This window comes from Trifolium pratense, linkage group LG7, assembly GCF_020283565.1.
Source record: "Trifolium pratense cultivar HEN17-A07 linkage group LG7, ARS_RC_1.1, whole genome shotgun sequence".
NCBI classification, from domain to species: domain Eukaryota; kingdom Viridiplantae; phylum Streptophyta; class Magnoliopsida; order Fabales; family Fabaceae; genus Trifolium; species Trifolium pratense.
The window spans coordinates 12415539-12487627 of record NC_060065.1 but is presented as its reverse complement, the minus strand read 5'-3'; the positions used below and the strand labels follow the sequence as shown (position 1 = coordinate 12487627).

The 72089-nt window shown below is 33.4% G+C and overlaps 3 protein-coding genes across 3 annotated transcripts; 2 read left to right on the top strand and 1 right to left on the bottom strand.

Annotated features, from left to right (window-relative positions):
• Nucleotides 1–38149: 38149 nt before the first annotated feature.
• On the top strand, nt 38150–41859 carry LOC123897037 (autophagy-related protein 16-like). Its single transcript, XM_045947534.1, has 4 exons — nt 38150–38585; nt 39669–39850; nt 39954–40149; nt 40537–41859. The coding sequence occupies exons 1-4, from the start codon at nt 38442–38444 to the stop codon at nt 41557–41559; spliced, it is 1545 nt and encodes a 514-aa protein (XP_045803490.1). The 5' UTR covers nt 38150–38441; the 3' UTR covers nt 41560–41859.
• A 3185-nt stretch (nt 41860–45044) lies between these two features.
• LOC123897036 (vignain-like) lies at nt 45045–47440 on the top strand. Its single transcript, XM_045947533.1, has 4 exons — nt 45045–45943; nt 46366–46601; nt 46700–46840; nt 46932–47440. The coding sequence occupies exons 1-4, from the start codon at nt 45496–45498 to the stop codon at nt 47196–47198; spliced, it is 1092 nt and encodes a 363-aa protein (XP_045803489.1). The 5' UTR covers nt 45045–45495; the 3' UTR covers nt 47199–47440.
• A 10586-nt stretch (nt 47441–58026) lies between these two features.
• On the bottom strand, nt 58027–58911 carry LOC123895859. Its single transcript, XM_045946335.1, has 2 exons — nt 58482–58911; nt 58027–58382 (listed from the first exon to the last, which is right to left on the bottom strand). The coding sequence occupies exons 1-2, from the start codon at nt 58909–58911 to the stop codon at nt 58027–58029; spliced, it is 786 nt and encodes a 261-aa protein (XP_045802291.1).
• Between the last annotated feature and the right edge of the window lie 13178 nt (nt 58912–72089).

Genomic DNA, 72089 nt, shown 5'->3' with positions numbered 1-72089 from the left:
TTCCTATATGAATATTTCAATAATCTATGATAAAAAAAAATGTATGATCAAATATATTGTTAATTTTGTTTTTCTTTGTTATTATAAACTTGATTATGATATATAAATTTAAAAATATGATGTAATAATATCATTAAATTAATTTTTATCAATTACTTTTTAGATGATTTTTTATTAAATTTTTATTGTCAAGAATTTTAAGTCATGATATATTTTAATTTTTTTATATAGTCCAGGTTAATAGTCATGCGGTCTGACCAGTGACCCACTGGTCCGACCAGTAAACCAGTGACCTAGTGTCTTGACCGGGTTGATCACCGATCCGGGTTTTAAAACTATGTCCAGAACACAACTTTTTGAAGGAAATATATCTATATTGTTGGTAAATATAAATCAATATAAAAAAATTATTTATTTTACAGGCATGAATGGTCTCCAAAAAATTCATTAAATATATATATATTGAATTTAAAATATAAATCAATATTAAAAATTTATTGACTAAATGTATTGTTTTTTTTATTATGTTATTGTGTGTAGAAAAAATGTCTGAAAGATTAATGACTATTGTTGAGGGTCAGTTGGATGTAGACTGTATAATTATTCGGCCGAAGCAATGGACCATATTGAGACTGTTAGTGGACTGAACAGTTCCTGTAACAATGTGCATATGAGCTGGACAGCTTTGGACTGATTTGTTGTAGAATATTAGTAGAGTCATTAATTGTAATAATCACATTAAATGTCAAATGCATAAGGAGAGGAGAGAGAAAGACAAATAAGTTTGGCTTTTTACATATTATAGATTATAGATTATAGATTATAGATAGGAAGAGATAAAACAACTTGTTGGAATTAATTTAATATTAACAATATACATGCTCTCAATAACAAAGATTAAATTCATAATCTTATAATTTTAGTGTGGAAGCCAAAAAACAATGAGTAAAAAGGATCTACGACATGTTAATTTATCAAGAATTATAAGAATACCTAGAACACAGATGAGGTAGAGACAAACAACGAGCACGTCATGTGGTTCTTTCTCAATCAAGACTCTTTATTCCCTAAGCGCTCTTCAGATGAGGAGAAGATGTAATATGCGGTGTAACACCCCGAACTAACTACCCTTAAAAACGTGATCTTAAAAACTTTTTAGAGATAAGTAGCCGGAACGCTACGGAAAAACATTTTCTAAAACGATCGTGCACATGACACGAAACGTCGCAGCGGAAAACATTAAATAAAGGATTTTCAAAGCAATGAACAAAATAGTTCAAAAGATAATTCATCTACATAAAACATAAGTTAAGATGTTCGCATCGATATACGACGAAATACAAACGATCCCCGACTCGATGTTACAACATACCAGAGCACTAATATACATCACAACCCAACTAAACTTAACAAAACTATACAAAGGTAGCCTACACTAGCTCCTCACCAAAAGTGCTCCACACCAAAACGATCTGCAGCTAAAGCTCGATCGAAACCTCGACCTGAATACCTGAACCCCCAAAGGTCCAGCACATAACAATTAGGTAGAGAGTTAGTAAACATAATCACATACATACGAATATAGAAACGCACCTATATTCAACCTATCACGTATTACTAACTCACACACATACCTCAATAGGTAATACATCAAATAACACATACTCACAAATACACAACCAGATAGTTTCACGTCGTTTCGGACAACACAAAGAACTCACATAACACATAACACATTTACTCAAATGCGACTAATGCCAAACATTCAATGTCATGCCAACCTAGACACGACTAATGCATGTGGTACCATCTTCTTTATCAAGGAACTTACCATTGATATCCTTCTTTATTGGACAAGTCCAATATCCTTCTTTATCAGACAAGTCTGATATCCCTAAATAATGCATGAGTTTATGAATGTCATGCATTTACCAAACATATGATAAACACTTAGCACGAAGCTACTGCTCACTACATGGATAACATAATCCATTAAACTTCTTTATCAGACAAACTGATATTCTTCTTTATCGGACAACCCGATATACAAAAATACATATACTTCTTTGACATTTTATATAAATGCCATCACACAACACAAATATTAAACATGTATCAACAATCATGTAAGGATACCCTTAAACCATGATACAAGTGCCTAGTTACACTTACAAACATTAACAAAATTGCTGTCACTGAGGCCTTCGCTAAGCGAGGGCTTAGCGAGACATGGCGAACCTCACCAGGAAGTCACCTGCTCATGGCGAGCATTGGCGAGCTTCAACGAACATGTTCGCTACAGCGAACTCCTGGTCGCTTAGCGAACTACACCAGAAAAATATCTGTTCTTGAGTTTCAATAAGGCGGTTTAACCTTGAATCCACTCAAAAATACATCTAGACATGTTATAAATTCGTATAAACAGCTAATTCAAGCATATATGGTATCAAGGAACATTAATCATCCCTTCCAAACATCCAAATACATCAAACAATCAAAATCATGTCAATTTCTTGCAAAATAAGCAAAGTTGCATAAACATGCAAAACCATCATCAAACATATACATATTCCCTCCTAGATGTTCATTAAGCATACTAAGATGAAAAGACATGTTTATGATAAAGAAACTTCACCCAAACCCCAAAGAAATTGGATGAGAGAGTTTAGGAATGGAGGCTAGACACCTCCCCTCTCTTGGATCACCCAAGCTTATGCTTAACCACTCTCACCTTGGATTGAATGATGATTCTTGGCCTCTAAATCTCTTCTCCTTGCTCGTGTTCTTCTTCTTGCTCTCCTAGGGTTTGCTCTTGCTTCTAAGCTTACAAACTCTAACTTCTCATGAAAAACAAGTTGTGATACTATTCCTTGGTTTGACTTGCTACTTATACTACTCTCTAATGGTCTTGAACCAAACCCAATGGCTTAGGCCCATTAAGCTCTATCACACGCCCAAGCCCACTAACATGACAAAGGTTTCGCTCACAAACTTATGTTCGCGATAAATAATTATACGTCGCGTAAATAAATATTTAACACTAACCCAAAATATATGCAAATATATAAAATATCGATTTACTAAAAATCGGGTCGTTACAACTCTACCCCCCTTAAAAGAATTTCGCCCTCGAAATTACCTAAGAGATAAAGCGGAGAACGAACCCTCAACGCGGCATCTTCGGTTTCTTGCATACCGGACTCTTGTGACCTTCCTCGCCACAATTGAAACAAAACACTTTCACCCGACAAGCATCGGCCTTGTGCCCAAACTGTCCACAATTGAAACACTTGTCGCTTTTCCTCGGGCAATCATATGACATATGACCCCGCTCTCCACATTTGTAACAACTTCCACTTCCTTGCTTCTTCTTTCCACTTCCATTACCCTTGTTCTCATACGGCTTACCACGATCCAAACCTTTTCCTTTCCTATCATTCAGAACCTTATAGTAGTTGGTCTTGGCTTTGCTATCTTCATCACAAATCCTTGCCTTGGTCATAAGGGTCGGAAAATCCCTGATTTCAGAAAATCCAATCAAAAGCTTGATATCCGGACGAAGTCCACTCTCGAACTTGACACACTTATCCTCTTCGGCTTCCACAGTGTTGTAGTGTGGACTAAACACACACAAAGCTTCAAACTTAGCCGTATACTCGGCGACCGATAAATTTCCTTGCTTGAGCTCCATGAACTCGATCACTTTCTTATTCTTCACATCAGCCGGAAAGTACTTCCTTAAAAATTCCCTTTTGAAAGTTTCCCAAACGATGGCAACACCGTCCACTCCTATCCTGAGTCTCACATTCCTCCACCAAACAATTGCTTCCTCTCTAAGGGCGTAAGTTCCCAAAGTAGTCTTGTTCTCCTCAGAACAACACATTGCTTCAAAGATGATCTCAATCTCATCTAACCACTTGATAGCTCCCTCCGGGTTATAGCCCCCGGTAAACAGAGTTGGTTTATGCGACATAAACCTTTCCAATCTTTTCTCACTATCCTTTCCCGGGTCATTATCCCTTACCACCAATGTAGTCAAAGCAGTCAAAGCTTGTGCAATCTGAGCGTTGGTCCTAGCAGCAGCCATGATTCCTGAACGAATCACAACTCGACGTTAGAATGTATTAACAGTGTACCCAACACATGCTTCATACAAGAGAAAGAAAATCCTAATGGCTCACATGAACCGACGTGCTCTGATACCACTAATTGCAGCACCCCGAACTAACTACCCTTAAAAACGTGATCTTAAAAACTTTTTAGAGATAAGTAGCCGGAACGCTACGGAAAAACATTTTCTAAAACGACCGTGCACATGACACGAAACGTCGCAGCGGAAAACATTAAATAAAGGATTTTCAAAGCAATGAACAAAATAGTTCAAAAGATAATTCATCTACATAAAACATAAGTTAAGATGTTCGCATCGATATACGACGGAATACAAACGATCCCCGACTCGATGTTACAACATACCAGAGCACTAATATACATCACAACCCAACTAAACTTAACAAAACTATACAAAGGTAGCCTACACTAGCTCCTCACCAAAAGTGCTCCACACCAAAACGATCTGCAGCTAAAGCTCGATCGAAACCTCGACCTGAATACCTGAACCCCCAAAGGTCCAGCACATAACAATTAGGTAGAGAGTTAGTAAACATAATCACATACATACGAATATAGAAACGCACCTATATTCAACCTATCACGTATTACTAACTCACACACATACCTCAATAGGTAATACATCAAATAACACATACTCACAAATACACAACCAGATAGTTTCACGTCGTTTCGGACAACACAAAGAACTCACATAACACATAACACATTTACTCAAATGCGACTAATGCCAAACATTCAATGTCATGCCAACCTAGACACGACTAATGCATGTGGTACCATCTTCTTTATCAAGGAACTTACCATTGATATCCTTCTTTATTGGACAAGTCCAATATCCTTCTTTATCAGACAAGTCTGATATCCCTAAATAATGCATGAGTTTATGAATGTCATGCATTTACCAAACATATGATAAACACTTAGCACGAAGCTACTGCTCACTACATGGATAACATAATCCATTAAACTTCTTTATCAGACAAACTGATATTCTTCTTTATCGGACAACCCGATATACAAAAATACATATACTTCTTTGACATTTTATATAAATGTCATCACACAACACAAATATTAAACATGTATCAACAATCATGTAAGGATACCCTTAAACCATGATACAAGTGCCTAGTTACACTTACAAACATTAACAAAATTGCTGTCACTGAGGCCTTCGCTAAGCGAGGGCTTAGCGAGACATGGCGAACCTCACCAGGAAGTCACCTGCTCATGGCGAGCATTGGCGAGCTTCAGCGAACATGTTCGCTACAGCGAACTCCTGGTCGCTTAGCGAACTACACCAGAAAAATATCTGTTCTTGAGTTTCAATAAGGCGGTTTAACCTTGAATCCACTCAAAAATACATCTAGACATGTTATAAATTCGTATAAACAGCTAATTCAAGCATATATGGTATCAAGGAACATTAATCATCCCTTCCAAACATCCAAATACATCAAACAATCAAAATCATGTCAATTTCTTGCAAAATAAGCAAAGTTGCATAAACATGCAAAACCATCATCAAACATATACATATTCCCTCCTAGATGTTCATTAAGCATACTAAGATGAAAAGACATGTTTATGATAAAGAAACTTCACCCAAACCCCAAAGAAATTGGATGAGAGAGTTTAGGAATGGAGGCTAGACACCTCCCCTCTCTTGGATCACCCAAGCTTATGCTTAACCACTCTCACCTTGGATTGAATGGTGATTCTTGGCCTCTAAATCTCTTCTCCTTGCTCGTGTTCTTCTTCTTGCTCTCCTAGGGTTTGCTCTTGCTTCTAAGCTTACAAACTCTAACTTCTCATGAAAAACAAGTTGTGATACTATTCCTTGGTTTGACTTGCTACTTATACTACTCTCTAATGGTCTTGAACCAAGCCCAATGGCTTAGGCCCATTAAGCTCTATCACACGCCCAAGCCCACTAACATGGCAAAGGTTTCGCTCACAAACTTATGTTCGCGATAAATAATTATACGTCGCGTAAATAAATATTTAACACTAACCCAAAATATATGCAAATATATAAAATATCGATTTACTAAAAATCGGGTCGTTACATGCGGTACGTCCGCTATATTGGAAACCATAGCCTATATATAGTGTGATGACCAATTAGGGTTCCCATTATTCCGAAATGGGTCATCTTAACATCCACTCATATTGAACCCACATCCAATTAATTAATTTGTAAATAGAAATCTAATTAGTCTTTTAAATATTTTTGATCATTTAATTAATTAAGGTCTCTGATTGATAAATAACTAATATCATAAAATATTCATAAAGTAATCGAATAGAGATGATCTCTCTAGGTATGACTTATCCGGTAAGGTTTCCAAATCTACCTCTCTTATATTCTCAAGGAGCTCATTTTCAAGAGGCTTCGGCACTTGCTGATGCATATAACATATTTAAGACAGCCTGAGCAAGTAATCTAATCTAATAAATGTTGAAAACAGTTCAATATCACCTCTTGAAACTTTAATCTATGTTTTTGGTCCTCTACTTTCATAACGATAAAATAAAAAAATAAAAACCCCAAGTTTGAACTTTCATATCAGCTTCTATATCATTTTCGTCTCGGCAACTTTGATATTTTTTTCCCGACTTTTAACTGTTGGAATAAAGAGCATTATGTGTGAATTAAAAATAAAATGCTTGAGTCCAACATCGGGTAATAGAACATATTAGTATGTACTCCTATTATAATATTATATACTAATGTGTATTTTGAGTATAAAAATAATTATAGAAAAAGTCAAACATGCCAAACATGTGTTCCTATTAAGAAGCATCGGTTATTTTCCTGTGCTATATAAGTGATAAATCTTATAAGAAATAACCCTAATTAAAAAACCACCAGATTAGAGTGGCGGCTCACAAAAGAAAGAAAAAACACCGTAACATCACTTCTCCTAGTGATTTGGGTGAAAGAAAAATAGGAAAGAACATCAATAAAATAGTGACGAGGATGATGTTTGTTGACATTGTCTATGGCTTTGAAAATGTTTGAATTAGAGACATTGTTTCTCTTCTATCTGTTCGATTCCAATCCTCTAATACAGGAGCTAGTCTATGTCACAATAAACAATGATCATACACGTTGTATCCTTCTCAATAAACAACAAGGTTGGTATTCTCATCTCCTAAATTGGTTTGGTTTGAATAATGGCAAATGATTTATGTTACTTTAATAGTTTGAGATATATATGCTTGGTTTGGTTTCAACAAGCTTTTCCTTGTTCATTGAGTTCTTATATTGCTGAATGTTCAAATCACGTTTTGGTTCATTATTTGGTCATGTACCATATTAAGTATGTGTTTGGTTCTGCGGTGGGAAGAATTGATTCTGACAGAATTGAGTTTGATAGAATTGATTTTGGTTAAAAGTGAGTTGAGCTGAATTGATTTATGTTTGGATAGATTAACTAAAAGTGATTCTCAATATTTTATGTTGTTTGGATAATTTGAATCAAAATTACTTTTTAAATGTGTAAATTACCAAAAGGGTCTTTAACCAATATAAATGTATAAGATATAGGTTTTAATTGTATTTAAAAATAGTCGTAAAAAAAATTGTATTTTGTTGTAAAACAAAGTTAAAAGAGTAAGAAAACAAGTAGAGAGAAAGAGGAAAGTAAGTTGTAGTATTTCTTTCTTGTGTGTCTTTACATGAAAATGAGAGTGCTATTTATAAGACATATGTAGGGGACAAGAAAACCTACACCATAATGGGCATTCATCACATATTATTCATAACACTCCCCCTTGAATGTCCATTAAGGATATGCCTCGTTAAAACCTTACTAGTAAAAAACCCATTGGGAAAAAAATCCTAGTGAAAGAAAAAGAGTACATTATCCTTTGTGTGTGAACTGCCTCATTAAAAACCTTACCAGGAAAACCCAGTGGGACAAAACCATGGTTAAGGGAAAAAGAGTGCAGAACATATTTATATCTCCCCCTCATAAAGACAATTATATATGAGACGAAGAAAATTAAATAATCTTATGTAGTAGTTGTAGTTCCTCGAAAGCTTTACTTGAAGCTGATTTTGTAGAAAGACATGTCTTATCTTCTTTATTATACTCTTCTCCAAATATGTAGTTTTTGCGACATTATCTTCATGTTGAATCGTTGCAAGAACCCTTTAGAAGAAAACTCACAAATTCTTGTATCTGATGAATCACATACTTCAATCAAATCACATTATTGATTTATCTTCTATAGTGCTCAACTTTCCTTGTCATTTTATTTCATAAGTGATTGGATGTCCTCATGTAAACATATAATTTATTTGTGATCTATACTATAATGAGAATTATACAAATAACCTGCATATCTAAAATAATAAAATATATACTTGATTATATATTGACAACAAATAATAGATCAACAATGTATTTGTCCCCCTTTTTAATCAAAATGTGGTACTTCAGGACCAATTAGTTATTCATCATTTGCTCGAACACTAAAATGTCATTTGTTTACATCGGTGTTCTTACAAAAATTAGGGTACGTAACTGATCTTCTTATCTTTCATATAGAATCATTTTAGAACCTTTTGTATATAAGCTTCACGATTCACAAAATATTCTTTAAATACTTATTTTGTAAGAAATGACAATATCTCAAGCTCTTCATGAGTCTCTTGATCATATTTTTATCATCGACATAAATCTTAAATATATCAAATTTATTATTTTCTTAAAATGAACAAATTGTCAATTTCATATTTCTCACTTGGAAATATTCAACAAGAATATTATACAACATGCATATAGATGTTGCTCTAGTATATAAGGAGACTTATTCATATTTATTAAGTCATCTCTCCAATATATATGTGTCTTACGAAAATTAAATCCTTCTGGGATTTTCATATAATCATCATTATCAAGTGAGCCAGTCAAATACGTTAAAACACATATTTCACATAAATTGAGTATTTCATATGCTACTCAACTTAATTAATTACAAAGAAGTTTTGGAATTCACTTTAGGTGAATATGCTTCTTGAAAATCAATGATAGACATTTATCAATATACTTGAATAACAATTCAAACTCTAAATATTTGATTTTCATTATTTTTCTCTTGAAAATTTATTCATATCGAATTATTTCCATCTGCAGATGGAATGGACTACTGGTCCAAATACATTCCGCTTTGCAAAGCTAGTTTAATTTTGTATCAATTGCGTCTATCTATTTAGTCAATCATTTCATTGTCTATAATCCTTAATAGACTTTGATTTATGATCCTCGTTGTCATTTATCACATATAGCGCTTTATTATGTGCAAAAATATTGTCAACGTTGACTTCATCTCGGTTCCATCGTATTTTATTCATGACATAATTTATTGAGATCTCTTTGTTTTAATAAATTATAGGTACCTGATGAGTTCTTCTGGAACTGAAAAATTAATTATGTCATATTTTTTTTCAATTTTTTTTCATATCCTCCCTTGGGTCATCTTTCTTTTTAGCTCCTTATATTTGAGGATTTTTTATCTTTGAAACCGATTTGCTAACCATGCTTCAAGCGTGGTTAAGAATCATTTGCAATATTAGATTGTCCGACAGGGACATTCATTTTTATCGGAGCATTAGCAGCTATTGATTGATTTCATAAACTTTGCAAATGAGTTATCTTATATGAGGATCAAGATGAGATAATAATAATAATTTATTTCAAGTAATTCATTTGAACTTTTGGTTCATATTTTTTAGCTGCTTATTTCCTCCCCCTAATATTGGGAAAACTAATTCATCACTTGAAAATTAGCCTTCTGGGCTATAAACAAGTCCCTAATTATTGGCTCAATATAATTTATAAGGGATGAAGAGTTATATCAAATATATTTTCCCAATATTCTTTTACGACCCATTTAAATGCATTATATTGGAGCAATTGAGACGTACCCAACACATCCAAAAATGTTCATATATGGGAAATTAGGTTTATAAACCAAAATTCAAATAAATTAGGGGAGAACTTATGTATATAATAATTTGTTGGCATGATGCTATTTAATATCTCAACATACATGTTTGAGTGTTCCCAACTATAACTTAGAAGTTATGATCTCGTAAGTATCGGTCGTGTAATTAACTTTAGATGTCTAAAGAATGGATCTTCAAGTCCATAATTTTTTGTTTGTATGAACATATTCTACAAGATGTTCAGTATAAATTTCAATTAACATATGATACTTATCAAATACTTTCTATAATAATATATATAAAATGAGCTCTTAAAAATAATCTCACAAACTTCTGGTCGTGAGTTTATAACAAACATACATGTGACCATTTAGTTGATGCATCAATTAAAATTTTAGGAATCTAATCGGTCCACATGATCGGTGTATTGATTTACAAATATCACCTTATATATATTCTAAAAAATAAAAGATGCTCATTTACTTAATTTATCAACTTCCTTCGGGAACTAGTAACACATAAAAATTATTAGATTGAAGAAACTTCAGGCCCTTCAATTCATATACAATTATTTTATATTTCACATTATAATAGATTCGGGATGACCCATCCGATCTTGCCAATTACAAACTTAATATGATTTAAATTGTAAACTTCTGGTTTACTTAAACATATATGTGCTTAAGTTGCACTAATATTATAATTATGCCCCAAACTAGAGACAAAAATTGATACCGTGACTCGTAATATAGAGATACAAGATCTCCTCCATTGCTTGTTTCAATATGATATTTATTTATGTGAATATCCTCCAAGCATATATACTAAATTTCTTTAAGACTTTAAAATATACAATACATTAGCAAAGTGTAACTTTGTTTCTCGATATAACAATGTATTGGCTCTTCTGGAGCTTCAATAAATTTTGTACTATAATACATAGGATTTAATTCCTTCCAATTTTTTTTTATTTTTTATTTTTTTTATGAATAGAAATATAGATGAATACTCTCATGCTAACAAAATATGTTTTAGCAATTTTTTTTTTTTTTTCAGTAGAACATAATAAAAAATTGTAATAATTTATTTTAATGAGACTTAAAAGAGTAGAAATAAAATATAACAGAATAATGTTTATGAGAATTTCAGGAGAATTAGAAATTAGAAGGTTGTAACCAAAAAAATAAAATAAATTAGAAAATAGTAACAATTAAAATATTTTTAAAATTAAAATCAATAAATTGATTTAAATAAGTAACTGAATAATTAAACCAATTTATATTTGAAAAGAATAATCTTTATTATTAGAGGAAAAAAAATGTATAAACTATGCATTCAATCATGAGCTAAATATATCAATAATATTCATCCAATGTATGTGCAACAATGGATATACAAAATATTCTTGAAATTATATTTTCAAAGTTGCTACTTTTGGAGCATATTCGAGAAATATAAATAATTCTTCTATTCATTTCCTTTAATTTTGCTCCATTCTATACCAAGATCAAATAGATCATATAGACCGTAATCTTGCCGTAAGAATTTGGTTCTTCAACAAATCTCTTTTTAGAATAGGCGGAGAAATTCACAATTTTATAATCCTTCATTTCATTGAGCGATACTACAAGAATGCTTTAATATTGGATTTTATGTTCTTCAAGAACTATACAAATAATTTTTTCATTAACAATAGCTAAGGAAATCCATATTCTTTGAGCAATTCATCTAAGATGCGCCAATATTAAAGCTTTAGTTCTTCAAGAACTATATCACAAGTGACCTTAATATAATGATCACAATGATCTTCATAATTTCTTCAAGAAAATTTCATTCTTTGAGCAATCATTCAAAGATGCTTCAATATTAAGGTTTTCCCTTTTTCTTTTCTAAGTTCTTCGGGAACTAGCTAATGTCACATATATTTTCAATAGTTTTGCTAATTTGTCCACTTTTTTCGCGGCCATGACTATTACCACGACTATAACCATAATTTTGTCCATGGTAACATCAGTGGATCATACTTCATTCACTTTTGAGAATCATTTTTCATTCATTTATCATTGATACCATCATCAAATAATAAAATTAAGCAAATAATTAGATAAGCATAATAAAAAAAAGCTTTAATATTAAATAAAAAAGATAAGCATAATAAACAAATCAAATAAAAAAATTCCAATTAATTTTTATTAATACTAATATAATGTAACGTACTAAAAGTTTATAATGCAAATTAAATAGTAGTGTAGTGAAATTAATAATAATTATAATGTAACCTATATTATGAATGAGATTAATTAGTAACTTATTGAGAAAAAAGTTGGCATATACATAGTATAGAAAACGTAAAATAAATTGCCATATAATTATATGTTTAATTGTTTATGCTTTTTTTTTTTTTTTTTTTTTACGGTAAAAAAAAATTGTTTATGCTTTTCACAATGATAAGTACCAAATTCAAATTATCTATCCACAACATGATATGTATAGAATATAGATAGTGAGCCATATTATTATAAATTGATAATACTTTTTTAAAAAATTGATAAAGTTATCCTTCAAGAATGTATGTATATTGAATTCTTCCGGAATTCATAAGAAATAATTCATAGAAAGTTCTCCAAGAACTATATAACATCGTTTGTAATGTAAAATTAATCATTTATGCAATCCTTTAGGGATGCATATAACATTGAATTCTTCATAAGTTTTTCAAGAACTCTATAATAAATCTTATCAAATATTTTCTACATCCTTTAGGGATGTGTCACAATTGAATTCATCAAGATTTCATGGAGAACAAAATTTAAATTTTTAAGTTCTTCAAGAATATATATAACAGATCTATTTGTACGATCCTTCAAAGATGAAAGATGTATCCGTAATGAATTCTTCAGGAATTCGTGGGAAATACAAATTGATTTTTAAATTGTTTAAGAATTGTATAATAGATCAAATATATATTCAATCAGTTATTTATCCAATCCTTCAGGGATTGATGTTCATTTTACTTATATCTATGAATCTTCAAGATTCATATTTTAAAAGATATTTTATGGTACTTATAGAAGCGTATGCTTATGAATCTTCAGGATTCATATTTTAAAATTTCATCATACTATGAATCTTCAGGATTCATATTTTAAATTTTATCACACTATGAATCTTCAGGATTCATATTTCAAAAATTTCACCACGATACTTCTGGATCGTAGGTTTGTGAATCAATATAAAAAAACGAGAAGAAAAAATTATCTGAAAGAATAGAATAAAAAAAAATCATACATAAAATAAAATTGTCACTTCCCTTTGTTGCTATACCTTTCTTGAAAGAGGAGAGACTATCGTGCTGATAGCGTGTTGTAAAACAAAGTTAAAAGAGTAAGAAAACAAGTAGAGAGAAAGAGGAAAGTAAGTTGTAGTATTTCTTTCTTGTGTGTCTTTACATGAAAATGAGAGTGCTATTTATAAGACATATGTAGGGGACAAGAAAACCTACACCATAATGGGCATTCATCACATATTATTCATAACATATTTAAAAATTTAATAAATAAACTTGATACATAATGTTTTAATAAATTTGTATGAAGATAAAAAATTAAAAAAAAAAACATTTGTGTGAAAAACACATAAAATATAGAGCAACTTCTCATAAAAAATTAAATAAAATATAGAGCAACTTAATAAAGTCTTGTAAAAAACAAAACTTGATTAGTGTAACTTGTTTAAAGACCCTGCTTAAAAAAACTAGTTTAAAGAGACCCGTGCATTCGCACGAGTCACTGACTTTTATACTATATTTAAGTTTGTCATTATATTATAGTAAAAAATTTATTTAAAATAAAATATTTAAAAATTTGTTATATTGTTAAAATGTAAGTGAAACTATTGTGCTATTTTTTGTAAAACTTATTAAATGAATAAATTTGATTATAATTGTCAATGATAAATTATCCAATTTTTTATGTATCCGTCACAAATAATAATCCCGTGTATATTTTTTAATAAAAAATTTGATTAACAAATAAATACTACTCCCTCCGGTCCTTTTTATAAGGAACACTTTGAAAAAATCACACATACCAATGAAACACATTTAACATAGTTATTTTCATTTAATACTCTTATAAATTTAAATATATTCCATGTATACCCTTATTTAATTACTCTTTATTCAACTAACTTACTTATTTTTAAATTCTCTCTCATAATAAATAAGGGCATAAGTGAAATTGAACATTTAAAACATTTGAAAATTGGTCAAAGTTTCTTATAAAAAGGACCACATTTTTTGCCCTAAGTGTTCCTTATAAAAAGGACCGGAGGGAGTATTAACTAAAATTGATTTTGAATGTGTAATTACCAAAATGGGAGAATAAACATTGTTTCCAGCAAGTTTTTTAAAATCTGTCAAAAAAAGCAAGTTTTTTAAAAATAAAATAACAGTTACAATTAAAAAAAACATGGAGAAAAGGGTAATAGCAAAACAAAAACACCCAAACGGGCTTAAAAAATACACAAATGGGCCGGGACAATAGCCCCATTGTTTTCTTCTTCTTCAACCTAAACAAAGTAGCCGCCGTACCAGAAGAAAAACAAAACCAGAAAACTAGCAACAACATAACCTTAGAGGGTAATAGAGGAAGATGAAGAAAAATAAACATGCCACGCACTGATAAATTCTAAAATCGATTCAATTCAACGCAGAAGCTAGGAATAGTGGCTTCAGAAAAACTCGCGTTTGCCTTCAAAATCACGGCTACAGAATTGCGTTTCAATTTTATCCAAACAATCCGAAAAATGACAAAATCGCGTTTCGAGGCGTTAGAATCACGTTTCGAGCTTTCCACCGCCAAACCAAACAGACGCTAAAAGTTTATAATGAATGAATCAGACATTTTGCAATCTTTATTTGATTATGTAAATTGAGAAGATTTAGATTAGTTTTTGTTACTAATTATTTAGAGGAGAATAAGGTATATTTTATGTCTTGTGCGATACTAATTATATCATTAGTATTCATTTGTTTCGAGAGTGATCATAGTATCACAGTTCCTTCAAATTTAAGAATGGTCAGAGCACCATATTCCCTATGATTTGAATGGTCTTAGTTACCATATAAGAATGGTCTCGGTACCATAGTAGAATGACTTAAAATCATTGTGCAATGGTTTTAGTACCATAATTGAGGGTGTAATTCTTGCCCGATATCTACAGTGCAGTATCTATCGGTATCAGTAGAACTGGGCTGTTTTATACTGGGGACTTCGTGGTTGATAGTCTGCCTTGCACAATTTTCGGCAGTGCCACGAAACGTCTTAAAGAAAGCGTATCGACCCGCGACTCAATCCAATAATCTCTTCGGTGGCTGAAAATTATTTTTAATGATTTTGAATCTCGGAAACAACAACAGCATAGCATTCAATTCCATAAAATATTACAGGTCTTATATGTGTGCGGTAAAATTTTCCTTTTCCTTTAAATACGTATCTAAGATACTTAAAACACGAGATATGTATGGTTATTATTAATTATGGCATGCTCTTTAGTTTTCATCTGAAAGATATGTTGCACGGGTACTCCGTTTTAGACACAGTATCGGTATCGGGTACGTACCGAGTACCGGTACGCATATGGTACTCCCATGGTACGTACGCTCAAAGTACCGAGTTTTTTTTTTGTTTTTTCATGCTGATACACGCGTGGTACTTCCGGGGTACGCGTATGGTACTCTCAGGGTACACACGTGATACATATTTCATCAAAAACTATTCTCATTTTTTTTGCAACACTTTCCAATCCCATTCTTTATTTATTTATTTATTTAATAAAGATCCACTTTAGTTTAAAATTAGAATCAATTCAGTCTCCTTCCATTTTTATTTTTTTTTAAAATAAAGCTGCATAGTCTTACTACTACTCCTAATTTCCTAAACGTGTAAACTACAATAGTATTTTTGTTCAGAGATTCTTAAGCCTTCAATTTTGTTTTGAAACATATTAAGCCTTCAATTTCTCAGTTCCACATTTGGCCAATTCGTTCTATATAATTTTTTTTGATAAGCAATTCGTTCTATAGTATAGTCCTTCGAGGAGTTTCTATTATTTTATCAGTATATTTGTTAAATATCACATGAAAAATTAGACAAACAAAAAAATCATGACTAAAAAAAAGAGTACAACATTTATTAATAATAGTAAAAAAAAAACATTTATAAGCATGATTTACACCAATAAAAAATAATATGAACAAAAAGTGTTTTTTAATAAGTAAACATGATTAAAAAAAATGACAATAAAATATAAAAAAAATATAAATAAATACTTAAAACTCTAACATCAGTTGATAATACCTAATCCTAATTTGAATAACGAACAATATGTTCTTCCGTATGGACCTGCTAATAAAAAATTATAGCTCAAAATTAGTATAATTATGATTAATCATAAACATCATTTAAATACAAAGCTTATATATATAAAAAAAATGCATATAACATCTTCGAAAATAAGAAAATAGAACAACGAAAAAGTTGAAGATTATCTCCTTGTAAGCACAAAAAAGACGGGCACCTGCTGTAAAATAAGAAAAGAAGATTATCTCCTTGTAGGCACAAAAAAGGATAGCATCAAAATACAAAAATATACTATATAATATTAAACTTGAAAAAAAAACATTGAAAGAAGAAAATAGAACAACGAAAAAGTTGAAGGAAATGAGAGTGAAATCACCCAAAAAAAGAATAGAGATAAAAGATTGCAAAAAGTATAATTTTGAATTGCAATAGTGTGTGAAATTGGTTGCAAATCACAGCTATTTATATTAATAGAATGAAGATCGAAATTATAAATGTCATTTAATAGCAATTATCTAATTGACAAATTATGGGACAAAATGACTTTGTTTCTAAAATATAATATAATAATAATAATAATGTAATAATAATAATAATAATAATAATAATAATAATACCAATCGTTAGTTGGTTCAGTGGTAATTGGTGCTGAACTTGGTAGGGAGGATCGCGGTTCGATCCCCCACAACTGCGATCAGGAGGGGGCTGGAACCACTTGATGCCAGAACTGACCCTCGAACCAGATTCAATTGGTGGTGAAAAGCCGAAAATAATAATAATAATAATAATAATGAATAAAATATCAAATAATCAAATTAGAAGTAAAAATTGACATTGGCATTAAAAAAATTAAAATGTATTCAATTGTTTCCTTTTGAATGATTATTTTTTAATTAACATTAAATTTTGATTGAGAATGACACCAAAAAAATGTAAAAATTGACATTGTCATTAAAAAAATTAAAATGTATTCAATTGTTTCCTTTTGAATGATTATTTTTGAATTAGCATTAAATTTTGATTGAGAAGGACACCCAAAAAAAAAGTTCCTTATATGAGTACATACATTACATAATTTCTATTGAAGTTCTCAAAGGTTGCCACATAGGAAAACATGCTCTCACAAGTTGCCACATAGGAAAACATGCTCTCACAAGTTGCCACATATATTATGATAAATGAGAGGATGCCACATATGAAAGCGATCAAGAGAGAGAAACTCCTAAACATATAAATAATAGATTACTACGGCCAATCCATATATCAAATTTAGTCTACTAATGATAGCGATAAATGATAAATTATTAATTAATAATCAATAATTATAATTAATAATAAACATACAATAGTTACCTACCTCTCGTTCGACGTACTCTATCAACTAGTATCCGGACCCGTGCCAAGCACGGGTAAAAAATATATTTATAAAAGAGTTAAAAGAAATTTTTCATCTCTATAAATATTTTAAATTTTATTTTTAGTCCCTGTATTCTTTTTAACATATTTTAGTCCTTTAAATTTTTTTGTCACAATATTTGATTATTGTTTTTAAGTCAACTCATATGCACTCTTTATATTTCTAAAAGAGTTTTTTTATTCATATTTATGTTTATTTTGTTATAAGAATCTCAAAATGATGAAATTTTGAATTTTTTTCATAGTCATATTTATTAAATATATAGAAATCTATCTTGCAAAATTTTAATTGTTTTTAACATGGGATGAGTTAAATATCAATTTTTAAGTTTGTGACGCTTAATTAGTCAAAAAAAAAAAAAAATTGGCATTTAAAAATTCATCTTTTGTTAAAAATTTTATCGAAATTCTCCTATTGAAGTTTAGAATTTTTAACAAAAGATGAGTTGACTTAAAAGCAGAGACTAAAAGTCGTTACGAAAAATAAGACACATGAATTGACTTAAAAGCAGAGACTAAAAGTTATTACGAAAAATATTTGAGGACCAAAATTTGTTAAAAAAAAATTATAAAGAGTAAAAACGAAATTTGAGATATTTATAAAAATAAAAAATTTATTTAACTCTTTATAAAATTTGCAATTTTTTAATATAAATTATAAAAGATGTCTTTATAGTCGTAAAAAGTCAATAATGAAAAATTGTAGATAAATAGTGGAATTATCATGAACCTTTAAAGTCAAATTTTCATGTTTTTATTTATGACCACTAAGTAAATTTTCATAAACGATCATTTTAACGTTCGTCAAGTGGAATCATTTTGTCCACATAAGGTGGAGGATATGAGAATTTCAAGTATAACACATGCTAGAGTTATTCGCATCATGTGGCAAAGAAGCGAGAACTTAAAAACTTAATTAGTTGAGTCTAAAATTAATCCCTTACCTTTTGTCAAAAAAAATATAATCAATTTTTGGCTATATTGCACTTTTGGCCCAAGTTTTGCAAAGTTGCAATTTTGGCCCTCTATGTTTTAAAATAGCATTTTTGGTCCCCTATGTTTACCTCATTTTGCAAAAGGTCAATTTTGACCAAGTCAATGCTGATGTGGTAAGTCACTTAAGTGACTCAGCTGCCACATCATCTTTTTTTGTCACTTATAATTTTTTTTTTAAAAAAAAGAAAGTAAAGGAACTATAGTATAGTAGAACGACTGTAAAATCTATGCACATAAAAATGGTCCTTCGCTATTAAACAAAATCATTTTGATGTCACTGTAAATTTTGAAGGAAAAAAAAGAAGGTTGAAGCTGTAAATTTTTGCAATTAAATAGAAGTTAATCAGAGACTTTGATCATAATTTCTTAGGGTGTGTGTGGTTGTGATAAGAAAATGAGAAGAGAGAAATATGTGAGAGAGAGTGTGAGAAGAGAGAAATAGATGAGAAATATAGTAGATTTGATGTGTTGATTGGTTTAACAGAAAAAAGAAAAGAAATCGAAGAGAGAGAAGTGTGTTTAATTTTTTAAAAGACCAAAATATCCTTGCATTTTAATTGAGTTTATGTGTAATGCAGGATTTAGATTGCTGTAAATGAAGTTAAACTCTTCTTTCTAAAAATGTCACGGTATAAGCAATGGAAGGGCATTATAAATAATATCATGGGTAAAAATGCATTTGTAAATTAGATGGAAGGGCATTATCTCGAAATGTCACGAGTAAAAATGCGTTTGTAAATTTATTGACTTATAAATAATATATTTTATTTTAAGCTGAAAAATTAAAATTTTAATTGTTAATATAAGATAATTAATGACAACTACATGAGATAATCTTATATAATTTAATAATAAAAATACCACTTTGTGATAAAAACTAACAGTAAAATTTATGTATAACATCATAGATTTTTTTTAAGAAATATTCCTATAGTTCGTATTTTTTTTATCAAATTTAAATTGTATCATACTTATTGTTTATATTATTCTCCACTAAAAGAATTATAAAGTTGATGGAAAATAATTTCTCTATGGAATATATGGAAGAGGCTTTGAGGTTTCGTAAAAAGGCTTTGAGGTAGATATGAATTACAGGAAAACAATGTTTGTGGATAGAAATATAGACTACAATATATAGGTTGTAACACCCAAACCCATTATTTAATAAGATTCTACCATTACAATTCTTTTTCAAAATACGCGGCGGAAAATCAAAGTTTGTTATTATAAAAGTTGTGGTTCGAGTATTACACTCTTCAATCATTTTAATACTAATGTAATTAATTAGTAAAAACAGTGGTTATACAAAATAATCATTTATCAAAATGTATAGTTTTACAAATAAATATCGAAAGGCATAAAGACCCTATAGTCTAAATACAACCCTTTCCCGTGTCACAATCAGAGCAGAGCTTCACCGACGACTCGACATCGAATACCACAAAAACCTGTCAATCTGGACCCCCAACGGTCCAGCACATAACACATAAAAGAGAGTTAGACAACATACTCAAAAATATACAAGTGTAAGTAAACAATACTTAAACACTTCATCACAAATCATACATAGTCTAACTCATGCATATACTTCATTAATCACATCTAATTAGGAGTTATAACCTAATTGTACTCATACTTCATTTATAAGCATACATCATTAACTTCATTTAATTATAAGCTACACAAGTTATAATCAAATATCAATCATAATTCACAAGATATTGAAGCCAATTACAATTAAAATCATCAGACAATCAACACATACCACAAGTCTAACACACATAGACAATTATCACAAATTACAAACATATGTGTCACATATCAAATATCAAATAATGTACACATATCCTAATGCAATCTAATGCCACAATCTTCATGCTATGTCCCCTAGACATATCTAATGCATGTGGTACCATCTTCTTTATTAGAGTATCTCACCTCTAATATCCTTCTTTATCGGATAAATATAATCCGATATCCTTCTTTATTGGAATATCCAATATCACATATATTCATGAATGCATGTATGTATTTCATGAATTCACTCACAATCAATAGCATTCAGCTCTTCATTTACTAATGTGGAACACTATCCAACATTACTTCTTTATTAAGATAACACTATACCTTAATATCCTTCTTTATTAGAATAACATACTCTAATATCCTTCTTTATTAAGTTGATTAACACCTTAATATACTTCTTTGACATTTAAACAAACATCATCAATAATCATCTTCCAAAATAAGATACACACACATAATCCAATTGCATACATCATCACAAAAGCATAAGATTAAGTCATATTCCTAACACATATTCATGAGATCATCACAATCATATTTATTCTCTAAGATTACTCAATTAATCTCATACAATATGTTCATTATCCATATTATAATCATACATGTCTATTACAACAATTAACATACATAATATAACATGTTAGAACCCTCAAAGCCATTCAAATTCCAAAACAGCAAAGTGCTGTGCTGACACGGTGGCTAAGCGAGCCTTAGCGAGCTATAGCGAGCTGTTCGCTAAGCGAAGGCTCAGCGAGCTTCAGCGAACCACACCAGTGGCTCACCTGCTCGTGGCGAGCTGCAGCGAGCTGTGGCGAGCTGTTCGCCACACGTTCGCTGAGCGAACACCTCCTGTCAGGACAGTTCAAAACTTGCGATTTCTACACCAAATCACCCAAAAATCCCATTTTTCATGTTATAAACCCCAAATGAGTTTGTATTCAAGTGCAACAAACATATCTAAACACAAAAGGACGGTTCATTTCACCGATCTACCATTTTTACTACGAAAAAGTAGAGATTTAACACTTTTACTCAAAACTCTCAAGAACACAAAGTTCTTGAGTTTAATCCTTTATAAATCTCGTTTTTAACCATTAGATTCGTTCATACATCATGATAAGAGCATGTTAAACATGTTATGAACCTTAGAATCGATTTCCATTAAGAAAATCCATCCAAACTAAAACGAAAATGGGGTGGAGGAAGTTCGGGTGAGGAGAAATCGACATTCTCCCCTTCCTCGGGTCACCCACGAATATGAAATCTACTCTCTTACCTTGGATCGACGAACTCACGAAGATTGCTCCTCGAATCCCTCCTCCAAGCTCTTGCCCTAGCTCACCCATGCTCTTCCTTCTCTCTCAAGAACACAAGAACCATGAGAAAATGAAATGTTTCTCCCTTCCTTCATGCCATATGGCGCCACCCTCACCTCACACAAGGCCCATTGGGCCTCAAGCCCAATTGGCTTGGCCCAATAACACGTTAACTCTCTCTACTCGCTTAATAACTAAAGTACTCGATAAATAACTCAAGTTATTAACTTAATTAAAATGCCACGTTAAATAAAATATTTTAACACATAAAAATAATAATATGAAAATTGGGTCGTTACAACTCTCCCCCACTTAAAAGATTTTCGCCCTCGAAAATTACGCAACTAAAGAAACTCCGGATAACTCCTGTATCCGACCCTCCAACAAAACGCTCAAAACGCTACTCATTACTAAGTTTGACAAAATTAGTTTATCCCATCCAACACAATTTTTGTCCATTTATCAACAAGAGATCAAGGACGGCCAGTTCCTCAATTTGTCGATAAATATTCAACAATCATGATATCGGCACAAACCATTCTTATCAAACCGCTAAAACGTCAACTTCGTACGAAACATCCATAGACTCACATTCTACGGTACACATAATGCTACCCACAACAAGTACAACTAATCGAACACACTCCGAAAAGATACTCCCGTGGAATACTCCATAACTCCACAAATCCTATAAGTCTCTGATTCCCTCATGAATCACTTAACCGTGTTACATCACTTATTCATATTCGAATCTTATTCCAACTTATCACTCGATATTTCAATTCCAACAATCACTTGATGATCATCATTCTCAAACTTCATTGACACATGCTAAAAATTACCGTCTCTAACCGTCAAATTCCTTTCTCACATTGAGTCGAATCCAATACGACTACTCTGTTCCCAAGTAATCTCTCAACCAATATTTGCATTCCTTAACGCAAACACTTTCCAATACCACTTCTCCTTAATCCCTTAGCAATCCGCTACTTCAAAATTAGACTACCGCCTAAAATTGGTTCTCCAAACAACCATAACGTCTATCTCGTTGATTCCAAACGACATCTTCAATTCGCCCATAATCCATCTATCGATGTTCCTCATCATCTTGCATTGCAACAAGCATAATCTTCTCCGTTTATTCACCCATCGGTTTCTTATTCGCCAAATCACTACCGTCCCATCATCCATGATGAAACAATTTAAAATCCTTTACTTCACTGTCACCGATTGTGACCATACCTCATCAACATCCACGATGCATCTAACAACACTAGTCTCCACCGACTCTTCCATTCCATGAATCCAAATTCCTTAGCAAATACTTACTCACTCTTATCTTTTGGGCACTACAAAATGCACTCCGACACTTACTTTAGGCATCGTCTTCCACTCCTCACTATATGTGATAAAACACAACATCTACTCACATGTGCGATAATCCTTTTCGCAAATTCTCACCTAACACAAGTCACTTCCAACATGACCTCATACTACTCATTCTCAACACGTTCTCCAACGGCTAACTTCCTTATTCTTCATCATTCAAAAATGATACCTCTCTTTTAGCTTCATCTCCACTTCTAGGATCTCATTCAACTTCGACACAAATTGCCCTGTCATTATCCAAATCCAATCACTTTTTCTTCGACAAGCCTCTCACAAAATCCTTCGAATCGTTATCCTACTTCCAATGATTCAACAAGCATACCAATCCTATTATGATATTTCGCAATTCCATTCTCATCTACTTTAAAACCTACTTCCCTTCATCGATTAATGAACACCAACGGTTCACTAATCTTCACATCTCTTATGAAAATTACTTCACACACTAGACTTAGAACTCCAAATTGTTCAACCAATTCAACCTACTACCAAATGCACGACTCACGTAAAACTTCTTACTCAAGAATCCGCTACAACATCCGATCAACTTGGATGACAACTTACTTCAAAATCATCACCTCTCCAAGAACCTTAATCACTCCCTCTTCCTCACATTCGACTCCTTTCGATCAAACAAGTACTTCAACTTTGGTCCACAAAACACGCCTCCATACTTTTAGTGCAACACACGATCTCCAATCATTCCGAATACTCTTCATCTCACTTAACCAATCTCACTAACGCCTCACGGCGAAACACTTGGTCCGACAACTCCTCTTCTAATAGTTTCTCACAACTTGTTGTTCCCATCCATTCCACTTCGAACAACGTCACCACTTCCTGAATATTCCGCTTCAAGAACATCTCTACTCATCCAATCTTCTCACGTTCGAAACATCTCGGAGGGATATAACCTTCTCCCCCACTTATCTCAAACTCACTCGTACTCTTCCACTAGAACTTCTGGTGCTCACACCTAACGGTTCTATCGTCTCTAAACATATTCTCCCTAAGAAGAAACTAGTATCGACATCGTTTACACGCATGTCGCATACAAGGGACAAAACCTAACCCACGATACCTAAACACTAACACAAATTCATGCAAGCATTCAAGTAACCTATACTTCCCTCACTTCTCAAAGTTAGGAAATCAAAACAACACAAGAAAAATGAACATTGCATAGCAATAATTCATACTCACATTCAATCAACTCAGAACAAGACGTCAACAAAATAAATTTCTTGTCTGGCTCCCTCGTTTAGCAAAAGCTAGCGAGCTCCCGGCGAGACAAGTCAAAAACATTCACAGGATTTAGCAAGACTTAGCGAGACTCAGCGAGGTTCATTCTTCGCCTAGCGAGCACATCCAAAAATCTGGGTGCTCTGCTACGGTTTTGAACTTACGCTCACTAAACTCTCGTTTTCTCGACTCACTAATCCACAAAATCCAAAACATCAAGCATATAACATCTTTATATACTTGAAAGTAAAACTAGAATCATGCATCAATAATCACAACATAGAATTATGAGATCTTCATGTTTTTACTCATAAAACGCATAGCAATTCAAATGCCTAGTAATCATCTAGCACATGTTATAAACAAACATATAACAAACACATACCAGGACACATTAATATCCTACTCTTCTCACCATTTTGAAAAATTAATTTTCACTCACCCCAAAAGAAAATAACTCTATATTTTCACCAAAATCTTCAAGAAATAATATTAGTTTTTAAAATTATTTCAAATCGTCACCACATGCAGTTTTATATCATGCCGGATCGTCACATGCAGTTTTATATCATGCCGGATCATCAACAATTAGCAATAAGCATCAATCCATCAAGTTTAAACTACAAAAAGGTTAAACTCTACGCATATACAACTATTATAAACATAGGAGTATAGCACTCACACCATTAATCACAAAAAGAACGAATAATTAATCCAATTCACATCACTCATAGTTCCTAAATGAACAACATAAGTGATTTCACAAAACAAACACAACAAAATTGTTAGACAAACACGACTGACACACAACACTCACTTGGTCTGACTGCACAGACCTGCTCTGATCGACACATAACCCACACAGTCCGAAGACGACCTGCTCTGATACCAATTGTAACACCCAAACCCATTATTTAATAAGATTCTACCATTACAATTCTTTTTCAAAATACGCGGCGGAAAATCAAAGTTTGTTATTATAAAAGTTGTGGTTCGAGTATTACACTCTTCAATCATTTTAATACTAATGTAATTAATTAGTAAAAACAGTGGTTATACAAAATAATCATTTATCAAAATGTATAGTTTTACAAATAAATATCGAAAGGCATAAAGACCCTATAGTCTAAATACAACCCTTTCCCGTGTCACAATCAGAGCAGAGCTTCACCGACGACTCGACATCGAATACCACAAAAACCTGTCAATCTGGACCCCCAACGGTCCAGCACATAACACATAAAAGAGAGTTAGACAACATACTCAAAAATATACAAGTGTAAGTAAACAATACTTAAACACTTCATCACAAATCATACATAGTCTAACTCATGCATATACTTCATTAATCACATCTAATTAGGAGTTATAACCTAATTGTACTCATACTTCATTTATAAGCATACATCATTAACTTCATTTAATTATAAGCTACACAAGTTATAATCAAATATCAATCATAATTCACAAGATATTGAAGCCAATTACAATTAAAATCATCAGACAATCAACACATACCACAAGTCTAACACACATAGACAATTATCACAAATTACAAACATATGTGTCACATATCAAATATCAAATAATGTACACATATCCTAATGCAATCTAATGCCACAATCTTCATGCTATGTCCCCTAGACATATCTAATGCATGTGGTACCATCTTCTTTATTAGAGTATCTCACCTCTAATATCCTTCTTTATCGGATAAATATAATCCGATATCCTTCTTTATTGGAATATCCAATATCACATATATTCATGAATGCATGTATGTATTTCATGAATTCACTCACAATCAATAGCATTCAGCTCTTCATTTACTAATGTGGAACACTATCCAACATTACTTCTTTATTAAGATAACACTATACCTTAATATCCTTCTTTATTAGAATAACATACTCTAATATCCTTCTTTATTAAGTTGATTAACACCTTAATATACTTCTTTGACATTTAAACAAACATCATCAATAATCATCTTCCAAAATAAGATACACACACATAATCCAATTGCATACATCATCACAAAAGCATAAGATTAAGTCATATTCCTAACACATATTCATGAGATCATCACAATCATATTTATTCTCTAAGATTACTCAATTAATCTCATACAATATGTTCATTATCCATATTATAATCATACATGTCTATTACAACAATTAACATACATAATATAACATGTTAGAACCCTCAAAGCCATTCAAATTCCAAAACAGCAAAGTGCTGTGCTGACACGGTGGCTAAGCGAGCCTTAGCGAGCTATAGCGAGCTGTTCGCTAAGCGAAGGCTCAGCGAGCTTCAGCGAACCACACCAGTGGCTCACCTGCTCGTGGCGAGCTGCAGCGAGCTGTGGCGAGCTGTTCGCCACACGTTCGCTGAGCGAACACCTCCTGTCAGGACAGTTCAAAACTTGCGATTTCTACACCAAATCACCCAAAAATCCCATTTTTCATGTTATAAACCCCAAATGAGTTTGTATTCAAGTGCAACAAACATATCTAAACACAAAAGGACGGTTCATTTCACCGATCTACCATTTTTACTACGAAAAAGTAGAGATTTAACACTTTTACTCAAAACTCTCAAGAACACAAAGTTCTTGAGTTTAATCCTTTATAAATCTCGTTTTTAACCATTAGATTCGTTCATACATCATGATAAGAGCATGTTAAACATGTTATGAACCTTAGAATCGATTTCCATTAAGAAAATCCATCCAAACTAAAACGAAAATGGGGTGGAGGAAGTTCGGGTGAGGAGAAATCGACATTCTCCCCTTCCTCGGGTCACCCACGAATATGAAATCTACTCTCTTACCTTGGATCGACGAACTCACGAAGATTGCTCCTCGAATCCCTCCTCCAAGCTCTTGCCCTAGCTCACCCATGCTCTTCCTTCTCTCTCAAGAACACAAGAACCATGAGAAAATGAAATGTTTCTCCCTTCCTTCATGCCATATGGCGCCACCCTCACCTCACACAAGGCCCATTGGGCCTCAAGCCCAATTGGCTTGGCCCAATAACACGTTAACTCTCTCTACTCGCTTAATAACTAAAGTACTCGATAAATAACTCAAGTTATTAACTTAATTAAAATGCCACGTTAAATAAAATATTTTAACACATAAAAATAATAATATGAAAATTGGGTCGTTACATAGGTTATCGTTGAAATTAAAAAAAAGTAGTCTCCCTATTAATATATAACTAAAAATATAGATTCCGTAAAAATTATAAAATAAATAGGTCTTTATATTAATATATGCAGAAGTATAAATATATGTTATCATATAAATTACAATAAAAAAATAGGCTCCTATTGATGTATGTTGTAATTTTTTTATGCTTGTCCAACTCAAATTAGGGTTATATTTCACTTTGATTTCTTGGAAAACACTACCCCTCGAGTGATTTCTATGTAATTGTTTTTCTTTTGGGATTTTAGGCCTCCTTAATATATATAAAAAAATTGTCATCGTATTAATATGAATAAAAATATAGATTTCATAAAAATTACAAAAAAAAAAAATGGGTCTTCATATTAATATATATTAATAGATATATAAGTTTTCGTAGAAATTACAAAAAAATAGTCCTTCATATTAACATGAGTAGAAATACAAACTATAATATATATTACAAAAATAGAATAGATCCCGTAATAATGTATGAATCTATAGATTTCTTTATTGTCATAATTAATGCATATTAATTTATTTTGTTGGGTGAAAATGCATATTTTTGTAGACTTGTTATTTTCTTTTGTTAAAAAACTATACTATGTGTTTTTCTTTGTGTGCCCAATTTTGTGTTAGTGTAATATTAATACGCTAGCTATATATTATTTCTATATTTGACTTGAGCAATTGAGTGACAATGAAACTTTTTTTTTTATCGAAATTGGCAGTGAAACTTCTAAATAATATTCCACGTACAAAACAAAAATTTACACACATAAACTTTAATTTTCTCCGTTTAATTACCTTTTTCCGTTTTTTTCTTCATGTTTTCCTTATATAAACTTTTTTTATTTTTTTTGGACACATAAACACTTTTTTCTTCATGTTTCCCTTATATAAACTTTTTGGACAAAATATCCAAATTTCCATGTTACAATTATAAGATCAACCAAAAGTGACAAACACACAAAACTAATTAAATGATAAATCAAATTTCAATTGACTCTATAACATATTCATTTGAACAATAAAAATTGTATTTCAGGTAAACATTTCAAAACTCTAATTAATTCAAATTTAATTACAATAAAATCAATAGTTTATGAATCTTGAAACTGCCAATAAAAAAAATATTGAAAGTACCAACAATAAACCTTGAATCATCTGCAAAAAAGAAAAAAGTTGGATCAAATAAATCACATTCAAGTTTTGAAAGAAATTAACAATAAAGATTAACTAACCAAATATAAAAGAATAAAGGAGTATGAGAAATTATATCGCCTTTTCTCCTCTTTGGTGGTCTACTCTAAATAAATAAAAAATAATACGGAAAATAATTCTAACCTAATAAAAAATAAATCAATTTTCTCCTCAATTGCAATTATCTTGATCTTAATTGAGTCATTTCACATTCTTTCTACATATCTGCAAATGAAATATAACAGATGATTAAATCCAATATAAAACATGATATTGACAAAATCATAATAAAAATAAAAAATCGGGAGTAAATACTGATAAAAAAAAATACATCATATATTTGCAAGAAAAATAAGATATGAGAATAAAAAATAAAAAAAAGAACAGAAAGACATCAAATAATCACATTAATTATTTTCCCTGATTTATGGATGAAATATCTTAAAATTAAAAGTGTAAATAAATACTAACAAATAAATCTGTACAATAGTAGTCATTTTCTAAATTTGTAATTTTGAATTATAAACAAAATCGTATAAAGCTTCTCAATTTTTAAAAATAAATTAAAAGAGGATATCACACTTTTTTTTTAATAAACATGTTTACAATCATTTTTTTTATCCTATTACAATTGCCATGACTAATAATAATTCTTATTTTAAATTGTTTTAATAGTAAGAATAATTCTTATTTTATCGGTTATGTATATTCATCATTCATTAATTTCTTAGTCTTTAATGGCATATATTTCTCATATGTACAGCTTTTTTTTATGTCATTCTTTAATTACATAATTACATAATTGATTACCATTTATACGATTTTGGCCAAAAATAAAAGTATAAATTGAACAATTTATGTGAAATTTTTTTTTCGCATAAAATTGTGGAATTTATTATTGCTATATTTAGACAACTTTTTTCTTGTCATAAAAAGATTCAAATAAATTTTTAAGTCATTTTATTATTTGTATTTATATCAGTTTAATGTTATAGAAAAACTTTTCCTTATTAAAAACACATTATTGGTCTAACAAATGGAATGACTTTTATTTCATTAAATAAATAAATCAATGATGCGTTTAAAAAAAAAATGCAAGAATCATGAATGTAATTAATGTGATAATTGGGATTATCATATTTACATATGGTGTGTGGTCAACAATTTTATTAATTTGGTTTAATGAAATAAAATACGCAAATGGACTGGACCGGATAATTGGTTGTTCAAAAAAATATACAAATGGACTGCATTGGACAGCTTTTTCTACATGTACCATTTTCGTTTTTTATCATCACTTTGGACAGATTGTTTTTTTGTCATTAATTTTAATAATCACATTAAATTTCAAATGCATGAGGAATGAGAATAAATGATAAGAGGAAAGAGAAAGACAAATAAATCTGGTTTTATCATATGTATAGATTTATAGATTATAAATATAGATAGATTTCATTGAAGGCAAAATCAAAGGAGATGTGTTGGTTGTTTTAATCAGGCCATATGATATAGGAGAGAAAAAATGAAATCGGTTTATATATGATTGCTTATAGAGAATTATATAAATTAGAAATTACATTTTTTTACTTAAGCTTTAATAATAAAAGAATAATAATTTATATATATATATATATGTAGAATGAACCAAAAGAATAAAGAATGAGAGATGAAAAAATACGTATAAAAAGAATTAAAAAAATAGAGAGTTCCAAATTTTTATTTTATAACAATAGAGAGGTTCAATAAACATGTAAGATAAATATAATATTTCATCTTCTCAATAACAGAGAGGTCCATTAATATAGATGTCTACTACATGTAATTATTTCATCTTCTTAACATGTAAGATATGATGAATGTCTATTGTCAAAAAAAAAAAAAGATATAGATGTCTAGAAATACCAATATAAAATAAAAACAACATATCTTGACCAAATAAATAAATAAAAACCACAGATCAATCACATATATAGATGGTATAACATTCTTATCTTTTTACTGGATCATGAATCTGCAATAAACAATGAAAACAATTATAATCAAAATTAGAAACCATGTATTAAGGTTATACACGTTGCAAACACTCGAATCAGGGTATTCAATTATGATAGAAATGTATAAAAAATTAGACCAAAAAAAATGTCATACAAATAAGTCACACAAAAGAGGTGAAGAGAAAAAGAGAATACCTATGATTGTTGTAGCTGGAAAAAAAATAGATTAAACAAAAGTATAAGAAGATTAAAATTAATGTGAGGAAAATTTGATGAGAAAGTGAATAAAAAAAATAAAGACAAAAAAAGAGTGATATTACTATACCTGAAATACCTATCACATAAATAAAATGGTGATATCTACATATTGCTGGTAAATATAAATCAATATCAAAATAATAGCATGATTAATTATAATTGTAGGAAAAATAATACCTATCACATAAATAAAATGGTGATATTTATATATATATATATGAATCGAGTATATGTTTAGTCCTTCATAACATGATTAATTATAATTGTAGAAAAAATAGAAGAATAAACATTTGCACAAAATAATAGTACCTCAATAATATGAATGTTGCATATATTTTGTTACATGAATCTCAACTTTATCTCCACAAATCAATCTCCATGGGAATCCCTGGAAATCAAAACATGTATATTTACATCAAATTAACAATAAGAACCATAACACAAAATTCTACCAATGCAAAACCACATAAAAAAATATATTGTATAAATTAAAAGTAAAAATATTAAAAAACATATACATAAAAATCAACAAAAATACAACGTATGATAATAAATTAGTTCAAACATCTCATCCATCATTATGTATGATTTTCATTCACAAATAATATAAGAATTTTTCTTCTATTGCCAAGAAAAACGTATTTTTACCATAATTAGAAATAAATGTATTACTGAAATTATATCACATTTATTGCTCCGTGAAAATTAAGGAAATAATTTTTAAATTCAAAATGTGAGAAAATGGACATTAAAACTCATAATTGTATTTCTTCTCTTAATTAATATGTATATCAACATTAAATGTGAGGAATGAGGTTGAATGAGGAGAGGAGAGAGAAAGGTAAATATGTCTGGCTTATTACATATTATAGATGTTTCATTCCAATCAATTTCGCCTGACAAATTATAATTGTGAGATAGTTAATTACAAGAACCAAAATTATTAATACAAGTAATAGCTATACAATGTGGCAAAAATCATCAATGTGGTACAGTAACATCAATCTGTAGATCCGTTTAAAAAAAAAAATCAATCTGTAGATTTTTTATTTCCCTTTCTAAGTTTATGTGGAGGAGACACATGATACAATAAATGAAATAAATGAGTAAAGTTATTGCCTTCACTACTTGGACAATATCAACATTATGACCATAAGATGAAGTTTCTTCTGCGTAACCTTGGTCCTCCGGAATTTTCTGCACACTACAAGAAAAACAGGATTTATTGGGGGTCAAAAACCCTCACAAAGTGCTAAAAACCGCCAAAAATGCTTATTTACTGGCGGACAAAGCACAACAGAAAATGTAAATTTAGTGGTGACCTAAACCGCCAAAAACGTAAAGGCGACAATTTACCGGCGGCTTAAACCGCCACTAATTTTTGTTGCAGCTTAGCAACATATTGAACATAGCAAGAGTTAAAGCTGCCATAAACTATCTTTATTATTTTAAAAATTTAAAATTATTTTACTTATTATTTAAAATTTTACTTATTAATTTATAAAACATAATAGATCTAAAATGTAATAGATGTACATGTTCTTCAACGTTTTTTTGGAGCAGCAAAGAAATGAATCTTTTATTATAAAAACTGTTGAGGCAAAATGCAAAATCCCAATTTGATATTTTAAAGATAACAAACATCTTAATTATATTTTAAATGTAATTCTGATCTCATTGTTATCTAACAAGTGCTCTTGAGTGTTTTAATTAGTCAGGAACAATTAAGCTTCTAATATCAATGATATTCATTATGTTTTGGCAAAAAGAGAAGCTTCAGGATCAGTCTGAGAATGATCTCTGGTTTAATTGCAACATTCTCCTCATGAACAAGAATAAATGCAAAAACACTTATTTCGTTAAGTCAACCATATACAAGACAAAGAAGCACTTTATCTTGGTTTTAACTCACAAGATCACAACAGTTCATGAACAATTAAGGCAAGGAATAATTGGAAGAAAAGTGACTTTCCTCTTTGGACAAAGTTAATGATCAAACATGTGCAACATGATAATTTCTCAAGGCATCATCTCATCAGGTGTATCAAGAGTGTTTGAACAAGAATTACATAGACCAATAAGGATGAGACAACACACATTCAACTCATAGTTGTCATGTACCTTCAATGTCATTATTTAATGAACATTCTCCAAGAGATTAATTTTAATCAAGAAAAGAAAGTACATGGAAAGGACAAGTGAATAGTTACACAAGGACATCACAGCTGCATTCCCTCCACATTACAGCTGGTCACAGTTCTGCATCATTCTCCATTTGAAGATCAAGTGTAAAAATCGCCCAGATTGAAGAACACTCTCAGAATGATGCTGAGAATGACTGTCCTTTGCTTTTGAAGTTGCAAGCTCATCTACAGCTGGCCAAAACGTGCCTAAATGGTCTATAACGGATATACTTGGTGAGGAAGCAAGGAACAATTATCCACAGCCCATTGCAAGCTGTCATTATGGCCCTTTTATTTGAAAATATGAAGAACAGCAGGGAGAACGTTCTGAGAAAGAACAGTCTGAACTTATCCACTCAACAATTCAGCATGAGCTGTCCATTTTAAAGCTACTAGCCGTTGGAAAACTTCCTTTGGGACCAAGGAACTGAAGACTCAAGGTTCAACTATAAAAGGAAGACTTTGGCAACATTGAAGAGTAAGAGTTTAATCTACAACAATCAATCTACTTGTCTTTGTGATACAAGTTTTCAAGCTCTTCTTTAAAGATCTCTTTCACTCCATATATTGTAATATCATACTAGGATCAGTATCCATTTTGAGTGAACAAAGAGAGATTTTATTGTAACTAGCTTTTTAACTTAGTTTGAGTGAGAAAGCTTTAGATCCAAACCATTATCAAAATTGTAAAAGATTGGCTCAATTCAATATGTAACTATTGATTGAGTGACACCTCATAAAGTCTAGGAAGACTTAGGTAGATCAAACAAGTGAAGCTTGGAATATTGTGATCTTGGATTAGATCAAAGAAGAAGTGTATCTTGAGATCGGTAGAATCTCTTAGTGGACAATCACACAGGAGCGTGGGGACTGGAGTAGCCCGTACTATTAAGGGGTGAACCAAGATAAAATTATTGTTTCTCTTCTCTCCCTTAAACTCATATTAATTTTATGCAAACACTAACACACACAAATCACTTATTGTTTTTGTTTGCAGCTCAGAGATCGTTCTAAGATCATTCTTCTAACTTATATTATTTATTCTGAGATCATTCTAACGTATGTTTTAATATCTAATTTTTAAAAGGACAATTTTTAAAGGTTCACAATTCAAACCCCCTTTCTTGTGAAAAACTTTGCTACTTCAAAAACAAATGTCCAAAAGAAAGAACCGATTCACAAAGGAGAACAAACCTCGATTGTTTAGGTGGTGCTAGGTAAACTAAGAAACAAATCAGCTATTTGTTCTTCAATGTTAAACAAGAAATTTCTCATCTTTTGAATAGTAATAAACTCTAAGTGGTATGACATTGGAATGTCTTTCAATTTTTCCAACATCCTCCATCTGCTCACGGTGACTGGAAAAGAAAGAGATGAGTTTTGTAGAGAAGAAAAATAACAGATTTGTTCTTCAACTTAATAGATCTGAAAAAATAACAAGGTGAGTTTTGTAGAGAAGAAATAGATGAGTTCGAAAATGGTGGTGGTGTGGACAAAGAAGGCCGAACAAAGGTGTGGCAGTGGCTGGAAGTGGGTTGGCGGTGGCTTGTAGAGAGAGGAAGAAGAGCGATAAAATTGTTGTTGTTGGTGGTGGTGTTTTGTTGAGATAAGAACAAGAGAATGAAGAGATAAGAAGAGCCAAAAGTGGAGATGGTGGTGTGAAGAAATTTTTGTTTGCTAATTTGTTAAGGAAGGGAGAAAGAAAATAGTAAAGATGAATGAGATTGTTGTTATTTGTTAACAGAGGAGGTGGGACCTGGATTCAGTGAATTCAACGGTGGTGCAGTCATGCATTCAGCAAATTTAGACCGTACGATCTTGATCGAACGGTTTAAATGTCAGCTCATAATTTTATATTAAAATAAAATAAAAAACTGTTTAAAATCTAAACCATCTGATCTTGATCGGACGGTTCACAGTCGCTGACTGCATGCAGTCACGACTGCATTGAATCTAATTCCGAGGAGGTGAGGTAGGGAGAGGCAACAAAGTATCCTGTCTTTTTTTTTTTTTTTCTTTCTCCATAAAACCGCCACAAAGTGTCACATATTTTACTGTAACACTTATTGGCGGTTTTGGCCGCCACAAAATATAAGTTTTATTTTATTTTGAACGTATGAGTACTTTATGAGAGCTTTTCTTAGTTTGTGAGAGCTTGAACCGCTGGTAACTTATTGATGGCTTAAACCCTCAATAATTTTCGTTGGTAGATAAGGGTTTTCTTGTAGTGATAGTATTCAAAAGAAAATTTGAGTGTATTATAAAATTTGTCAAAAGAAAATTTAGTATTCAAAATTTGAGTGTATTAGTAGTACTCCTCTGAAAAATATTTATCCTGCATAATACCTATGACTCCAAGCTTGTTCACTTTTGGGTTAGCACGAGAGCACAAGTTCTGACAGTAGATGTTCGTGTACAAACATTGAGATCTGCTTATTCTTGGACACTAATAACTTTCTACAACATGCACACACCGAAACAGAGGATTTTAATAAGAAAAATATTAAACAGTGCCTCGGGGCGAGCCACTAGTTAAGGTTGTTAATATGAAAATTTTATCTTGGAATTTATGCATTCAATGCATTAAAAGATGTAAAAAGTTATATTTTTATCATTAATTTTATAATTTATTTTTATTTTTAATATGCTTAACTAGTGTTCCGGAAGCATGACACTGTTTAGCTTGACCCTTTTAATAAATATCAACTTGATTGTGATTTATTTAGAGATAATGTGATGTTGTAAACAAAATATAAAATTACAAATATCACAAGATCTCTAAATAAATCATACAAATGATTTCTCAAAATCAATAAAGCAAAGAAAAACATGAAATAAGATCAATTAAAGAAGGGTCTAGGCCCCATTTGTATAAAAAAAAAATCAATTCAAGAAAATTCGAGTGTGTTTGAATGGAGAATTTAATGAGAGAAAATTAATATTTTGAGGGAATTAAAATGATTTGAATTAAAATTCGTCGTTTGGATAAAAATTTAAAGAATTTGTGAAATTCAAATAATTTTGAAAAGAATTTGTTCCTTCCAAAAAAGAGAAAATTTTAAAATGACACATAATTAGAGAGAATCGATTAAACACAATATGTTGAGCCTGGGGGAGTGTCAGTCTTTACTTCTCACCGTTTCCTTGCAGGATCATTCTTCTGATAGGTGGCAGTGGCGTCCTGACCCTGACACAGATTATTCTGTTAGGGGAGCATATCAGCTTCTGACGTCTCATGGTTTGGTTACTATGGATGCTGCGGATAATCTCATTTGGCATTCTCAGGTTCCATTGAAGGTTTCCATCTTCGCGTGGCGTCTATTGCGTGACAGGTTGCCCACAAAAGTAAATCTGGTTCATCGAGACGTTTTATCTTCTACAGCTCATAGTTGTGTTTTTGGTTGTGGAGAGGCAGAGACGACTTCTCATCTTTTCCTCTCGTGCAATTCTGTTGGTTCTATTTGGGATTTAGTGAGTTCGTGGATTGACATTCCTTTTGTGGAGTCCACTACTTTGCGTGATCATTTTGTCCAGTTTATATCTTTAGCAGGTGGATTTCGAGCGCGTCGATCTATTTTGCAGCTTATTTGGCTCGTTTGCGTTTGGGTTGTTTGGACGGAAAGAAATCATCGTCTGTATAAAGGCTCAACAGACACGACTTATATTTTGTTGGATAAGATCAAGTTTTTCTCTTTTAGGTGGTTGAAGTCGACGAGTATTACGTTAACTTCAAACTATCATAGCTGGTGGTCTCGTCCTTTGCATTGTTTGGGCCTTGTTTGATCTATTTTTTATATGTGGTTTTGGTTTTTTGACTCTATGTAAACTTTTGTAGTCTACCTTGATACGTCTTGTGTTGAGGGGACTGTTTTATATTAATATATCTCATTTTAGCTTGTTCAAAAAAAAAAATGTTATGGTATTTATTTTCAAATTATGAATATATATCCTTAAATCAAAATATTTTGAGTTAAATTATTTTTTTCCTATGATAAAATGGTAAATATTATAAAAAAATCTATACTAAAAATAATTGTATATTTTCCTATTACAATATATATATATATATATATATATATATATATATATATATATATATATATATATATATATATATATATATATATATATATATATATATATATATATATATATATTAGTATTTATTTTTTATTTGAAATATTTCAATTGTAAAAAATCAGACTTAATTACTAAGTGCCCGTTTGTCCCTCCTTATTTTTTACTTCTCTACTTCTTTTAAGGAGAAGTATGGCCAAACACAATTTTGGTAAAGTTATTAAAATAAGAAATGTTTTTTTAATGAAAAAACACAATATAAATGATTAAAAAAAATTCCTTAAAAGAAAAAGTATCTTCATAAAAAAAAAATTTATGATAATTATCTTTTTTAAGTTGTTATTATTATTATTATTATTATTATTATTATTATTATCTTTTTTTAAGTTTGTTATATTATTAGGATAATTATCTTTTAAATTTAGATGATCATGAATTTATGATAAATTAATTGTTAATCTATTTTACTAACCAGATTTAACTTAAAAGTGATAATTAAGTTGGAAAAAATAATAAATACCAAATAACTTTAATTTTTAAGTTTAAAATTTTTATTTTCAATTTTATTCTCAAAGTAACTTTAAAAATTAAAATAAGAAGGCCAAATGGGCACTAATACTCATAGAACAAAAAAAAAAAAAAAAAAAAATTAATAACCTTTCATTTCTTCATGGATCGGAGTTTGGTAACACCACTTACTGCCGTTAAATTGAAGTTAATTCAAACTCGTGCTTCTTGTAAATGTTATTATTAATTAATTATCTTTTGGTGTTGTTATGGTTCTTGAAGTCAAACCATGAAGAATCATTAGCAACAAATACCAAAATTCCAAACTGTCATGAATGTCAATTTATCATTCAAAGTTTCAATCAAACAGGTGATATTGGCGATTTGGTGATTTCATTGCTTTTGCATGGCGAATCATTGCAAGTCAAAGGAAAAAATTGCAAATGAAGCTATCAAACGCGCTTTGAGGTCTCTGCGGAAGCGTCATTTGAACGAAGAAGGAGCTCATGATGCAGCTTTTGCTTCTCTTTCTAGACCTATTGTTTCCCAGGTCCCTTTTATCTCTTTTGTTTTTAAGATATTTTTGTCAAATTGATCACAATTGGTTTTGTAGTAGCTTTGATTTAAATGAGATCTTTTTGAAATCCCTAATTTGTTTGTAGAAATATAGATTAGTGGTTTTAGAAACGTTTTTTGTCTTTAGTGGATGCTAATCTATTATAAACTCCGAATTGACATTCACACGTTGACACTGGACTCGGAATTGCAAATGACACTCAAATTATACAGGTATCATTATACAGGTGTCAATGACACCTGTTTAATTTGAGTAACGAGAATTGATTGAATGTAATCACATGTGATCATGGCGTATTGATGTTGGATACTGAAACATATAGTACACCAGACACGTCTTCAATTTGAAGTGGTGGTGCTACGTAGATGCCAATTGTCACTGTTTCCAGTTTCTTTTTCTGCTCTTTCCCGACCTATTGTTTCCCGTTTCACATTTAAGTACTTTTTTTAGGATCTTTGTGAAATTGATAGCAATCGGTTTTGTTGTAGCTATATATTAAATCAGACCTTTGTTGCAATCCCTAAATTAGTTTTTAGAAATATCATCGAATCTTTGATTGCTATTATGTATAGAATATTTCTTTTAGAAAGTCGGATGAGATATGGCATGAAAATGCATTTATAAGTAGGAGTTATCCCTTGAGTTTTGTATGGTTGAGTTAGGCCTAACCCAAATTCTAAGATTGTGCATGTTACGCTTCAAATGTTCAAGCCTTGATGTGTGAGAGGGTGTTGAAAGTCTCACATCAAATGATATAGGATATGAAAATGAGTTTATTAATGGAAGACGTTTCTCATTTTACAAACCAAATTTGTAGGGATGAGTTAGACTCAACCCAAATTCTAAACCAAATTTGTAGGGATGAGTTAGACTCAACCCAAATTCTAAGAAAATTTACTAAATTGTAGTTTTATATTTCTTTTGTATATGGGACAGTTTTTAAAAATTTAACGATGCTGCTTATCATTAGTGATATTGTTGTTACTTGGATCACAGGTTGTGTCTAAATATTGGAATATTTTGACCGAAATAAATGTTGTATTTGTGTCCTTATAGGGTTCTGAATGGAAAGAGAAAGCAGAGAGTCTGCAAGTGGAACTTCAGCAATGTTACAAAGCTCAATCCCGAGTATCTGAGCAGCTTGTTGTGGAAATAACTGAATCCAGAACTTTGAAAGCTTTGGTTCAAGAGAAAGAAACTGCAGTTGCTGATTTGCAAAAAGAGTTGACTGAAGCGAGGTTGCTTAATTTCCCTTTTATGTTGAAATCCTAAAAAACGTATAGTTTTATTTCCTTAAGGTGACAACATTTTGCGTATCATAGTGACTAATAAGTTTTGTAGGGATGAGTGCATGCAATTGAAAAAGGACTTAGAAGACAAAATTAAATCTCTTGAACTCATTCTGAGTGAGAATGCAGAACTTAAAACACAATTGGAGCAAATGACTATTAGAGCCAAGAATGCTGAAACTGAAAATAAGACATTGGTGGATCGCATGATGTTAGAAAAAATGAAGGATGCGGAACAACTAAATGAGGTATAGTATCTAGTTAGTTGTCCATATTTTCTGTGTAAATGAATTAGATTACAACATGTAATGTAGTTCAGCTAGCTAATCAGATTACAATTTAGTTCACTTGCTTCCAATCTGCTATCGGTGTCGCCGTCTGTCTTTGTTGTAAATGTCAGTTATCTGACTATGCTACATTATCTCACTATTTCATCTAGTTTTGAACTTGTTTTCTGATTGTGTGAAATGTGGATTGTATGCCGAGGCGAATAATTGTGTAACTGTTACAACAGTAGTCTAAGTTGTTTACATCTAGCACCCTCACAAAATTGTCTTATTTTTAACTCTATTATCTGCATGGATTCTCAGTGTTTCATTGTGCTGCTTTAATTATTATATTTCCTGCCAATTTAGGCAAACCAACTGTATGATGACATGATCAAGCAGCTAAAGGCCAGTGGCTTAGAAAAACTTGCAAGGCAGCAGATAGATGGTATAGTTCGCAGAAGTGAAGAAGGCGCAAACATTTTTTTAGAGTCGAACATCCCATCCACATGCAAACACAGGCTCCAAGCACATGAAGGTGGTTGTGCTTCCATATTGTTCCAGTGCAATTCTAATAAATTGATTACCGGGGGACAAGATCGAACGGTTAAAGTGTGGGATACAGATTCAGGATCCTTAATTTCCAATCTTTATGGTTGCCTCGGCTCTGTATTAGATCTCACAATCACCAATGATAATAGATCTGTCATTGCTGCTAGCAGCTCAAACAACTTGTATGTGTGGGATGTCAACTCAGGTCGAGTCCATCATACCCTTACTGGCCACACAGATAAAGTCTGTGCTGTTGATGTCAGCAAGGTTTCGAGCCGTCATGTCATCAGCGCAGCTTATGATCGCACTATAAAAGTTTGGGACTTGCTTAAAGGTTATTGCATTAACACAATCATTTTCCACAGCAACTGCAATGCTCTTTGCTTCAGCACTGATGGACAGACCATATTTTCTGGACACGTTGACGGAAATCTTCGATTATGGGATATTAAAACCGGAAAACTACTTAGCGAGGTTGCGGCACACTCACTTGCGGTCACATCGATATCACTTTCTCGAAATGGAAATGTTGTGTTAACGAGTGGAAGGGACAATTCGCACAATTTGTTTGACGTGCGATCTCTAGAAGTTAGTGGCACGCTAAAAGCTGCCGGAAATCGAGTGGCCTCTAATTGGAGTCGCTCATGTATTAGTCCGGATGATAAAAATGTTGCTGCCGGATCATCTGATGGATCGATCTATGTTTGGTCAGCATCTAAAGGTGATATAGTCAGCACTCTAAAGGAACATACTTCTTCTATCTTGTGTTGTGCATGGAGTGGGCTTGGAAGACCCTTAGCTTCAGCTGACAAGAATGGAGTTGTTTGTATATGGACCTAAAGGGGTTCTGTTTTTTCGAATATACTAAAGCTGGTTTGGAGAAAGTATTGTGATACTCATTTGCTCAGGTTCAGATTTACTTCAGTAAGTAGTTAAACTTTTCTGATTATGAAGAATCATTACACTTTCATTCAAAGGTATACCATTCAGATTAGGAACAATGTAGATATTCATTTTTAACAGAAAACAATTGAGCTACCCTTTAGTAAATCAACTGTAATGAAAAGTTTAAGCTCTCATAATGTAATAAATGTAAAAATGGCAGATGATTAATAGATTGGATTACGTTTTACTTTTACTCTTCTGGTGTTATTGGATAACTTGTTCGATTGTTTATTTATAGTACCTTGTTTGTTTGTTCAGCACTCTAAAGATAGTGACATGCTATGTGCAAATATCTTTTGTACATTTATAGTAACTTGTTTGTTTATTTATAGTTAACTCTTTTATTCCTAGGTAACTAAATATTGCTAAGTGAACATTACAAGTACCAAATTTTAAGGGGTGTTTTTATCTTAATTACATCTAACAAATCTGGTTCCAAACCCTTGTGTTTCATGAGGTCCCTGAACCAGGTTTCAAGTTCATGTAGAGAGTTATTTATACAACTAAGTTTTTTATTTTTTTTTTTATTTTTTATTTTTTTATAGGGAAATGTTAGTTGTTTCTATATTGTTAGAGGGTAGGGGGAAATATTAATAGCAAAGGATCGAACTCTGACATCCTTCTTAAAGTCTTTCAACGTATCAACTCTTTACCATTGAACTACATCTTTGGGGACGTATGTTTATACAACTAATTTAACCTGTGGCAGAAATGAAAATCTTGATGTTATTGGATGGCAATGGCCATGTGATGATAAAAAAAAAAAAAAAAAATGTGACATTGTATTTTACACATTTCAACTTTCAAGTCACGAGCCATGTCCCAATTCAAAAAGATGCAACATGCGTTTTTATTAGGAAGATGTAATAACATACAAGACAGATAATCAGATAGACTGAAATCTCTTTCAAGGATATTAGGAAGGTTCCAAGAAAAATATTTTCATTTATATGGGTCCCATAAAAGTTATATGGGTCCACATTTTTTTATAGGACCCATGTGAATTTCAACCAATAAAAGAGAGTGTGTTAGAATGTGTTTGTTAAGAGAGTGTGTTCCTAGCATTATTCATTTTGAAAACCTCTAATTTTGTTTTCAAGTAAGCAAATGATTTATCATATGACTAACAATCACTATAATTTGTTATCAAAAAAAAAAAAAACAATCACTATAATTTAGAAATAGTAATACTCAATTTTAGAACTATGAAATGAAAAGTAATATTGATAGTATTTAATTAGAATGAATTTCTAGTGTAAGGTTTTTTAAAAAATTTCACGTATAAAATTTACAGTTTGTATCTTTTTTCGATTTAGCGGGGTGTATTGGATTGAGATTTCATGGGATTTTAAAAGATTTTTTTATGACAAAAAAATCTTGAGGTATTCAATCAAGACTTTTAAAAAAGTTAAATAAATCTTGTGTGATTTCAATCAAGACAAATAAGATTTTTTTTCAGGGCAACAAAATCCGTTGGTATTCAATTGAGATTTGTTCCTACTTTTAAAATGTCCATTGGTATTCAAAAGTCTACCGATTTTGATGGATTCTTGTTTGAAATGGATTTTGAGAGACTTTTTAGTTGAAAATACACTTGACAGACTTTTTCAACAATCTCACCAAAAGCCTTGAGACTTTTTTGAACTCTCCAAGACTTTTTACTTTCATCTGTATAAAATTTCTTCTTCTTCTTTATTACTTTCACAGTTCATCATCACTGCACCCAATTTTTTCTTCTTTTCTTTGTTCACTTTTTCAACAATCTCCCCAAAAGTCTTGAGAATTTTTCAAACTCTTCAAGACTTTTTACTTTCATCATCATTATACCGGTTTTCTTCTTCTTCTTTACCTATCAAATATATTTTTTTGCAAAAAAATATTTTAACAAATTCTACATCTTTTTTACAAAGTTTTGATTAATTACAACGGCAAACAAATTTTTTTCGTCACCCATTCATCTGCTTCTATTTTCCATCAATGGTGGTGGTGGTGATAACCTTTTTATTGGTGATTAGAAATATATACGTAAAAATGTACAAAAAAAATAAATAATCATATACGTAAAAAAAAATGTAAGGTTTTTTTTTTAAATCTTTGGATTCCCAAAAAAATATAATTTCTTTTATTAAAATTTATTGATTCTTTTAAAATTTTCCTAATATACAAAAGTTTCCTAATATATAAAGTGTTATGAAATCTTGATTGTAAAAAAGTCTTTTGAAAAAATCTCTCAAAATTCATTCAAATCATGTGTTAAAAATCTTGATTGTAAAAAAGTCTTTGTAAAAAAGTCTTTAAAATCTCACAAAATCAATATAGTCCAACAAAATCTCATAAAATCATCAAGACTTTTTTTGCCAAAATTGTCTCATAAAATCTCAATCCAATACACCCTAATATAAATTATATATAGTGATTCAACCGACTTAATTGGCCAGTCATAAACAATACAAGGAACTAGTGGTTTCTTCAGCTTCAGCCAAAAGGCAACATGAAACTTTTTTTTTTGTTGAAATAATTGATGGATGGTACCCAAAACATTACGCCATGAAAATCCATTAAAACAAGCAAGAGTGTCACGCTGGACTACAGGTCAAATGATTGATAGCTACTGAATAATACTAAAATGTTCTATTCTATCACATTGCTTTTGCCGATTGAATTAAATCATTCCCAAATTGAAAAAAAAAAAACCACAAGATATAGCAAATTCTAGGCCTTTGCAAATTATATAGGTCACCCACTTCTGATCAATTAATACAATTATTACTAAAAAAATCACATTTATATGATGATTTATCCTCTGTATATAAGGTTAAGTCGTATGTGTTACAATCAGCCCACTTGGGTCCGGTGATATTGGTTCAGAACATGGGAGTGTGCTTCTCTTTAAGTTCTCATGTTCGATTGTTTTTAATGTCAATTTGGGTGGACTAATTTAGCTTCTTAAAAAAAATGGTTAATAATTTTACCCTTAAAATTGATAAATGGGATGACGGAACTCAAATCCCAACCCCTTACACACATATATATATATATATATATATATATATATATATATATATATATATATATATATATATATATATATATATATATATAATACAATATTCCTATCTGCTCTAATTGCTTCTAATTAAACCAGATTTGAAGACAAAAACGTTTATCTCATAAACTTCAATATATATTTTTGTTGACGTTAACTTGAATCTAAACATGGAAAGATAAGTTTGAATATTAAAAAGACCAATATAGATTTGGTGCACTTTTTGTATATGGTGTCACACTACTTTCACCTTTTTTATGTCCATTATCTCACATCTAGTAACCGGGCATCAGTTAGTAATAGTATAGATAAAAACAACGATCCCAATCCCACTACATTATTTGCAACTAAAAAAGTGCCTCAAAACTGAACGCAACAACAACTATGCTTCTTCCATCCACCATGTTTCTCCTTAATGCAATAGCGTAATCAGCATGCAAAAGAAAGATGATCCTTGAAGCATACAATAGCAGAAAAAGCATGCAACAAAAACAAATTTATTTATACAATTATCACTTATTAACCTACATTAAAAAACAAAATAAAAATCTCTCAAATTTCCCTTTTATTCTTACTCATTGAATCCCTTGCTTTCAAACTTGAATAACACAAACATATCCTATTATATCTTATCCATCATTGCTCGTTGTTGATGCCGTTAAGAAACCTTTAACTTCCTCACATTTTTTATTCTGTTTCCTTCTTCAACCCCCTATATAAATCATCCTCTGCTTTTCTCTGTTTCATCAAACTTCCATTCAATTAATCAATCCAAACAAACAAACATGACTAATAAGAAGCTATTGTTGATTTTTCTATCTATTGCTTTGGTTCTTGAATTATCTGAGAGCTTCGATTTCCATGACAAAGATGTGTCCTCGGACGAAAGCTTGTGGGACTTATACGAGCAATGGAGGAGTCACCACACGGTTTCTCGCAACCTAGACGAGAAACACAAGCGCTTTAACGTGTTCAAAACAAATGTGATGCATGTACACAACACCAACAAAATGGATAAGCCTTATAAGTTGAAACTTAACAAGTTTGCTGATATGACCAACCATGAATTTAGGTCTACTTATGCTGGATCAAAGGTTAATCACCACAGAATGTTCCGAGGCACACCTCGTGGAAATGGTACCTTCATGTATGAGAATTTTAACAACGCTCCTCCTTCAGTCGATTGGAGGAAGAAAGGTGCTGTTACTGCTGTCAAGGATCAAGGCCAATGTGGTAGGTTACATATTTATTATTATAATTTATAAATATACAGCAGTGTCTCGCTGTCCTATGTTTTTTATATAACGTCCAAAAAATTTATAAAGCCTAGGAAAAATCTCAGTTTTGCAATGAAAATCGTAGTTTTGAACAAAAAAATCTCAATTTTGGCTAAACTAACCCCTAAAAATCTTAGTTTTGCTCTAAACTAACCCCTAAAATACCAAAATTTTTTACGAGAGCCTGGGCAAGTGCTCGGGCTGTAGATCCGCCCACATGTCCGTGTATATATCGTGTCAAGTGTCCGTGGAAGAGTACATGCTTGATAGTTACTCATAGAGCTCAAGTTAGGTCCTACTCTATTATTACTTTTCCACTATTATGTAATATAGATTTTTTATTATAACATTGTTGTTTGTAACTAATGTCCTGTATAGGTAGTTGCTGGGCTTTTTCAACAGTTGTAGCTGTTGAAGGCATAAACCAAATAAAGACAAATAGGCTAGTGCCCTTGTCTGAACAAGAGCTTATAGATTGTGATACTAAAGAAAATCAAGGCTGCAATGGTGGCCTAATGGAATATGCTTTTGAGTACATCAAGCAAAAAGGTGGTTTAACAACAGAAACCTACTACCCTTACGAAGCAAATGATGGATCATGTGATGCAACAAAGGTGAATGAATACCATGCGAAACTTTAATTAATTAAAATATAATTGAAAGATATAACTTTAAGAACTTATTTAAGATGCATAAATCATTCGTGTTTCAGGAAAATGTCCCAGCTGTGTCAATTGATGGCCATGAGAATGTTCCGGCTAACGATGAAGATGCACTGCTCAAAGCTGTTGCCAACCAACCTGTATCCGTAGCCATAGATGCCGGGGGATCCGATTTCCAGTTCTACTCTGAGGTAAATAAGAATGAATTCTCTCTTCATTGACATGAGAAAATAATAATGAATTCTCTGAGGTATCTTAACTTTGTATACATAATTATTATAGGGAGTATTTACCGGTAATTGTGGCAAAGAGCTAGATCATGGTGTAGCAATAGTAGGATATGGAACAACGGTTGACGGAACAAATTACTGGATTGTGAGAAACTCGTGGGGAGCTGAATGGGGAGAACAAGGTTACATCAGAATGCAAAGGAACGTATCTGAGAAGGAAGGACTATGTGGCATAGCTATGGAGGCTTCCTACCCAATCAAAAACTCTTCCAAAAATCCAACAGGACCTATATCGTCATCTATTAAGGATGAGCTTTGAAGGATTCACATAAAAATAAAAATGTAGCTTTCATCAATGTGTGATGTTGTTTTCTACTGTAATATTTGAATCTTAGATTTGATGCCAATGTATTATTTGGATATTTATGCTTTTATTATCTCATAAAGAAATAACTGCATGCAATTTATCATGTATGTAATGTAATTTCCTTCATTCCCTGCAATTGAACTGTCTCAAAACATACATTCAATTGGAGTATAGATTGAAATATATTTTTTGAAGTTGATTTTGTGTACCTTATCTTGGTTGGAATAGGGCTGAAAAGATAGGATGACATCATCTGCAAACTTCATAATGAGAGATAAGATTTGTTTCCTCTAACAACAAACTAGAAGTTTCAAATTCTTATATATATATATATGTGCGAATTCATAGATAAAATATGTTGTTAGGCTATGTGTTTTGGTGTTCTATTTGGAAATTGGATTGGTTGGAACTGTGAATGGAATCCTCCCTCTTGAATCCTTATTATTTATCGCATTAAAGGGTCATCTAGGCACAAAACCATCATTTATCATATTTCTCATTCAAGGGTCATTGACACACAAAACCATCATATATCATATTTCGCATTCAAGGCACATCGAGGTACAAATCCATGATATATCATATTTCTCATTCAAGAGGCATCGAGACACAAAACCATCATACCTCATTTTTCGCATTAAAGGACCATCTAGGCACAAAACCATCAAATATAATATTTGACATCTAAGGGTCCTAGAGGCATCAATCCATTATATAGCATAGCATATGTCACCTTCAAGGGTTATCGAGGCACAAACCAATCATATGTCATATGTCGCGTTCAAGGTTATCCGAGACATAAAACCATCATATATAATTTCACATTTCGAATGTAATGTCTCAAGATTTAATACCATCAAATAAATTTTTCGAATGCAGGGTCATATAATCTCTAATATAAAATTTAGCATTCATAGGTTATCGGAGACACTATCATCCTTTCACATTGTAGAATTGAGAGTCATATGCACTCAATATCTTATTTCACAATTATCTCTCTTATTGAGTCTTCAGCTCATCAAAAACTTTATTTATCAACCAGAAGACAGCATAAAAATATCTTTGCTTAAGAATGACTTAATTATTCCTGTTAAATGTTATCTGCGACTGCAACCCTGTACATGACCAGAGGTCGCAAGACGCAGAGAGTCCACAATGAACATTTATCACTTTCTTTTTTGCATTTTGCAACTGTTGCAAGTATCCTTTACATGGTCAGCCATTAGTGACATTCTTTAAAAATTGACATATCAAGCGCTAGGCTTAAAACAATGTGTGATGTTTCCAGCAACTACACTACTGCAATTTTCCTCTTTCTCTAGTATAAAGATTACTGACTGTAGAATATTGTTTGAATCTAATTAATATTAGTTACAGAAGAAGAGTTCATCATTTGTATGAATGTAACCAAGATAAAGATTCATTCATCAAAATAAAAAGAATTATATTTTCTATATGATAAACTCGTGAATAATGTGATTGATGAAAAGAAAACCAGACGAAAAGAAATTTGCTCCCATGAGCATAACTCATTTGGTAGGGATATTGCATTTTATGTGCAGAGCCGGGGTTCGAACCCGGTATCTCCCACTTATTCACCCCAAGAGGTGAATTTCTAGCCATTAGTCTACTTGACAAAAAAAAAATTAAATTAAATCAACTTACTAAGCGTAACGGTGCACAGAGCATTCCAAATTCAAACATACGAACCAGATAGCCCTCAGCTGCCTACAGGATTTTCAACAAAAAAACCAGAGAAGGATCATGTTCCATACGAAATGTAATATTAAAACAGGCAGCTAGTTAACCGGTTGGTCAATATACAGCCTTAGTGGTGGTTAGTTTAAACTTACTAATGGTTTATAAAACTTGTTTATTTTATTTTGTTTTATGAGTACTAGAGCTAGAACAAGGGTATCAAAGAATTTTCTTTTAATTATATTCATGTTTACTACTCTACTTTAACTATATATGTTTATTCGTACATTAATCTGATGATATTTGCTTGAATATGGATTTTATATGTTACTTCGACAGGTATGATAAATTGGTCCAAAAGACTAAAACTTTAAATCTCTTAAATATACTATTATAAATCTAATTCTTCTTAAGTATGAATTAAAGAATTCAACTTGTGTATTTCATAGACTCCCTAAACCAACAACACGTAACCGATTTGGAACACAAAATTCGTACGAATAATATCTTGAGAATTTGTTGGATGTCAGAGTTGACTGAACCTTCAGAGTTCTTTAGTCTTTGTTGGTCGCCATAGTTGATTAGACCTTCTGAGTCTGTTTTAAAACACGTTAAATATGTTCTTCAGATGCATACTACTACTATCAGCAGTAGCATATTTCTTTGAGATCATGTACACTTCAACATACATTAAATTGTTTTCTTAACTTCAAAGTAAAGTCTATTCTGAAACTGTGACAGGAATTAAGTATCAATTAATAGATTATTTGAAATAATAGTTTATTTTATGTCATTTTACATTTTTATCCTTTAGGGTTGTTGTTTACGTCGGAATTTGGTAAACAACCGCTAGTTTAAGTATTTAAACTCGAGAGATCAACTAGTAAATCTCAGGATAATTTTGTGTTTTGTTTGCTTAGAAAAATGTTTGAATGTTCGTCAAAAAGTTCAACAAACACATAAGAATTAAATCTTGTGCAAATAATAAAAGGAAATGCTAGTTCGAATCGTCTCGAAACAGCAGTTTCATGAAAAGATATCAAGTAAAGCAAAATAACATTGTTGGAAAATAAATTGCATTGAATTAAAAGCAATTACAAAGTAAATGATTCACAAAACATACATCTTCTCTTCAGAATTCCGTTCGTTCGATCGCTGAGTACTTAGAATTTTCAGAAAAAGTTTTGTATAAAATTTTGTGACCTCGATTCCTAGCGAAAAACTACTATATATACTATGACAAAATGATAACTGCTCCTCGATCATCTGGACGCTCCTCGCTTTGCCACGTACACCCACGTTCTCCACGTTCGAATCTCCTTTCTTCAGTGCGTGCCAATTCTCTATTGGGCCGTTGTTGGTTCTTTGGGCCTGGATCAACTGGGCCTTCGATCTGCTTCACCTTTTCGACGCGCCTTTTGGCGAATTGCCACTCAGGAACCAAGCTTCAACGCCTTCGAAACTCCTTTTCGCTTCGACACACTTGAAGCTTCGAAACAATATTTAAAGGTTTATTTTGACAACATAACCTTCAAATGAATTTCGGACCCACCAATTGTATTTAATTAATAAATACCAAATTTATGCCCAACAAATTGCCACCCAAAAATGTCATTTTCGATTGTGTCTTTCGAAAGAGAAAGTGACATTTTTGAAAGTGCAAAGAGATATCTTCTCTTTGTCGTTTCTTTTCTCCTATCTCTTAGGCTGATATCAGAAATTTTTAGATTGGCTCCAATATTTACTCTCTTTTCCACTTTTAAAGGGAACTGGACACTTGTCAACGTAGGAAGTTGAAAGAGTAGTTATTTTTCCTTTTTGGATTATTTTAATTCCAAAAACAGCGCGCCTCTATATATAGACACTCTCCTTCTTCATTGTTCTTTTTCCACACCTTTCAACTGTTCATCTTCTTTCTCAACTTTGGCGATTTTTGCTGAGTTTTGCGTTTTCAAACATCTTCAACTTTGAATCGTTATTTTACTTCACTCCATCGTTCCATCTCTTCAAACGATTTCCGTTGAAACTATTCTACAATCTCGCAATTCCCAATTTCATCCCTAATCACCAACTCTGTAAACCTCTGAACTTCATTAATGGCGTCAAGTTCAAACACTAAGAAGATGCTTACTTACGCTGGGAAGTGGAACACCATCACGCTCTCTACTTATGAAGAGGGTATAGTTCCAGAACCATCACTTAGACTTGATTTGCAGAAGATCTGGGAAAGTCAGGTAATCTTCCCATATTTTATTAATAACCTGGTGCATGCTTTCGGTGGGCCTAAACCAGATGAGAAAAACAAAAACCCAAACACCATGTCTATTTTCCCTGTTTACAAACCTTGTGCTCCTAGGATTTTTATTAGCGAACCTTACAACTTCAGTTACATCAAGGCACCTAACAGGGTATTTTGATCAGCCCCCTCTTTGAACGACCAATATATTATTTGGTTAGACAGGGTACAACACGACAAAGCTGATGTTTGGCAAGCTTGTGGTATTTATGGCCTTATTCAACTTTCTAGGACAGGCCTAAAATACCAGCAAGAGATGATTATTGCTGCTTTGCACTTCTTTGAGTCTTCTACCAACACCTTTCATTTCGAATGTGGTATGATGACCCCCACCTTGTTTGATGTTGCTGCTATCAATGGCTTACTACCAATTGGGGATACTTATGACCCTTTTAAGGCCTCTGACAACATCAAATTTGACTTCCATAATGTAACGACCCAATTTTCAAATTATTATTTTTATGTGTTAAAATATTTTATTCAACATGGCATTTTAATTAAGTTAATAACTAGATTTATTTATCGAGTACTTTAGTTATTAAGCGAGTAGTGAGAGTTAATGTGTTATTGGGCCGAGCCAATTGGGCTTGAGACCCAATGGGCCTTGTGTGTGTGAGGGGGGCGCCCATATGGCCATGAGGGAAGGGAGAAATCATTTCATTTCTCATAGTTCTTGTGTTCTTGAGAGAGTTGGAGAGCTTGGGAGCTAGGGCAAGAAGAAAAGGGAGAGATTCAAGATCATTCATCGAGTTTTCTTCGAATCCAGGTATGAGAGTAGATTCCTTAATCGTGGGTGACCCGAGGAAGGGGAGAATGTCGATTTCTCCTCACCCGAACTTCCTCCACCCCATTTTCGTTTTAGCTTAGATCGAATTTTCTTGATGGAAATCGTTTCTAAGGTTCTTGATATGTTTAACATGCTTTTAACATGATTAATGAACGAAAATAATGGTTAAAAACGAGTTTTCTAACAGATTAAACTCAAGAACTTTGTGTTCTTGAGAGTTTTGATGAAAAAGTGTCAATCTTTACTTTTTTTGATGTTTCTGAGGTAGATCTGAGAAATGGACTGTCCATTTGTGTTTATCTATGTTTGTTATGTGTGAATACAAACTCTTTTGGGATTTATAACATGAAAAATGGGATTTTTGGGTGATTTGGTGTAGAAATCGCAAGTTTTGAACTGTCCTGACAGGAGGCACTCGCTAGGCCTTCGCTCAGCGAACGCGTGGCGAACAGCTCGCCACGGCTCGCTGCAGCTCGCCACGAGGAGGTGTCTCTCTGGCGTTGTTCGCGTAGGCTCGCTAAGCCTTCGCTCAGCGAATAGTTCGCTGATGTTCGCTGGAGCTCGCTATGAGTTAGCCTTCCTCTGGTAACGTTCGCTGAGGCTCGCTACCCTTCGCTTAGCGAACAGTACTGGACCTGCAACTTTTTGTTAATGTTTGTAAGTGTAATTAGGCACTTGTAACATGGTTTAATGGTATCCTTACATGATTGTTGATGCATGTTGATGCTTATAATGTTCATTGCTAATCGTTAAATGATTGTTAAACGTGTATGAAGTATAAATGAAGAATATTAAGGTTTTGTTAAATCTTAATGATGAAGTATGTCGGATAGTGTTCCACATAGTAAAGGAAGAGCTTTATGCTATATAATTGTGAGTGAATTCATGAAAAACATATACATGCATTCATGAATTAAATAGGATATTGGATATTCCAATAAAGAAGTATATCGGATTATATTTATCCGATAAAGAATGATATTAGAGGTGAGATACTCTAATAAAGAAGATGGTACCACATGCATTAGAAATGTCTAGGGCGACATTCATGAAGTTGAAGCATTAGAGTTGCATTAGGCTATGTGTGCATTTTATGATAAATGATATGTGACACATGTTTGGCTATTGTGGTATTTGATAATTGATACTTGATAGTTGGTATTCGATTATGTGTTTTGAGAACTTCTAATTGGATTATAGATGTGAATATATGTGTATGTATATGTATATGTATATTTGTGAGGCATGCTTATGTTATTGAAGAAGTGTTTAAGTATCAATTTACTTGCACTTGTATTTTGATTATGTGATCTAACTCTCATGCTTTGTGTTATGTGCTGGACCGTTGGGGGTTCAGATTCTCAGGTTGAGGATCCCGATCAGAGTTAGAGGGCTTGCTCGTGCTCGTGGTAGTGCGCTTTTTGGTGAGGAGTTTAGCGTAGACTACTCCTTAGATATATTTTATATATGTTTTTGAATGGGTTGTATAGAATTGCTCTGATTAGGTATTTACCGGATCGGGTTATTCGTTTGAATTGTATTAAGCCCGTGATGACATATTTAACTTTGCTAATCCTATCTTTTGGGTTGTAAACATAATATCCATTGTTGATATGGCCTAGAGCCTAGGGATATTGTGTGAACAATTATGACTATTGTATGATATGCACTATGATAATTATTCGCTTTTAATTCCGTTGTGCTAGCATGATTTTAATTATGCCGTGGTTTGTATTATTAACATGTGACGCCTAGATTTACTTAAGTGTTTTATTTATTTATATTTAATAAATTCGCGTTAAGGGGTTTGGGTGTTACACACAACAAATCATACTCCAAATACATCCTAGAAAACCAAAAGGATGATGATGAAGTGAGCGCTGAAGAGCATGTTGCCTTTTTAACACTTTGGTTATCCCAACATGTATTCTGCACCCAATCTCTCCAAGTGGCCAAGAAATATATCCTTATGGCCATTCAACTTCATGAGTGCCAACAGTTTGGCTTTGCTCAACTCCTCCTTGGATGTCTTTATGAATCCATGAGAGATGCTTGTGAGCATATTAAGAAAACAGGTGATGGATCTACCTTCTTGGGTGCTGGCCCCTTCTGGTTACTGCAACTGTGGTTGAATGCCACATTTCCTTCAGAGTTAGACCTCTTCTTGCCAGAGCAATTTTATGTTGAATCAAGTGCACGCCAAGTCAAAGGCACAAGGCTAGCAAGACTGGTCCCTAGGACAAGAGGTCTTACCTATGATGCAGTTTTCCAACAGTACTTCAATACCTTTTTGAACTTAAAGGAGTTCAAGCCTAGCTTCGCCCCTTTCCTAGATAGACCACTTGGTCCTTACTGGTTCGTTCATCCATTCCCTCCTCTGCTAGAACATGAAGAATTTGTTACCAACATCTGGAGAGCCTACTTAACTCCTACAGTCCTCTCCTGTCGAGTTAGACCAGCTGCTGGGGAGTTTGGACTAGCTGGCTATTTTCCAAACTTGGTGTCTCGCCAGTTTGGCTTAACCCAGATACTCCCAAAGAGCATATACTTAGAGGAGAGGGAAATTTGCTTAGGCAAATATGGCATGACAGAGCCACAATATCGCTTGTTCTTGGAGCATTTCGACAAGCATACCTATGAGCTCACCCCCTTCGAATTTGCACCTTCTCATGCTTGCACTAAGGAGTTCTCTAAATGGTGGGCTCTCCATTATGAAGGTCGGCTAGTCGACAAGACTGTCTTGCTCACTGCTATCTCTAATGGATTTGACTCTTCCATTTTGAACAAGATTAAGTCCAAGCTAAACAACAGAGGTAACCTTTATTTCGAATCATACTTGTTTAAACCCTAGTTTGTACACATTCTCACTTCATGTACCCTTCTTTGTGTAGGAAGTAAATCAAAAGCTGGTTCCAACAATTTTAATAAGTCTCCTCTTCCACCAACAAAGGTTGAACTAGGGGTAAGGGTTTCATACCTTCGAATATAGTCCAAATTCACTCATGTAATTTTAACTGACCTTTTCTATGCCCTTTCTCAGGTTACCACGCGCAAGAGGTCATCTACAGCTGAAGTTATCTCCTCCCCGAAGAAACAGAAGCCTACCCCAGTTACCCTTTCGAGCACTCCAAATAAGGTAACCACTTTGGCCACGAGCTTGCCTTCTAGCTATTCTCTAACATGAACTAAAACTTATTGGCATGTGGTTTGCAGGACACCATTCTTTCAGTCATTAAAGAACAACCAACATCCACCACCATGCAAGACCCTCCTCCCACTGATCAACCATCTAAGGACAAGAAGAAGAAGAAAGACAAAAAGTCCAAACATCAGGCCTCTCCTGAAAACATCCACAAAGAGAGTGAAGCACATGAAGAGACTTCAAAACCTTCTGAAGATCCTCCAAAAGATCAATCAGAAAAGAAAAAGAAGAAAAAGAAGCACAAGAAACCTTCCTCTTCAACTACTCCTGCTGCAACACACACCGTCGAGGCAGAAATGCCTAAGGCGCCTGAAACTGGCTTCGATAGCCAAGTGCAAGTAATTATTCTTTTCTGTATCTTAATGTTTTTTCTTACTTCTAACTTCCTGCTTAACTTTGGATTTTTTGTTCTCTTTTAGCCACAAAATTCTCCAAACACAGTGCTTCAAGAGGATCCCTCTCCCACCAAAGTGGTTAAGGACGTGGTTCAGGAACTAAATGTTGAGCAGCAAGATGCCTCCTTGGAAAAGACTCCTTCTCCTAAGCCTGTCGAAACTCTTGGCTCCAGCAAACCGTCATCACCCAGGCCTACTAGTTCGCCCCATCATGGCGCAGAGGATACTATGCCAGAGCCCAACAATGAAAATGCCATTCTTGGTCAAGGGCCACCACATGAAAGCCCTCCACTGACTCAAGCACAAATGCAAGATCCAAATGAACCAGTAATGAATGCTGCCAATGCTAAAGCCAACCAGGATATGGGGGTTGCTAATGAGCAGAACCAACCTTTCGAAGGTGAACATTCCAATACTAATCAGCCACAACCAAGTGGAATAGGCCATGAGTTTGGTTCTATAGACACCAACGAGATCTTCGACTCTGATGATGATGATGCTCAAACTGGAGATTCTTTTGATGGTGAAGGTACTTCAGTTTCTAAACCCCCTCCTTCTATCGTCCTGCCAGCAGAGCTCGCTAGAGAGTTAAGGGATTTAGCTCCAGAAGATGCACTCAGCAAGCTCCTCTCGAATCATGGTACCTTCATCTCTACTGCTGAAGATAAGGAAAGTTTACTTGAGGAGGAACAATTTGATCATGAGCTGAGGTTCAAAAGGGAAATCATTGATGGAGACATGTTGGGATTGCTCGAGCGCAATTCTTCCATCTACTTCAACATCAAAGCCTTGTTCAATAAGCTTCAAAATCCTAGCACCAACGAAAGAACTTTCCTCTTGGTTACTCAAGCAGAGACCTACTTGGGGCAATATGCCAACCAATCTCAACTCCTGACCAAAACTGAGGAGCTTCTGAATTCTCACCTTTCTGCGCAACAACACCATTTCGATCAAGCAGCCCATTACAATGCAGAAGTCACAAAGGTTAAAGCTGCTTCCTCCGATGCTCTCAACCAAATCATAGTTTGCGAGGACAACATTAGCAAGTGCCAGTCTGAGATCAAGGAGTTAGAAGAAAAGATTCAACAAGAGGAGGCCAAAAAGGAACACTTCACTGCATTAGCTGTCGAAGTCCCTAGGGCCAAAATTGATGAACTAGCCCATGAAGGTATTCAGCACTACAGCGACGGCCTAGCCATTCAAAAGGAAGTGGAGCGTCTTGCCAATGACAAAGAAGTATTGCAACGTAAGTTGGTTTCCATTCTAAACCAATATTACCAATTCAAGGCAGATAACAAGCAACCACCCTCTTCGTCAATGCAACGCTCTTAAGAAATTTGTAACTTAGCACAATCTTTGGTCTTTTATTGTTTCTTTTATTTCACTCGAACGAATTACATTTCAGTATTTAACTCTTTTCATTCGAACAATTTAGGCGTACACATTTAACGTATACCTTCTTTTTTTGGTTTTAATGCTGCACACTCTTTTTTGCCCAAGTTATTTTATTCTTGGGACCCACGAACGTTTGTTTTTCCTGATTTTGGCCAATATTCAAAGTTCGTTTAATAACTTCTCCAAAAGGATAAAACAAACAGGTTTCCAACGCAGTCAAATCTAACTGACTGTACCCACTTAAGCATTTATTGAGGCAACGCTTTCCAACGCAAAATTCGGTATGGTTAGTTGTAACCATTCATGCATTCAAAATGCATTACTTCCAACCTTTCGAGTCCACCTATAAATACCTCATTTAGAGTCTTTCCATTCCATTCTCACAGCAAAACAACCCAAGAAACAATCTTTGAACATGAATAGGGAGAAAGATCAATCTCTCACCACCAAAGACTCCAAGACTCAACGTCCCCTTGGGAGGGGAAGGATAAAGAAACCAGCCTTCAAGCCTGCACGCACCAGAATTCTTCGCCCCAGGAAGGCAAAGAGTGAGGAGGTAGAAACCATCGTTATCTGCTCTGATTCCTCTAGTTCAGATGACACTGACTCAGATTATGTTGAGTTCCTCAGCACTCTAGAGCCTGACGAGCCCTACCCAGGATCTCCTTCTTCTGAAAAGGAAGAATCTCAGGCGTTTGTGAACCCCAATTCTGAATTGAAAGAAGAAGAAGCTGAGGACCAGCGTAAACCCTAAGTGGTGGCCCTGTAACATTCAACCATATTTGTATTTCTTTGAATCATTCTTGAACAATTTGGTTGTAATGTTTTATTTTTAATAAATAAAATTTTATTTTATTGGCAGTTTTATTCACCATTTTGCATCTTTCAATTCTGAATTACTCATTTCTTATGCGTACTTCTTGTAACGTTGGCTTATATTTCTTTAAATATTTGTCATTCATATTTACTGAACGTCGTTCAGGAGTTAATTCTTCAATTTCATAAGCTCAATTGGATAATATCTGAGAAATCTTGAATGGCCCTTCCCAATTAGGTGACCATTTCCCAAAGACCCTATCTCTTCTATCCATGGGAAGAAGAACTTTCCAAACCAAATCTCCTAAGTTAAATGTTTTAGGTTTAACCTTTTTATTGTAAGCTTTGACAATTCTTTCTTTTTGTCGAACTAATACATCAAATGCTTGCAATCTTTCCTCATCTACATCAATTAACTCATCTAACAATAAATTCCAATAATGGTCAGTGGGTAGTTCCAACTGTCTTTGCACTCGAATTGACTGCATCATAACTTCCACAGGCAACACAACATCATGGCCATAGGTCAGTCGAAAAGGAGTTGAACCTGTTGATTCTTTAAGAGAGTTTTTACATGCCCATAAAACTTGGTCCAAAGTTCTATGTCAATTCTTTGGCTTCTGAGCAATATGTTTTTTAATTAAACCAATTATGACCTTGTTAGCTGCTTCGACTTGACCATTTGCTTGAGCATAGTAAGGCGTTGACGTGATCAGCCTAGAACCTGCTTGTTCATCAAAGTCTTGCATTTTTCGCCCAACAAACAATGTCCCTTGGTCTGTAGTAATAGTTTTAGGGAGCCCAAACCTATAAATAATGTGGTTTTGAATGAAATTAATCACAGCTTCCTGATCCACATTTGTTAAAGCCACAACCTCAATCCACTTTGTGAAATAGTCAATTCCAACCAATATATAGCGCTGATTTTTTGATGAGGCTGGCCTGATTTCACCAATCAAGTCTAAGGCCCAACCCCTGAACGGCCAAGGCTTAACAATCAAATGTAATTCACTTGCGGGAACATGTTGTATACCAGCATGTTTTTGACATTCTTGGCACCCTTTTGCATAGTCCATGCAATCTTTGAGCATTGAAGGCCAATACAACCCTTGTCGAAACAAAAGTCATTTCATCTTATGGCCTGCTTGATGGGCGTCACATGCCCCACTATGCACATTGGAAATGGCGACATATGCCTCATTTTCATTAAGACATTTCAACAAAACCCCTTCAGGTGTTTTCTTAAATAATTCATTCTCAATAATTGTGTAACTTAAGGCTCTAAACTTAACCTTTCTTTCAGTTACTCCTACTGGATTCTCCAAGTAGTTGACAATGGGTTTCCTCCAATCATCATCAGCTAAATTATCAATGGCAAAGATTTCTGGCATCACCTTGTCAAAGTGCAAGTCAACCCCTTCAAAGTTTTCCTTGACACCTTGCTCACTTGCCCCCAGCTGTTCAGACGTTGTCGACACATTTGGCATTGGCCCATATGAAATTAATTTCTCTTTAATCTCAACCAATTCATCTAGCTTTTCTTTTGTCATCTTATAACCAGAAGCAATTTGAGCCAAATCATTTGCTTCTTGATTCTCAATTCGAGGTATATGTTGAATGTCATATGAATTGAAATGTTTCAGCAAAGAAAATGCAATAACAAAGTACTTCATTAAATGCTCTTGAATGCATTTATACTCCTTTGTTAACTGCTTTATCACTAATTCAGAGTCACCTCTTATTTTAATATGTTTTTCCCCCAGGTCTAAAAGAATCTCTAGGCCTGCAATTAAAGCCTCATATTCATCCTCATTGTTGGAGCAAGAACCATTGATCTTATACTTAGACTTTGTTGGAATTCTTAATGGAGAAATGATCAACATTCCAATTCCTGTACCATGTTTATGCCTTGAGCCATCAAAGTATAAAATCTAAGGCTCAAAATCCACATAAGTCACTAGAACCTCAACTACTGAATGATCAGCAAGAAAATCAGCAACTATTTGGCCTTTGACAGCCCTCAAAGGTTGATAAGTTAGTGAGTACTCTGTTAAAGCCAAAGCCCACTTTCCAATTCTACTATGCAAAATTGGTTTCAACAACATATGCTTAATAATATCAAAGTGAGAATAGACATAAACATCAACTTGCTTAATATATTGCTTAAGTTTGGTACAAGAAAAATACAAACATAGACAAAGCTTTTCAATTGAACTATATCTAGTTTCAGCATCATTTAAAATTCTACTTAGATAATAAATAGCTTTTTCTACACCATTTTCATCCTCTTGGGCGAGCATGCTTCCAATAGTTGAATCTGATGCTGAGATATACAACTTCATTGCTTTATTTCGAATAGGAGACATTAAGGTAGGAGGCTTCGACAAATATGTCTTAATCTTATCAAATGCCTTTTGTTGTTCCATCCCCCATTCGAATACATCATCTTTCTTGAGTTTTAGCAGTGGAGAAAACGGTTGAGCTTTACCACTTAGGTTCGAAATAAACCTTCTCAAAAAATTGATTTTACCCAGCAATGACTGAAGCTGTTTCTTTGTCCCTGGAGGCTTTGTCTCCATGATAGCTTTTGTCTTGTTTTGATTGATTTCTATGCCCTTTTTATGCACAACAAAGCCAAGGAAATCTCCTGCACGTACACAAAAAGCACATTTCAATGGATTCATTTTTAATCCACATTTCCTCATCCTTTCGACTGATTTTCTAAGATGCTCTATATGTTCATCATGAGATGAGGATTTCACAACAATGTCATCAATGTAAACTTGCATAAAAACTTCAATGAAATCATGAAAAATTGAATTCATTGCTCTTTGATACGTTGCCCCAGCATTTTTCAAACCGAAGGGCATTACTACCCATTCATAAGTGCCTAAGGCACCAGGGCAACGAAATGCAGTTTTTGATTATAGCCAGAATAGCCATCTAACATACTTAAATATTCATATCCTGCTGCTGAATGAACTAGCATTTCTGCTACAGGCATAAAATATTCATCTTTTGGTGTAGCATTATTCAAATCCCTAAAGTCTATACAAACTCTAAGTGATCCATTTTTCTTAATAACAGGAACAATGTTTGCTAACCATTCTACATACCTGGTTGTTCGAACGAACTTGCACTTGAGCAACCTTTCAATTTCCGCCTTGATCTTTGTCATCATTTCTGGTGCAAACCTCCTTGGAAGCTGCTTCACATGTTTCTTATTTGGTCGAAGAGGAAATCTATGTTCTACCAAGTTTCTGCTTAGCCCAGGCATCTCACTATAATCCCATGCAAAGCAATCTTTATATTTTTTAAGCAATTCGACCACTTTATCTCTTAAGCCTGGATCAATATTGGCGCTAATGTAAGTTGGCCTTTTAATAGAGCCATCTCCAATATCGATCTCTTGCAAAGGATCTTGAGCTTGCATTCTTTGATTCAAACTGTGTGGATCTTTTTCAAAACCCAAAGGTTCGTCATCATAAATGCAATCTAGCCTTTGCTTCTCGCTGAAGGGTTATCAAGAGGTAGACTTTTAAAACTCTTTTAAAAATCAAACTCAAGAGCGGAAAAACCCCTTTACCTAGAACACTTAGAACAACAAGAATCACTATAAGTTCATATGTTTACCTCTTGAAGCGTTGAGGAGTTTGATCACGAGCGCTGCACGAACGACAAACGCCTCTACTCAGTCCACACAAACAGCCCTGAAGGTGTGAAAACACAAGAAGGGGGGGGTTGAATTGTGTTTTAGCTAAGTTAAAACTTTTTCAAGTTCTTAACTCAACTACGTTAGCAGCGGATAAATAACACAAATAATAACAACATAGAGAGAGAGAGATCACACAAGCAATTTATACTGGTTCCTCTCACAAAACGAGAGTAGTCCAGTCCCCTTGCACTTCCAAGGGAGTTCACTATAATCACACAAGATTACACCTGCTCAAGCACACAAGCAAGAGACTTCTCAACAATGCTCAAGCACACAAGCTTAAGACTTCACACTTAAGCACACAAGCTTAAGTTTCCTCAAGTAAATAGTAAAGTATATAAAAATATACAAATGCTCTTAGATGAACCTAAAGAGAGCAAATACAAATAGTACAGAGTATTTGGCTAAAGTGCAAAAACACTTGACAGAGGTTCAGAGCCTGTATATCACAAAGTTCAGAGTTTGTTCAGCGCACGTTCAAATCTTGATTATTGTATATTTTGTTGTAGCTGAATCTTCTAGTATATATACCACTAGAAAAGAGTCGTTGCAAAGAGAACCGTTGGAGTTAATAATCTTTTGTCTTCAAGCAGTCTGTCTTGATGCAGTTTGGTTGTATCCAAAACTAAGAAAGAGTTTCAGATACTTTGACTGCTGCAGAGTGGACTTTCCTTATTCAGCTAACAAAACTGAAGACCCACGTTCTCAGGTTAGGACAGACAAAACAGAGGTAGCTGAACTGATCAGGCTTGAAAGGTCCTTTTCTCCATTGGTAGAAGAGTTGACTGGTGAAGGGAATCTTCACAGCTTTCAAAGAGATCTTCAGAGGTTGATGAAGCTTGTAGACAGACAAGAAGTTCTGAAGTCTTCATCCTCTGAAGGTTGTAACCTCTGAAGTCCAACATCTTCTGAGCGCTTGTGAACTTCTGAATTCACATCCTCTGAACTTCACTCAGAGCTTATATGATGCTTATATCTGCGCACTTAAAATAAATTTTTAGTCCTTCCAATTGTTTATTAATACTTTGTTATCATCAAAACCTTTATATATATATAGGGGCAAACATTTAAATCAATTTTGTTCCAACAATCTCCCCCTTTTTGATGATGACAAACATAAGTATTAATTGACAATTGTTGTTAAATTAACTTATCATGTTTCTCTTAGGTTTATGAGGTTTGCAAGCTCCCCCTAAGATTGATACTTCATAAAGTCTGAACTTTATGTTTTATCCATGATATTTTAATTTAGTATAAGATTAAGATGGTTTGAAATAAAACAAATTTCATATCTTTCTTCAGAGTGAGAGGTTTGCAAGCTCTCCCCCTAAGTCTCATAAGGCTAAGTTAAAATTGCACTCTTAACTTATCCTTACTTATGAAATTTATTTTAGTTTCAACTAACTTAGTCTCCGCATTAAAATACGTAAAACAACTTAAAAGTAACAACTTTTAATTTAACAGATAAAAGCGAGATAAAAGGTGTGGTTTCAGTTTTGGAACTTATCAATTAATGCGTAACTACTCCCCCTTTTGTCATTATCAAAAAGTAAAACAAAGTTATATAACCAAGACAGTCAAAGAGAAAAGAGAGTGGTTGTTACAAAGGTGAATTAATTTCAAAAAACGAAAACCAACGCGCTCAAGGGTTTATAAAAAGGTGAACGAGTTATAATGCCTGCTTCAAGTAAAAACAAGAAGAAACAAGTGAAGCAAGAGAGATTAGGAATAATGAAAAGATTTAGTTTACGCATCGCAGAGTTTAAGAGAAAGAAGAACGAAGAGAAACGCGAAAACGATGAAAAAGATAAAGAAGACAACAAGATACCACAAGACGCGGAGATAATAAACATCTCATCAGATTCTGAGGCTGAAGAGAATGAAGATGATGCTGACTATGTTGAGTTTCTGGCTAGCTATGTTCCAGAAGAGGAACAAGAAGAAGAAGAACAAGAGCAAAACCCGGATCCCATTGAAATTTCATCAGATGATGCTGAGGAGAAATCAGAGATTTCTTCTGAGTTTTATCCATCTGATTAGGATTAGGTTGTCTTTTTCTTTTTCTTTTTACCAATGTACTCAACATTGTCAAAGCATTAATAAAAATTTTCGTTTAAAAGCATCTTGTGTTCTTATGTTCTTATTTATCAAAGAAAATTAGCACAAGCAAAACAAACAAAACATAAAACAAACCACATAAAAAATATAGCTTAAAAAGAAAATTGTTCAGAGGATAAACAGAGAATAAAAAGAAAGCATAAAACATGTGCATAGAATCCTAGGGTTTCTTAAGAAAGGCTAAGAGTTGGTCGAATTTATCATTCAAGGATCCCACATTGGAAACTAAACCATCCACCTTGGTTTCCAATGTCTCTTGAGCAGCTCTTTGACGTTCTAAACCTTCTTGTTGTTCCCTCAGGGCTTCTTGAAAAATCTGCAACTGATTAGCCATCACAGGAGCTTGATCTTCAATCACAGGTGCTTGTTCCTCAACCAAAGGCGCCTTGCCTTTATCAGAGGGTTCACCTTCCTCTGGATAGTCAATCATCAGGACATCATCCTGGTTCAGAGAAGCAAGCACATCATCTGTAGCATCCTCTTGGTTTATCTCAGGAAGTTCTTCAGCAAGCCTTGCAGCAGCTTCAGCTAGACGTTCATTCTCAATCCGTTGATCCTCAAGACGTTTCAGAAGAGTAGAATCAACCCAGCAATCATTGAATGCAGACAGACGCCTCACAGCAGCAGCTATAGCGACAAGCTTAGCACGCTCATGCTCTTCATGATTGAACGGCGTTAACCTTTTCAACTCAGCCCTAGCCAAACTGTTCCTCATGAAGCTTATACCATCGAGATCCCTCTTACTAACAACGGCCTTAATCTTTGCAGCAGCAACATCCAAAGCATTGCAAATCCTTGCCTTAATGCTTGATACTTCTAGGTCCACATCAGAAGGACAAACTAAGAACCTGTCCTTTATTTTAGATAATCTAAGCAAATCTTCATGAAACTGAGTGAATAGATTACTAAAAGGGTTAGATGATGAGGGTGAAGGAATGGGAATGGTAGAGAGAGTAGGTGTTTCAGTAGCAGGGTTGTCAATAATCACAACTTCTGCAGCTGAAGGCTTGGGAGCACAAGTGTGAATACGCTCAGGAGAAGCATGTTCAGCACTTGGGTTAGGATGGGGTTCAGGGGTTGGTTCAGATGATGAAATGTCAGAAGTTGATTCAGGATAAATATGTTCAGGAGATGGTTCAGGAGCAATATGTTCAGGGGTTGGGTTAGGAGATTTAAGTGGAGAGGGTTGTTTTGTGGGAGAGGTTGGTTTAGTGACAGGAATAGATGATTTTGGTTCAGATGATGGAATGGTAGGTGAGTCTTTTTGGGGTTGAGGTGGAGGTGATTTAGTTTTGGGAGGTGATGAAGGCTTCTGGGTGAAAGTTTGATTGTTAAGAGGGTCAGGGCTCAGATGTTTTTCTAGTTCAGATAGGGGGTTATCAGAAGTTGGAATATCAGAAGTTGGTAAAACAGTTCTGAGAGGTTTGGTGTAACCTATTCCAATCTCATTTTCATTAAAGACATACTTAGTAGACTTACCTTTATCTTTTGAAATAGGAGCAGGTCTTTTCTTCAACCTTGAAACCAGAGTTTCTTCATCAGATTCAGTGTCATCTTCAGACTCAGATTCTTCAGATGAACTGTCTTCCTCAACAACAATAGGCTTTTTGGAAGCTCCTTCAGCAGCCTTGTTTGCAGTTTCTTCATGCTTCCTCTTAGTCCTTTGCTCAGCCATAGATTGTTCAACTTTAATTTTCTTCTGAGCTAAAAGATCTGGCTTGGGTAGATCCTCTTGAGTTCCAGCCTTTCTCTTTGGCTTCCTAGAAGGATTATACAGATTTGCAGGAGCAGGAGGAACCATACTCCTGTCAACAACAAAACCTTCTTGTCTGAGCACTTCTAAGTAGTCCTGAATCACATGCTCAGCATCAGCTTCAGATATAACAGGGTAGCCTTCAACATACAGACGATCTTCAAGCCTAACAGAGAACTCTTGTGGGGGAGCAATAGGCTTAGATGCAATCAAACGCATCTTGGACAGAAAACTAGCGTTCAGAATCTCTGGATAAAACTTCTTCTGAACCAATTCAGGGTGGAATTTCTTCAAGTTCTGAACAACATGACCTTGATGCAGAAGGTCTGACAACAACCTAGGATAAACTATAGTAGTTTTCCTCTGAGATTTACTTGCAAGAATGGCTTCACAAATCCGTTCAAAAAAGTAATCTCCAAGATTAACCTTCTTTCCAGTCAGAAGGAAATACAGCAGATGACGATGAGTTCATGAGATTGTATCAGTCCCACCAACCCTTGGACTAATAGCTGCTAAGATGATCTTGAAAAGAACTCTGCATTCATCAGTCAAACCCTTTACTTTCCCTTTTAAGGAGAAGTCTGTGCATATGAGATGCAGAAGATCATCTCTGTATCTTGTATCCTTTTCAAACGCATCTAACTCTATCCCAGAGTTAGGTAGACCAAGAAGAGCATTGAAATGGATAGGCGAGAATGCCATGTTCATCCCACAGATATTTGACCTAATCTGTATACCAGTGAATTCCAACAGACCCATTTCCTTTCTAGTTTTTCCTTTCAAACTAGGATCCCTTTCTATTGCAGCAAGCTCTTCCTTCTTAGCTTCATGCTTGTCAAACACTTTTGCTTTCATCCAGAATTTCTTCAACAAATCTGGATAAATGGGACCATTAAGCATGTCGAAATACTTATCCCATCCTTGAGTGATAAAGTACTTCTTAACTTCAAACCCATTAGCTTGTAGACCATCGAAATCAACCATCTTCTCTGAGAGAAAAGTAAGTTCAGATTCTGGAAACTCCATCTCGTTCCCAACGATCTGAAGATTTTTGAAAATAAACGGTGGAATCCTTTTTGACGAAGAAGACGAAGCACCAGCCATTGTTGGAGATTAGGGTAAGGTTTGGAAAACTAACGAGAGAGAAAGAAAGTTTGTTGGAGGTTTAGAGAGAATATGAAAGTGTAGGTTGTGAAAGTGAATAGTGTGCAAGTGTATTGTGTAAGTTTTATTTAAATGCACACAGTTAACACGAAAATAGCAAATTTGGGAAGTTACGCTAATTGACAGAAAGTTGAATACCAAAAATCATCATTAACCACCCACTACCTGACACACGTAGACCACGTGCAGAAATTTACTCGGTAACTGCTATTTTAATGGACAACTGTTCAGCAGTGAATACTAAACGTTTCCCACTTAAATAGTTCAGAGCCTCTGAGTTATTTAAAATTCTCTATCAGAGTTAAGTACTTCAGAGCTTGTGTTTCAGATGTTCTGAATCATAAGTTCTGATATACATAACCTCTTACACTTTAATTGCCAAAAAAATTTTTCATTCAGAGATTGAAAACATGTTCAGATGTTTCTTAATAAAATCAAATCTTTCAACAGATAAAGCTTTAGTAAAAATATCAGCCCATTGATTTTCAGTATCAACAAACTTAATATCTATAATGCCTCTCTGAACATAATCTCTGATAAAATAGTGTTTAATTTCAATATGTTTGGCTCTAGAGTGTAGAATAGGATTTTTAGATAAATGAATGGCTGCAGTATTATCACAATATAAAGGAATATTGTTACTGCTTACCTGATAATCTTCTAACTGATATTTTAGCCAGAGTAGTTGTGTGCAACACTTAGCTGCTGAAATGTATTCTGCTTCTGCTGTAGACAAAGCTATAGTAGTTTGTCTCTTACTAGCCCAGGAGATAAGGTTTTCACCAACAAATTGACAATTGCCACTTGTGGATTTTCTTTCAATTTTATCTCCAGCATAGTCAGCATCACAGAATCCATTTAGCACATAATCATTGGATTTCTTATAGAGAAGTCCAAGATTAGTTGTTCCTTTCAGATACCTAAAGATTCTCTTTACAGCAGTAAGATGAGATTCTCTGGGATCTGACTGGAATCTTGCACATAAGCAAACACTGAATAAAATATCTGGTCTAGAGGCTGTCAGATAGAGTAAGGAACCAATCATACCTCTGTAGACCTTTTGATCTACCTTTCCTTCATCATCTGACTTGCCCATGTTGGTAGTTGGATGCATAGGAGTATTCATTATCTTGCAGTCATCTAGATTGAATTTCTTCAGAAGTTCTTTAGTGTATTTTGATTGATGAACATAAGTTCCTTCCTTCTTCTGATTGATTTGAATTCCAAGAAAGAACTTCAACTCTCCCATCATGCTCATTTCAAATTCATCCTGCATTATCTTAGAAAAATTCTTGCACAAAGCAGCATTAGTTGAACCAAAAATAATATCATCAACATAAATTTGAATGATTAAAATGTCTTCTTTGGTTGTTTTTCTAAAGAGTGTGCAATCAACCTTTCCTTTCTCAAACCCCTTTTCAAGAAGGAAATTACTGAGTCTATCATACCAAGCTCTGGGAGCTTGTTTCAGACCATACAGTGATTTCTTTAGTTTAAAAACATGTTCTGGGTTTGAGACATCTTCAAAACCAGGAGGTTGTTTAACATACACTTCTTCAGAAATGAAACCATTTAAGAAGGCACTCTTAACATCCATCTGATATAAGGTTATTCCATGATTAACAGCATAAGATAGAAGTAACCTGATTGCTTCAAGCCTAGCAACTGGTGCAAAGGTTTCAGTATAGTCAATCCCCTCTTGTTGACTATAACCTTGTGCAACCAATCTAGCCTTGTTCCTTACCACTTCACCTTGTTCATTCAGTTTGTTTCTGAATACCCATTTTGTTCCAATAATGTTCTTGTGTGAAGGTTTAGGCACTAGAGTCCATACATCATTCCTTTGGAATTGATTCAGCTCTTCTTGCATTGCTACAATCCAAGCATCATCCTTCAGAGCTTCATCAATCTTTGAAGGTTCCATCATTGAGATAAGACCAACTAATGATTCCTCATTTCTCAGTTGAGATCTTGTCTTCCTTGGACTATCCTTGTTGCCTAATATCAGTTCCTCTGGATGTGATGATTTGTATTTGAAAGTATTTCTTGGGGGCTCATCATCTTCAGACTCATCAACATCAGGTTCAGCAGATGCTTCAGTTCTTGGTTGTTCAGAGTCTGTAGGAACTATTGTGTTCAGAGGTACTTCAGAGAATGGATGTTCTGAGTAGTTTGGAATATCTGAATATTGATCCTCTGATACCTGAAATCTGGACAAACCTTCCACAAGCTCTGACACTTGGTCAGGCTCTTTGTCATCAAATTTGACATGCATACTTTCTTCCACAGTATGTGTTTCAGAAATATACAGTCTGTATGCTTTTGAGCGTTCAGAATATCCTATAAAGATACCCTTATAACCTCTAGCATCAAATTTCTTTAGATGGACTTTGTTATTTAAGATGTAACACGTACATCCAAACTGATGAAAATAAGAAATATCAGGTTTTCTTCCTTTGAACAATTCATAAGCAGTTTTGTTCAACTTAGATCTGATATAGATTCTATTTTGAACATAACATGCTGTGTTTACAGCTTCTGCCCATAAAAACTTTGCTACTTTAGTTTCATGCATCATGGTTCTGGCCATTTCTTGCAGAGTTCTATTCTTCCTTTCTACAACCCCATTTTGTTGAGGAGTTCTAGGAGAAGAGAATTCATGCAAAATGCCATATTTTTCACAAAAGTTTTCAAAAGGTTCATTTTCAAATTCTCCACCATGATCACTTCTAACTTTTAAAATAGTGTAGCCTTTTTCATTTTGAATTTGTTTGCAGAAGATGCTAAACTCATCATAAGCTTCATCTTTTGTTCTTAGGAATTTTACCCAAGTCCATCTACTGTAATCATCAACAATTACTAATCCATACTTCTTTCCATTGATTGAAGCAGTGTTAACTGGTCCAAAAAGATCAATGTGAAGAAGTTCCAATGGTCTTGAGGTAGAGACAATGTTCTTAGGTTTAAAAGAAGATTTTGTAATCTTTCCTTTTTGACATGAACCACAAAGTGTGTTTGAGTGATATTTGATTTTGGGTAAACCTCTGACAAGGTCAAGCTTACTAAGCTTAGAGATTAACCTCCAGTTAGCATGGCCTAACCTCTTATGCCAGATCCATTTTTCTTCACTCAAGGTCAAAAGACACATCACTTTTTGTTCATTCAAATCAGAAAGATTAATTTTATAAACATTATTCTTTCTCAGACCTTTGAATATAATGGAGTTATCAGATTGATTAGATACAGTACATGATTCCTTATTAAAGACAACTACATAACCATTGTCGCAAAATTGACTTATGCTCAATAGATTATGCTTAAGTCCATCAACTAACCAAACATCATTAATAGATAGGGAGGAATTACCTACTGTACCTGTACCTATTATCTTTCCTTTCTGATTTCCTCCAAAACCAACAGAACCTCCTTCTTTCATAGTCAGCTTAGAAAATAGTTGTTTATCACCAGTCATGTGCCTTGAACACCCACTATCCAGATACCATGAATGATTCATGATACTTCTTTGAGTGACAGGCTGTATGAGAAACAACTTTAATCACTACGGTGGAACTCTTTATCACAGTTAATGATAAGGTCATCCCAATATTCTTCCTCTTCATTTATCAAGTTCTGATTGTTATCTTGAGAACTTGTCAGCCATTGGTCAAGGACATAAGCCCTTCTTCCTTTGCATAGGACTTGTTTCCATACTTTAGGTAGGACATATCCTTTCCTAGTTGGTAAATCTGAATGATACATAATTTCAGCTTTTGGTACCCATCTTCTGGGTCCACGCTTGTTAGTCCAAACATGCTTATTATGTTGTCTAGTGTTAGAGAAAGATCTTGGTTTGGAATAATGACCTTTTTGAAATCTTTTCTTTTGAAATTTGTTATTATTCCAGGATTTGGATTGTTTATGAATCCAGGGTTTGTATTTATCATCAATCCCAAGTTCTGATTGATTATATCTACTGACTCTAGAATCATAAATAATCTGAGTCCTGTACTTCATCTGAGATTTGAAGTTAGAATTTTTTCTTTTAAAAACTTCTGATCTTTTAGATTGACTAGCTTCAGGTACTGAAGTTCCTTTGGATTCAGAATTTGAAGTCTCAGATGTTGAAGCTTTCAGAACATCTGAACTAATGTTCTCAGGTTCTGAACAACTTCTATCTTCTGAACTTTTCTTTCCAGATCCTGAGGCACTTGGTTCCTCTGAGCTGTCAGCTTCTAAATCATTCAGATCATCATTGTCATTTTCAACACTACCAGGATTCTTTCCCTCTTCACTTGGTGGAACAACATAATAAACCCAAGATTTTCCAACCTTTTTGGCAAAGGTCTTCAGCTTTGAATATGTTCTACCATATTCATAGCCAAGTCCTTCTCCTCTATGTCTTAAAACATTATAAATTCTATTAGCAGCTTTGCTCTTCCCAAGGTTGAGATGCACAAACTGTTGAAGAGCTATTTCCTGCTCATCAATAGGTTTGTGACAAACAGCACAACCCTTTTCAAAGTCATCTACTCTATTCAGAGTTTCTTGATATAGACCTTGAAAATGTTCTGCTTGCTCAGTCAGAGTGTTAAGCTTTTCTTGTAAAACTTTTTGTTTACTTAGCACTCTGAGATGTTTCTCAATGACCTTGTTAAGTGCAGTTATAAGTTGAGATTTAGAGCAATCAGAAAATACCTCATCAGTTACTTCTGAATCTGATTCTGATTCATCGTCTGAGTCTACATCTGAGTCAGCTGAAGCCATCAGGGCTAGATTTGCCTCTTCTTCTTCCTCAACTTCTTCCTCAGATGATAGCTCTTCAAAAGTAGCCATCAGACTCTTTCTCAATTTACTCTTGAATTGTTGCTTCTTTGAGCTGTATCTTTTGCTTTTGTCTTTAGCAGACATTTCTGGACAGTCAGCAATAAAGTGTCCTGGCTTCTTACAGTTGAAGCAGTTCTTCTGATCATCCTTTTTGCTGACAAAATTTCTGGAGCTGTTACCTCTGAAATTTCTTTTGTTAAATCTGTTCCATTGCTGAAACTTGGTGAATAAAGCAAACTCATCCTCATTCATCTCATCCTCTTGACCATCAGCAGAAGATTCTTCTTCAATATCAAGAAGCTGAGTCTTAAGAGCCTTAGAAGTAGTCTTAGTTGACTGTAAAGCCACTGACTTGGACTTCTTCTTAGTTTCTGAGTCAGCATCCAGAACCATCTCATGGCTTCTGAGATTGCTTATCAGAGCTTCAAGACTCAGAGTCTTGAGATTTTGAGCTTCCTCTATTGCAGTGACCTTAGGTCTCCAAGCAATAGGAAGACTTCTCAGAATCTTCTGAACATGGTCATAGGTGGAATAACTTCTCTTGAGAGCTTTAAGACCAGATACAAGGATTTGAAACCTTGTAAACATAGTCTCAATGTTTTCATCTTGTTGCATAGTGAATAGTTCATATTGCCTTATCAAAAGACTAGCTTTAGCCTCTTGAACCTTTTCATTACCAT

Excerpts from the sequence above, each read along its gene's own strand:
- LOC123895859 (XM_045946335.1), bottom strand. The coding sequence starts at position 58,911 with ATGGACTATGCAAAAGGGTGCCAAGAATGTCAAAAACATGCTGGTATA. Across the intron at positions 58,383-58,481 it reads AGCTAACAAGGTCATAATTG|GTTCAACTCCTTTTCGACTG; the intron begins GTTTAATTAAAA and ends AAGAATCAACAG.
- LOC123897037 (XM_045947534.1), top strand. The coding sequence starts at position 38,442 with ATGGCGAATCATTGCAAGTCAAAGGAAAAAATTGCAAATGAAGCTATC. Across the intron at positions 38,586-39,668 it reads CTAGACCTATTGTTTCCCAG|GGTTCTGAATGGAAAGAGAA; the intron begins GTCCCTTTTATC and ends GTGTCCTTATAG. Across the intron at positions 39,851-39,953 it reads AAAGAGTTGACTGAAGCGAG|GGATGAGTGCATGCAATTGA; the intron begins GTTGCTTAATTT and ends TAAGTTTTGTAG.
- LOC123897036 (XM_045947533.1), top strand. The coding sequence starts at position 45,496 with ATGACTAATAAGAAGCTATTGTTGATTTTTCTATCTATTGCTTTGGTT. Across the intron at positions 46,602-46,699 it reads GATCATGTGATGCAACAAAG|GAAAATGTCCCAGCTGTGTC; the intron begins GTGAATGAATAC and ends TTCGTGTTTCAG. Across the intron at positions 46,841-46,931 it reads ATTTCCAGTTCTACTCTGAG|GGAGTATTTACCGGTAATTG; the intron begins GTAAATAAGAAT and ends TAATTATTATAG.